The sequence below is a fragment of the Somniosus microcephalus genome, chromosome 13 (assembly GCF_052327205.1).
Source record: "Somniosus microcephalus isolate GS21.2 chromosome 13, FLI_Smic_1.0, whole genome shotgun sequence".
Lineage (NCBI taxonomy): Eukaryota > Metazoa > Chordata > Chondrichthyes > Squaliformes > Somniosidae > Somniosus > Somniosus microcephalus.
Window position 1 is genome coordinate 60763291 of NC_140999.1, and position 55071 is coordinate 60818361.

A 55071-nucleotide genomic window follows, 5' to 3' on the forward strand; every position below is an offset into this window, starting at 1 on the left:
ATCAACCTGAAATTTAACAATTTTCTTACTTTAAAACTGCAAGTCAGTGGCACTTAACAGTCTGAGTGGACTGACCTCACTTTATCTGGAGAGGTCAGAGCATTTGTGCGCAGTGCCAATATAATGGCCTGTGCTTATAGAGGAACCATTAAAAACAATCACCTTCAAATGACAAGTTAACTTTAAAATTACAGGTGTCAGAATTGAAATAAAAACATCAAGCATCTACATAATTAGAAGTCTTGCGTCTGGGGTCTAGCGCACATCCATCATTATATAGAAATTATATTACAGCACAGAAACGAGTTGTTCACCCCAGCCAGTCCATGTTGTTTATACTCCACACAAACACTAGTGCCTACCCCGTTTCCATATCCTTGTATTCCCTTCAACCACCTATCCGACATTCTTAAATGTTGATATGGGCTCTGCTTCAATTACCAATTCTGGTAACACTCACAGCCTCACAACCTGGTGTGAAGTTTGTTCTGCTTTGTCCTAAATCTTACATTTAACACCCCAAGTCCCTTTGCTTTGCCACATCACCCAGCTTTCCACCAAAGTATAATTTTTTAACCAAAATGTACTACCTCACATTTACTAACTTTGAATTCAGTCTGCCTATTTTTGCTTATGCCCCCATCTCATCAGTAGCCCCTTGTAGCTTCCTTTGGTTCTCAGCAATTATTTACTTCACCTAATTTAGTATTATTTGCAAATAAGGAATTGGATAAAGAACCACTCCCTCTAGCCCTATATCCAAGTTATCGATGTAGTGAACAGAAGCGGTCCCTGAAAAGAATCCTGCGAGACTGTCACCCACCACTGAGAAACTGCCCTCTTACTGTTCCTTCCTTTCTGCTTTTAATCCAATTCGCTATTCTTTGCCTAATTCCATACCTCTTCATCAAGTCTTCTGTGTGGTACCTGGTCAACAAGCTTTCTGAAAGTCCATGTACACATCCACTGCATTTCCCCCATCTATCACTTCTTCATAGAAAGTTTCTCCCTCTCCATTTACCTACTAACCAGTGAGCTATAAAGGGTTAGCACAATCTTTTTTGTACGCTTCTATAAAGCCATGGATCCTGTATGCTTTAACAGCTTGATCAACTTGTCCTGTCAAAGATTTATGTGAATCCCCAAATCTCTTGTTCCTGTAAAATTGTACCATTTAGTTTATATTGCCTCTCATTTTACTTCCAAAATTCATTACTTCAACATTATTTAAATGTAAGTTCTTCTCTATTGTGTAGATTGCAAAAGCCTTACTTATTGAGCTGTACTTTACCACGGAGATATATTTTGTGGATGGCTTTGCTCTCAGCTGAGCGCAAGTCTACCCAGGGTCCGATTGTTTTGTCGTGTGTAGCTGAGCCATACAGACCAGGAAGTCGCAGGTTTGGTCTGCGTGTTGATTTAGCTGCAGTTGGGACTGTATAATTAGCTTCGTACCTGCTATTCTGTCGCTAGATGGAAAAAGTACCATATATTTAGAATTAAGCAGAACTAACCTAATAACAAACACACCTGCAAATTTGATTGTGCACTGAAGTATAAATCCTGGTGTTTCGTTGGTGTAAAACTGTTAAAGGCATTCACCGGGAATTTCCTGATCAGTTGTTCCTCTACCCTTCTTTGAAGCAGTTCTTGAGTTTTTCTTCCTCTGCTCCATACTTCTATAAATGTGAAGCGACATGGCCAGCCTCTTTGGATGTTACAAGAGTGGGGAATCCTGTTAGGAGCCCACCCCATATAAACAAATGACCCCAACCTGGGAAAAATGGACCCAGGTCAAAGGGCAATCCAGCCCAAGATATTCAAGAACAGTGAAGTTTACTAGTCCTGAAAAAGGACTGCCCTTGAATGCAAACAATATGAAATAACCATCATTTTCTTTAGAATCTTAAACAGCTTGAAAGTCTGCCGTACTCTGGAAGTGATTATTTTTTCAGCACCCCCAACATCCTTTAATAATGCAATTTTAAGCCCAATGTTATGTATTCTAATTACCATTTAAAAACCACCCAATTTTGCAAAACTAAACTTAATTTCCTTTGCGATTTGAAGACTTTTCTAACTTGACAGAAGAATCCAAGGCAGAATGCACAGCTTAAGACAGCAGGGAATGAGTGCATAGTTCCAGGTGGTAAAACCACTGACTAGTTAAACCAAAACGGGCCAGGTAAGCAGAAAATTAACATAGCTAATACCAACTTTTAAGTTTCTCTTTCACAGCTTAAGTTTAAATATGGGGCAGGGGGGGGAAGAGGCTCATGAATGTTAACACTAGAGTACTGCAGAAACATTATACAGTTCAGAACATTTCATCCAATCCATAAAATGCTGAATGGCAGCTATCCACCCACTTGTGATAACTAAATTCAACCCCCCATCAAATGGAATTTGTTAGAACAAAGTGCCCAAAAATCTATTTCCTTTCTTATTTAACATTCATAGGTTTTAAACTGTCCCATCACCTCAAACAGCAGTTATTAAATCCAGAACTATTGAGAGAAGACAGCCAAAGCAGATGGGAAAGTGTAGGCAAAACTGACTAGAAGTAGACAACTGCAATTATATCAAAGTTTATTGTTTACATATCACCAATACAATCTATTGCATTTTCATCTTTCACAATGTTAATGACAAGTCAAAGTCACTTCCAAGGTGCTACAAACTCCTATTAGCCTGCAGACTGGAGGTCATTCACCAACTTTTGCAAAGTCCACTGCTGTACAAACTTGCTGTGCATACCATACTGGCATAGTGTTTCTTATCCAGAATACAAACCCTGAATTGGAATACCCCAACTCAACGCACAGTATATGCTTAATATTCAAGTACTGGCAATAAATATCAGACCAGGCAACAAGAAGTCACCGAATGAAAAGTAAATGAATGAAAGTGTATATAGCTAGCATGGCACAAGATGGTTCCTGATGCAGCAATGCAAGAAAGAAGAACCCAAATACAAGGTAAACATTCTTTAATTTATAACTATGATGTCCATTCTTTTGCAGTGAATCTCATTGCAAGGGTACAATACAATCACCACCGTGTCTAATCTGGCAATGTTAAATTCACTAATTAGTTCAAAGAGCCGCCAACCGTATGTTGGTTAGGTTTCCAATGATGTGCGGTTGAATATTACAACTTGTCCAAGAAGTTGTCCAGAGCTGGGATACCCTCCTTCAGGCCCTTGCGTTTACGGGTTTCAGCCACAACCTGGCATGGGCGGGTGCTAGGATCAAAGGGATCGCCAGGTAGGACCTGCCAGTGGTCAAAGACACATTGTGGGAAAGCCTGGCCGCCTGTATTAGACCTCAGGTCAGCGGTGAAACCTGTTCCGAAAACAAAGTACAATACTTAACAGTTTCTTTTGTTTAATTCACTGCATTAGAATAATCAAAATTACAATCTATCCTGTACAGCAGGAACTGGATATCCAGAAGGGTGTCAGAACTCCAGGACCAACACAGCTGAGACCAGTCCAAGAGGATTGAAGACTAACGGGTCTGTGACTAATTTTTGCCAACTTAAAAGCTCAGCACATTACGTAAGCAGCCATTCTTCACTGCAAGTGTTAGTAGGCTCTTCGGACTGGCTGGCCATCAGAGCAAACCTCAACTGTCTTTAGCCAGTATTGCAGTAGGGAGTGGTCACAGTATAGCAAGGTGGAGGGGAGTAGTAGAGAGTCCAACTGTGGGGCCCTTCCTACTGCTGTGCTTGAGATTCACTAGTAGCATACTACTTTACACTATAACAATCAGTTCAGAAATCAGTGTCTGCAGGAAGATAGGTAAAAATATCAAATTACTTACCAAATGATTCATTTACAGGTAGGTAAGCCTTGACAACAAACATAGGTGTGCCAGCAACATGGGATTCCTCAAACACATGACCACGTTTCCTATTCAGTACACCATAGATACCACCAACCACTTGCTCAGGGCACTGTAATTTAAAGGAATCATTACCACTCAGCAAGGTCCCACATTACTCACATTCAAGGCCAACACTGGATTAATACTGAAGACAAGTGCTGTGGTCTGGAGAATCACATGTAATCCAGGCCATGTTTTTGCAAATAAGGAAATCTGTGGCTGTTTTGCCAAGAAACATAGCAGGCTGATTAGCATCTGATAAAGGGACCCACCAGAAAATGCATCTCACCATGTTAATGGTTAAGTCTCCACCCAGTATTTCAAATCCTACCCTTGTGCAGTGAAATGCCAATGTCCCCAGCACCAATAGGAAGTCTGAAAATTGGCTTTGGTCATACCCAGGGAATCTTAAGTTCATACCAAAGTTGAACTAAATTTGAGACATTATTAATGGTGAATGTTTAATCATATGCTGTTAAATACACACATTTCTCCTCAATAAACACAGATGCTCACCTTGTTAACTGCTATATAGGCAAGTTATTATAAAAATGGTGTCCATCACACTTCTAGATTTGATTCTCTCCAAAAAATAAATCAATCAACTGGTTTAAAAAAACTGTCACAATACCTGGATCTCAACCAGATAGACAGGTTCCATGAGTCTAGGCTGAGCAGTCAGCACACAGGCATACAGACACCTTCTGGCAGTGGGGATGATCTGACCACCACCACGGTGGATAGCATCAGCGTGCAGGGTTACATCGTGAATATCAAATCGCACCCCACGCATGTTCTCATCACACAGAGCACCCTGGAGGAAAAAAAGTGGAAAGCATTACATGCCAGCTTTTTCCACACCAAACCAAAATCAGTCTACAAGTCTATTATGCAACAGAGATAGCTCTCATTTCAAGTATGGTTTTTTTTGACACTAACACCAGCACTAAATCATAAAGACGTGCTTTTAATAACACAAGTGCTAAAAGCCACCTTTGCAGCAGTTACATCAGCTCACTATTAGCCACTGCAGACAGCCCCAGGAACAGTTAGCTTGTATCCTTAAGACTCTGCTGGTGGAGATGAAAAGCCAAAAATCCAGGTGCAACATGGTAAATTTTGTACAAAACTAGAGGAAATAAGCTCACCTCCTTGGCTGCCCACTGAAATCCAGCAACGACACTGTCCTTGATTTCATTTAGATACTGGACTCCCTTAGTGACATCAATCAGCATATTTGGACCGGTGCCATCGGGTCCAAAGCACCAGATCTTACGAGCTTCGGTGACATCCCACTCGTACTTCTCAGCAAGATACCTGGCACGCTGCTTGAGCTCTTGACGGGAGGCAACGTCACCCTTATCGATGTCTTCTGCCAGGCCCTCGGGCATTGGCCGAGCCTTCATGTACAGCCGGTTGTGCTTGTTGGGAGACTTGGACAAGCACATTACGCTGGATTCTTCATTAACAGTCTCACGGTAAGACACAACTGGGTCAGATTTCTGGACAAAAAAAAAGCCAATTAATTACACAGATGAGTCAGCAGATGAAGCCCACTGGTACAATGTAGACCCACTGGCCTTACCTTAATGGGGATGCAAGCATGGTCCTCTTCAAGATCTTTCAGGCAGATTTCCAAATGCAACTCACCAGCACCAGCAATGATGTGTTCACCAGACTCCTCAATGATGCACTAAAACGAGATAAAAGGCTTGGCACACATGTTCATCTTTTATCCCATCAAGACAATTTAACAAAGCAACCATGTGAAGGACCTACCTGCACCATTGGGTCAGACTTAGCAAGGCGCTTCAGACCTTCAACCAATTTGGGCAAATCAGCTGGGTTCTTGGCTTCAACAGCAACACGCACAACGGGGCTGACACTGAATTTCATCACTCTCAAGTTGTGAGCTTGGTCATAAGTGGTAATGGTGCCAGTCTTCACCAGGTATTGATCAACACCAACAAGCCCCACGATGTTTCCACAAGGCACATCTTCAATAGGCTCCACGTAACGACCCATCATCAGAATAGTTCTGTAGGTTAAAAAAATTACATGTTTGAGATATATAGAAAGGGCTCAAACAAGTACTCAGCTTATCAAAACACAACTCCAAAATCATTGCCATTATCAGTGATTTCAGTAGAATTTATCCACTTTTTTGACAGCCACAATTGAGTCTGCCTCCACCACCCTTAGGCAGTGCATTCCAGATCATAACCACTCGCTGCGTAAAAAAGTTTTCCCTTATGTCCCCCTTGGTTCTTCTGCCAATCACCTTAAACTTGTGTCCTCTAGTTCTCAACCCTTCCACCAATGGGAACAGTTTCTATCTACTCAGTCTAGACCCCTCATGATTTTGAACACCTATCAAATCTCTCCTCAACCTTCCCTGCTTGAAGGAGAACCACCCCAGCTTCTCCAGTCTATCCACATAACTGAAGTCTTCATTCTCAAATCTTTTCTGCACTCGAAGGTCTTCATATCCTTCCTAAAGTGCAGTGCCCAGAATTAGACAATACCCCAGTTAAGGCCAAACCAGTGTTTTATAAAAGGTTCATTATAAACTTCCTTGCTTTTGTACTTATTTATGAAGCCCAGGATCCTATGTTTTTTTAAACCTGCCTTACCAATTTCAACAGTTTGTGCACATAATACTCCCAGGTCACTGTTCATACACCCTTTAGTTTATATTGCCTCTTGTTCTTCCTACCAAAATACATCACTTTGCACTTTTCTGCATTAAATTTCATCTGCCACGTGTCCACCCATTTCACCACCATGTCCGTCTTCTTGAAGTCTACCACTGTCCTCACTGTTCACTATACCCAAGTTGTGTCATCTGCAAATTTTGAAATTGTGCCCGGTACATCCAAGTCCAAAGCCAGGCTGGCTTTCCTTAGTTAATCCACACTTGTCTAAGTGACTTTGTCCCTGATTATTGTTTCTAAAAGCTTCCCCACTATCTAGGTGAAACTGACTGAACTGTAGTTGCCAAGTTTATCCTTACACCATTTTTTGAACAAGGGCACAAGTAACATTTGCAATTCTCCAGTTCTCTGGCATCACCTGTATCCAAGGAGGATTGGAAGATTATAGCCAGTACCTCTGCAATTTCCACCTTAACTTCTCAGCATTCTAGGTTGCATCCCATCCAGTCCTGGTGACTTATCAACATTAAGTACAGCCAGCCTTTCTAGTACCAATTTTTCTCTCATCCAGTATCTCCACTACCTCCTCTTTCACTATGACTTTGGTAGCATCTCCTTCCTTGGTGAAGACAGATGCAAAGTACTCATTTAGTACCTCCAGCCATATACCAACTGTACTTGAAGTATCTCCTCTTTAAAAGGCAGCCTATTCAATTCGCTTTGCCTGCCAATCGATTCCAATTTATCCAGACCAGATCTGTTCTCAACCCACTGAAATTGGACTTTCTCCAAATTAAGTATTTTTACTCTCGATTGCTCCCTGTCCTATTCCATAGCTAATCTAAACCTCAAGATACTATGATCACTGTTCCCAAAATTTTCCCCTACTGGACACTTGCTCCACCTCATTCCTAGATCCAGCAATGCCTCCTTCCTCATTGGGCTAGAAACATACTGATCAAGAAAGTTCTCTTGAACACTTCAGAAATTCTTCATCTGCTCTGCCCTTTACACTACTATCCCAGTCTATATATTAGGATATACATGAAACTCTACCGGCACCTAAATAAACAGAAATCTCAACCGGCAAAATTCAGGAGTAGGTTCAGCTAAGTTTTACTTCATATTAGTGGCCGTGTAACCAGGGCTCCTGGATCTGCGGCTATGTAACTGGGGTTCCTGCACCTGTTGCCATGCAACAGGGACGCCTGGATCTGTTGCTGTGTACGGGGCTCTCGTACTTTAGTAAGTATACCTCTAATCTGGACTTTTTGATCAAACGGCACCACGCCAGTCCCATCTGTGCCAGATAAAAAAAAAAAAAAAGTTTCCTGTAATTAAAGTCCCCCCATCATCCCAAGAGTCATAACAGCACAGGTGGCCATGCGGCCCATTGAGTCAGTGCCAGCTCTCTAGAGCAATCCAGTCAGTCCCATTCCCCCGCTCTATCCCCATAGCCCTGCAAGTTTATTTCCCTCAAGTGCCTATCCAGTCCCCTTGAAAACACCAAGTGTCTCAGCTTCCAGGTCCTCACCACTCGCTGCATAAAATAAGTTTTCCCTCATTCCCCCCTGCATCTCTTGCCCAAAACCACTTGTGGGAACAGCCTTTTCCTATCTAGCCTATCCAAACCAGTTGTAATCTTGCACACCTCCATCAAATCACCCATCAACCACCTTTGCTCTAATGAAAACAAATTGTTTCTCCAGCCTGTCCTTGTAGCTATCCCCATCCCCAGAACCATCCTGGTAAATCTCTGCACCCACTCAAGGGCCTTCATATCCTTCCTAAAGTGTGACGACCAGAACTGGACACAATACTCCAGTTGTGGCCTAACCAGTGCTTTGTAAAGGTTCAGCATAACTTCCCTACTTTTGTACTCAATACCTCTATTTATGAAGCCTAAGATCCCATATGCTTTGCTGTACTCAATGTTCCACCACATTAACTCAGGTCCCTCCTCTAGTTCTTGCACCTGTCATGTCCCTGCAAATTTACTCCCATCTTTCCCACTAGTTGGTGGCCTATAGAATACACAGTGTAATGGCACCTCCATTGTTTCTTAACTTTAACCGAATAGATTCTGTCCATGGCTCCTCCAGCACATCCTCACTCAGCACTAACATTCTCCCTAACCAATACTGCCACCCCCACCTTTTCCTTCATACCCGATAACAATCCGTGATCCACACACACACCATCTATTGTGGGGCACCTGGAGTATGAGAACCTGTCTTAACCTGCAAGGGGAAGCCATCTGTTCTTTGAGCTCTGTTCGGTCTGGAGCAAGGCAGTCAGAATGGTTTGAATGACACTTTACAAACTAATTGATTACTTAGGTAGACAGGATCCAATTACACATTCTAGAGAAACCACTGGGTATGTCTTGTCCTCCAAGGGGACTAATCAGGTGTTGCCTTCAAGGTGACCAGAGATCTGGTGTTGGAAATAAACACCTATTTAATACCTCTGACCATCATTGTGCTACATTTAACTAATAAAGTTCTTTTATTAGGCAGACTCAAGTTCTAAAACTGCTACAATTACATCTGTAAGAATGCAATATGGTTAAGTTAACATAAGAAATAGGAGTAGGCCATTTGGCCCTTCATGCCTGCTCCGCCATTCAATAAGATCATGGCTGATCATCTACCTCATTGCCACTTCCCTAAACTATCCCCATATCCCTTGATTCCCAAAAATCTATTGATCTCTGTCTTGAATATACTCAATGACTGAGCCTCCATAGCCCTCTGGGGTAGAGAATTCCAAAGAGTCACCACCCTGAGTGAGGAAATTTCTCATCAGTCCTAAATGGCCAACCCTTATTCTGAGACTGAGACCCCCTGGTTCTAGACTCCCCTGCCAGGGGAAACATCCTCCCAGCCAAACCCTGTAAGAATTTTGTATGTTTCAATGAGATGACCTCATTTGTTAGGACTTAGGGAACCATCTTTGATCCAAAACAAGGAGTCAGTGTTTTAGTAATTTACAGCAGCATGGGGAGGGGGAGAGAAAGAGAAAAGCAGAAGCGCCTCCAACCTACACTCACCACACAATACCAACCTTTGGATAGGCTTCAGGTAAAGGTCTTCCTTCTTGCCTGGAGTGTAGTTTGGACCCATGATTCGGACCTTAAGACCGGTAGAAACAACACCAGAGAAGACACGACCAAAGGCATAGAATCTGCCCTTGTCAGTTGTGGGCACCATCTTAGAGATGTACATCATCAAGGGGCCCTTTGAATCACAGTTCTTGATACCTTATTTAAAAAAAAAAAAAAAAGGGTTTAAGTTCACACTTTTCACTATATACACACTCTCTCGTAGCCTTGATAAAGAGCTATGTACAAAGTGAAAATCCTCTCACCTAGACAAAGTTTTGATTTGGACATTTACTACAGGCCAAACATTTATATTGTGGCTATCAAGGCAGACTTGGTGCACGATAGGACACAGGCTGCAGAGCTTTGGATGACCTAAGTTTATGATGGGTGGAAGATGGAGGCCAGCCAGGAGTGTGTTGGAATAGTCAGTCAGTCAGGTCTAGAAGTAACAAAAGGCATGGATGTAGGTTTCAGCTGATGGCAGAGCGATGTTGTGAGGTGGAAATAGGCAGTCTTAGCGATGGCACGGATACATGGTTGGAAGCTCAGACATCTGCCAGCAAGAGGGATGGAGTTGGTGAATAGGGAATCAGTTTGTGGCAGTGGCCAAAGACAATGGCTTCCATCTTCCCAATATTAGTTGGAGCAAAGTTCTGCTCATCCAGTACTGGCTGTCAAACAAGCAGTCTGACAGTGTTAGGGTCGAGAGGTGGAGGTGGTGTAGAACTGGGTGTGGTCAGTAAACATGTGGAAGCTGATTTTTCCAGAGGTCACCAAGCAGCAGCATGTAGATGAGAAATGGAGGGTGTTGGTGTGGTCAATTATGTCAAAGGCTACAGGCAGATCAAGAAGGATGAGGAGGGATAGTTTACCTTTGTCACATAGGATGTAATTTGTGTCTCGGATAAGAGCTGTTTTGGTACAGTGGCAGGGGTGGAAAACTGATGGATGGATGGATGGATGGATGGAGTCAAACATGGGATTGAGGGGGAAAGGGAGGTTGAGATGGGGCAGTAGTTTGTAAGGACAGACTACTGTTGGTCAAGAGGTTTTGTTTTTTTCCCTCTGCCCCCAGAACTGCCAGAGGTTTTGAATTTACCCCAGTCAGACTGGGTGGATTTGAGGCAAACTGAAAATAATGGACTTTGCCACAGGACTTCCATAATCAAGGAAGGTGATGTGAAAATACCAAATGTGGCTTATATAGGCAAGCTTAGTATCCACACAGCAGACATCTGCATTAGCAACACCACCTCCAGAGGAGGCCAAAACCAAAGCAGACAGGAAGGGACACTAGAGAAACCTGAACCTCCACTCCAGGGGGAAAGAGATGCTGGCCACTGCAGTAAACATGCTTGCAGAGCTGTGTCAGTAGTACATGAAGCAGTGTACCCATCTGAAGGTGTGCACAACATTTACCCTGCAGCTCCAGCGGGAATGAGCTTACTCAGACTCAACTTAGCAGTTGACAATTCTTGGACAGTTTCATTTTTTTAGCAAATGCATTTTTAACCTACCCATGGCAGCCTCATCATCAGGGGGTCCTTCATACAGAAGGTCACAACGATACCTCTGAGCAGTGACAGGAGATGGAAGGTGTATGGTGATCATCTGCAGCAGAGCATCTCCTGCGGGCAACCAGCGACGCATCACAGCCTGCACACAACAAAATACCACATTTCAATATCAAGACTGCAGCCTAGAAACATGCGCAGTAAAGTTACAGCCAGTGGTGTTTGTAAATGAGATGTCAATTTTAAACAAGTGTTTAAACAATCTAATATGCTGGCCAGAAAAGCTAGTAATACACTGGTCCTACTACCTCCTGAGAAATCTTGGGCACAAAGTTACAATGAATTGAGAGAAGCGCTTGTGAACAGCATGGAGCATAATCTTGAAATGGAAATGGACAACAGCACCAAGATATTTCAGCTGACCTTATCCAAGTGGAGGTCTTTCCTTCACTCCCTTGCAGTAAGGAACTGAACTACTCGCCTTTAGCAGAGGTTTGCCTTCTTTGGTCTTATCTTCATTGTCCAGCTTAATGTCGAGCTTCTGAATCAATTTTTCAGTCTCATCTTTTTGGAAATTCATAATCGCATCAAAGACCTGTGAAGAAACGACCCATCAACATTACTCCACACAGAAACTTAGGATTGACGTACTTTACAATCAGACCACAGATTGGCTTATGTGGCAACATTCACATGAAGATAGCCAATAGCTTCCTTTGCACCAATCGAGGACTAACCCAACTCCAATTTAACAGATCAAATTTGAGAGCTTCAGACATTTGTTTTTCATCACCAACAGTCAGGTCAAAGTGAAGAAAATAGACAGGTCATCACAGAGCTCAATATAAAACCCATTTATTCCCCATGTGCTAGTTTGCAATCTTACCTTGAAGATGGGATCCAAGATAAGTTGACAGAAAGTTCTGGGCAACTTCTTGCCATCAGCATTGGAAGCAGACTTGCTGAATTTACCAGCAGCAGGATCAAAATACCTGGAATGGAATGGAAATTAAATAAAGAATCCGCAGCCAGTTTCTTTTAGTCTACCGGGATAGTTGTCAGACACTAGTAGCCCAATCCCTATCTGATTTTCATAAAGAATTCCCACACCAGCCACATGGGAAGCAGAAAGAGCATGTTCAAAGTTGTAAAACTTCATGGTGACAAGACTACTTATTTCTGCTAGTGTCCATTCAAATGTGCTGACTAGCAGTCAACTAACCAAACTCGGCAGTTTTGAGGCTCCAGAACTTGGTGCTCATCATAGACTGACTAAGCAGTTGCCAATTACATACCAACAAAGTCTTGATGCATAACCTTTAACTAGGATAGAGGGGAAAAAAAGACAAGAAACCAAAAGGTTTTACAGCCACTGAATTACTTTTGACACATGGCCATTGTTATGTGAGAAAACATGGCAGTCTGTTTGCACATAGTAAAATTTCACAAACAGCTAGCTGATGGCCAGGACTCTTCTGCACTTCAAATAGTGTAATGGGATCTTTTACATCTTCCTAGGTCTAACTCCTCACCCAAAAAAGACAGCATCCTCTGAATGCAGCACTTCAGCTTAGATTATGCACTCAAGATCTCAAGTGGGGCTTTTCTCAAGAGTGATGCCCAACTAAACTAGAAGATAAAATGTATCCCTGCAGTAATGCTTGTATAGAGTACAAGCAGAAAAAAGCAAATACTGCAAACTTGAAAAACCAGAAAATACTGGAAGTAATCATCCGGTCAGACAGCATCGGTGGAGAAGGATACATTTCAGGTTCTGATGAAACGTCGTTGACCTGAAACAAGCCTTCTCTACAGATGCGACCTGAGCTGCTGAGTTTCCCCGCAGGTCCTGTTTTTACAACAAAGTATATCCTAGGTTGCAGCAGCTCACCTGTCACCCCATAGTTTCTTCATCATATCTTCTACTTTCCTGGCATGCTCATCTGCAGAAAGGGCAGCCTCACCCTTGGCAGAAAATTTGGCAACATACATTTCTGCAAACTGCTTCAGGGTGAAGGCCCACCCATGAAGTCCAGAACCAAAACCAACTGTTCCACAAATTGGATCCACCTGAAAATACAAAAAGACAGACGTGCATTTATATAGTGCCTTTCATGACCACCTGACATCTCAAAGCACTTCACAGCCAATGAAGTACTTTCAAAGTGGTGTCACTGCTGTAATGTGGGGAAACAAAGACATGAGAACTGCTAGAGTGGGCCTGGCGGCAGACAGCATACCAGGAAAGGTCCTAGGTTCCATCACTAGTCATGCTGAACTAGCCAATGTTCCCAGCTGAGCTAGGCATGGCTAGACTTGCAAACTTTTGTCACCTTAAGATAATTGTGAAAAATTACATTCAAGGAAAACCATAATCCACGGTGGAATCAAAGCGGTTTCTCTACAAAGAACTAAAATCCAATGAAGTACAAAGCACACTGGGAAATAAAATATGTTCTCTGGAGACAGTTTAGTTAGTTAGTGATAGAATGAGAGCTCACAGATCAAGCACAAGTATTAGGTGTTGAATTTAATCCTAATTTCAACATCAGCGGACAACAGCTGAGAGAACAAAGCCAGTCAGCACTGAGACAGCAGCATGATTCAGGATTATCGGATAACCACCACAGAAGTGTATCGAATTGGAGGTCTTACAAATGGATGGAAACAGTGCTTTCAAACACTAGTGACAGCCGATTGCAGTATGGAAGAGGGAAAACAGACTATAACAGTGGGCTGCAGCGCTAGATTACATTTGACATTTGTAAAGATTGGTTCAATGCTCAAGTTATTGTAGGCAGCAGCAAAAACAGACATCTCAATATTAAATCCTTTTAAACCCACTCTTACCATGATGTTACCCATGGGACCGGTCTCATCTTCACCGTAGGTGGAGATGATGACATTGACATTTTCCACGATGCGTTGGAAGGTCTGGTAGAGCTCCTCAGGGACAAGCTGCAGCTCCAGCAAGGCACGGTCCATTTTGTTCATCATCAGCACAGGCCTAATACGTTCAGCAATGGCCTGACGCAGCACTGTTTCAGTTTGCACACATACCCCTGGAAACGCAAGCAGCAACTGCACTTTAGTCACAGGTTCAATTTAGAACCAAAGCAATTTAGGCCTAGGGGTGCGCCCCCCCCCCCCACAAACATGGCCATTAAGAATCCATTAATAGAATCGCTTCACATCTGAGTTTATGGTGATGAAACACCAACGGAAAAGCCGGGGTCAGTATTGCATGGGGTTGCAGTTACAAGGCTCAAATTCAGTTGCTGATTCCAGCCACGATATGGTCTAAGCAGAAGCCACACACAAGGCAGCATCTCACTTCAAGATGCTTTAGCAGAAGCCAGAGAGATCAATGGCCAACTTGCCAACAATGGCAAACATGCTCTCCAATGAGAAAACTGGCCAGAAGTCAAACTAATTAATAAAAATTCAACAAAAAAAAGTGTTAAAACTGGTTTCCTTTGCGATGCACTTTTTGGTACGGAAGAATTGAAGTCTAACCAAACCACTGTGCAAAATGGTGGCCAATGGTACTTACCGGAGACACAGTCCACCACAACCAGGGCTCCATCGGTTACACGCAGAGCAGCTGTCACTTCAGAGGAGAAGTCAACATGCCCGGGTGAGTCGATCAGGTTGATGAGAAAGCCACTGCCATCCTTGCACTGCTTGATGAAAGCCAAATCTTTATCCTCGAGCTCATAAAACAAGGAGATGGCACTGCACAAAAAACAGAAGTCAAATTGTTATTATTTCTTAGAAAACAGCCCAGCACCAAGTAGTTTTATAATAAGACAGCAGCAACTTTGCAGTATTATGGAGTCTTACAAATAAGCCCCTGGTTTAATCCACAATCTGAATCAGTTCAGCTGATCACAACCAACTGTAGCACAGCACCAGAATTCACACCTTAGTCTAGCAAGCTAAGTGACATGGGGAAAGAGGGGAAATAAAGTACACATGGAGGTTGAGGGGTCATGATCCAGTTAGACTGTGATGCTCCCAGTGTCCAGGCTCTCTAGCAGGCAGCTGTAGAACTACTCACTCAGGAAAGGGGATATAACTGGAAAGATTTAACTGTTCGCTTGAACCTGGAAGCCTCTGCTAAACTGCAAGCCTCCTATACTAAACAAATGGAAGAAAATAAAGTCTAAATTACTCACGTAGACTTAATGGTGATGCATCTTTCTTGTTCATCCTTGCGTGTGTCAGTAAACCGGGTTTCACCAGCGCGCGAAGAGGCAATAATCCCGGCCTTTGACACTAGAGAGTCAGTGAGGGTTGACTTGCCGTGGTCAACATGAGCAATCACAGACATGTTACGAATGTTGGACTTCTTGTCCATGATGGCACGTATCTGGTCTACTGTGAAGTTCACCTAAAAGACCGAGAAAATTCGTTTTAGGAGTAGTACTAATTGAACTGCCGGAAACAATAGCCAGTCAGACAGACCAACAAAGCAAAGTTGCATGCACAAATAAATCTGGTGAAATGATTGCATCATATTCACCTTCAAGCAAACAATGACATTTGCAATTTGGCTCTCACCCTGTTCCATTTAGTCCTATAAAAAAGGGACTTAGCTAGCTGCCCAATATCCTGAATGTTTTCACTTTGATTATTCTGCATTCATTCCCCCTCTCCCCCACCCCTGGATTCAAATACTAAACATTTGCAATATGGCACTGATTGCATTAAACCCCTTGCAGCATACCATTCACATTTATTTTCTGCAGAACTGCTAAACATTGCGAAAAAAGCCAAGTGTTCAGCACTCAATTTTAAAAAATATCAGCATGACAAATTCAAGCCTAAACCTACCATAATTGACCCTCAGGATTAAATCTGGGGCTGCGGAACAATATCCTGCATTAGAGGTCGATTGGAGGCTTCGTAAGAAACACAAGCTCTTGTAAACCTGATCACGTTAGCTGCACCGTGCGCCGCAATATTTATTCCAAGAGGGCGCGATGACTCAGGCATTCCTCAAACCCAGCAATGCGGAGGATCGTCTGCTGGAACAAGCCCCACAAGCCCGGTGCGGTGGCCGCAATCTCTCCGCAGCCTGAAGCAGCGGGCGGGCGGCAGTGGTGGCGCGGTGCGGGTGGGTCGACACCCGCTGGGCGTCACAAGCGAGAACAAAACGCTGCGAGACTTGACTCCGAATGCGGCAGCCGGGCAGCCGCTCCACGTGGCACTGCCGCCCGTTACCCGGGGGGCCGCTCGGGATCAGTGGCCGGAATTCCCCACCCCCCCGGGAGAATAGAAACTTCAGATTCCCCCCCCCCCCCGGACACATGACCGTTTGGAACATTCCTATCCCGGGAGGAGGGGGACGGGCCTCCGAGTGACGCACAACCGCACCCACCAGCCCCGCTCCACCGCCGCCGGTTAACAGCTAACCCCGGCCGCCGGCTCCAAGACCAGACCCGGCTTCGGCCAAGTCACTCTGTCGTGAGCCCCCGCAGTATCAGCGGTAAAACAGCCCTCTTGCCACCCGTCACCAACCCAGCCCAGTCACACTGAAAGCCATCGGCGGATGATCTCGGGGCCGCCAACATCCCTCCATTGTCCGCCGCGCCGGCGGCCCTTATCCGTCGACAGCAGATATCGGCTCCGGGCGAACACATCGCAGGTCGATATCCCGGTGGAAAATTGGAAGGTGATGCCCGGCACCCACTCCGAATCCGCGCGGCGACGGCCAACTCACCATCTTGCCGGATTACGGTAGATTGTTTCACGCTCAGACTCCGGCTTCTATCCGCCTTACAGGACGGGCGGATGAGGAAAGGACCGGTTACAGCAACTTCCGCCCTTTTACCAGCCGCATCTGCGTCACGTGATCCGCCGTAGGCAGAGTCCTCCCGGGCATACCGCCCACTACAGGCAGCGACTGGGAACTCCAGCCTCCAAAACTGAGGTGGAGAAACTATATCTAAAAAATCATGAATGCTGGAAATCCTAAATAAAAACACAAAATGCTGTATTCACTCACAACATTCAGATGATAACAGACCGGCTGCTGATTCTGTTTCTATGTCCATAACTCAGTATTATGGAGCTAAGTCTCTCATTAAAAAGAATTAAAATCACAGCTCCCTTCATCCTTAATCCATTTTCCTTCTCATGTCCTGTAAAATATAGAAATCCCTACACTGAACCAGGAGTTTTAGAGTCGGCAGGTTGGGTCCTCACTACAGTGCAGTTATTCAGTGCCATTTTATACTAGGGTTTGAGCCATTACCTGCCTTTTCTGATCCTACAGGTTTGCAACCTTGGTGTCCTGTTTGATTGAGCGAAGCTTCACTCTCACATAGAAACATAGAAGATAGGAGCAGGAGTAGGCCATTCGGCCCTTCGAGCCTGCTCCGCCATTCAACGAGATCATGGCTGATCATCCAAATTCAGTACCCTGTCCCTGCCTTCTCCCCATATCCCTTGATCCCTTTAGCCTCAAGAAATATATCCAACTCTTCTTTGAATATATTTAATGAACTGGCCTCCACCGCCCTCTGTGGCAGAGAATTCCACAGGTTCACCACTCTCTGGCTGAAGAAATTCCTCCTCATTTCAGTCCTAAATGGCTTACCCCTTATCCTTAGACTATGACCCCTGGTTCCGGACTCCCCGGGCATCAGAAACATCCTTCCTGCATCTAGTCTGTCCAGACCTGACAGAATTTTATAGGTTTCGATGAGATCCCCTCTCAATCTTCTAATCTCCAGTGAGTATAAGCCCAATTGACACAATCTCTCCTCATACGCCATTCCTGCCATCCCAGGTATCAGCCTGGTGAATCTTCGCTGCACTCCCTCCATGGCAAGAACGTCCTTCCTCAGGTAAGGTGACCAAAACTGCACACAATACTCAAGGTGCGGCCTCACCAAGGCCCTGTACAACTGTAGCAAGACATCCTTGTTCCTGTACTCGAACCCTCTTGCTACGAAGGCCAACATACCATTTGCCTTCTTAACCGCCTGCTGCACCTGCATGCTTACCTTCAGCGACTGGTGCACAATAACACCCAGGTCCCTTTGCACTTCCCCTTCTCCCAATCTATTGCCATTCAAATAATAATCTGCCTTCCTGTTTTTGCCACCAAAGTGGATAACCTCACATTTATCCACATTATAGTGCATTTGCCATGTTTCTGCCCAATCACCCAACCTGTCCAAATCGTACTGGAGTTTCACAACATCCTCCTCACAGCTTACTCTCCCACCCAGCTTTGTGTCGTCTGCAAATTTGGAGATATTACATCCAATTCCCTCGTCCAGATCATTAATATATATTGTGAACAGCTGGGGTCCTAGGACCGATCTTTGCGGTACCCCACTAGTCACTGCTGGTCCATTGGCAGGATACTGTACTTTTCCATTATCATATCCCGCTGAAGAGGGGAGGGTGCACATAGGATTGTTTCTCTCTCCACAGATGCTGCCTGACCTGCTGAGTCCAGCATTTTCTGTTTTTATTTCAGATTTCCAGCATCTGCAGTATTTTGCTTTTGTATTTTCTGATACTTTGATGGTTTGAAAAATAAGTGCCCTGTTCACACAGCAGAAGGTAACTGTGGTATCTTGAGCTGGCCATAGATGGAGACAGACACAGGTTAACTCTGTAACATGGTTTAATCAACACTTGCACATAAAAGCTTCTGCCATGAGGCAGCAAAAACAAAGAGTACAACCAGTACAGATCAGACTTAACTCAGGAGAGCAATTGCCACAGCACCACCTGGTGGATCAGGTTACACATAACCTCCCAGGTTACTACACTCCTCCCCCCTTAAGATTGCCGTATGCAATTCTTAAACAATAACCCTTACTAGGTACTACGTTTTAACTAACCAGTATGCTCTAACCATGGTTAACCCCTGATTAATTTAACAGGTTTGTATAAGTCTTTCTGGTTGCTTGCGAATCCTTTGTGAACATCTTAATTCCACTTGTGGTGGATTCTCAGATTCATTCACACTTGAGATTGGAGTAGTCTCTGATGTTGGTTTTACTCTGTCCCGCTGTGGCCTGGCAGTACCAGTGTCCACTGGCACCTTATAAGCTGTGCTGGGTCCTGGAACAGCCTCCTCTACTGCCCTTTGTTCCATCTGAGGCAGTTCCCCCTGCTGCCGGCTGAAAAGCTGATCCACATGCCGACAAACCCCTCGACCATCCCCTAGTAACACGGAGTACGACACAGGTCCTGTAATGTCCTGGATTAGTCCTGGTATCCATTTAGGTCCATAACCGAAGTTCCGGGTGTACACAGAGTCCCCTATGGCGAAATGGCGAGCTTTAGTATGTTTGTCATGGTACGCTTTTTGGTTTGTTTGTTTTGTCTCAACCTTGCTTTTGAGATCTGGGTGTATCAGGTCTAATGTGCACCGCAACTTTCTCCCCATCATCAACTCAGCCGGAGAAAGCCCCGTGGTAGCTTGGGGTGTTATACGATAACTAAACAAGGCTCTATTGAGCTTGGTCTCCAGGGTGTCACCTGAGCTCTTCCTCATGAGCTCCTTAAAAGTCTGCACGGCTCACTCGGCTAACCCATTTGAGGCTGGGTGATATGGAGCCGAGGTGACATGTGTGATTCCATTCCTTACCATGAATTCTTTGCTCCCTTCACTAACAAAACACTGTGCATTGTCGGATACAATCATTTCTGGAATACCATGCGTGCTGAAGCTGTTCCTGAGACAATTCAGTGTGGCATCAGTCGTTGCAGAGCTCACTGGATAAACGTCAATCCACTTTGAGTGAGCGTCAACCAGCACCAAAAACATTTTGCCCATAAAAGGTCCCGCATAGTCTATGTGAATTCTCCTCCAGGGTTTGCTGGGCCACTGCCAGGGATGGAGTGGTGCCCCGGCAGGTGCTTTCCTCTGTTCCTGACATATAGTGCATGACTTTACCTTTGACTCAATTTCAGCATCCAAGTTAGGCCACCACAGGTAGCTCCTAGCCAGTCCTTTCATTCTAGTCATTCCTGGGTGCGATTGATGCAACTGTTCCATCAAAGTAGAGCGTCCCCGCTCTGGGACTATGATGCGTGCTCCCCATAGCACACATCCATCTTGGACACTGAGCTCGTGCTGTCTCTGTCTGTACGGCGCGAACTCCGGTCCTTCACGGTGATCTGGCCAGCCTTTCAACACATACTCACGGACCCTTGACAGAACGGGGTCCTTCGCTGTCCAGCCCTGGATTTGCGCTGAAGTCATCAGGGGACTGATCTCCTGATCCAGCATCAGGACGTGCTCCTCAGGGGAAGTACTGCGAGGAGATTTTGAGAGGGGCAGGCGGCTGAGAGCATCCGCGTTCCCGTTTTCCTTGCCGGCTCTGTACGTGATCACATATTCATAGGCTCTTAGTATTACTGCCCATCTCATTATTCTCTGTGATGCCATTTGAGGCACCACTTTCATCTCATTCAGTAAGCTAATAAGAGGCTTGTGGTCAGTACTGATTACAAACTTCTTCCCATATATGTACTTATGGAATTTCTTTACTCCAAATATAATGGCCAACCCCTCTTTATCACGCTGTGAATAGTTCTTTTCCGCAGCTGTGAGCGTGCGTGAAACAAACCCGATGGGCCTTTCCGCTCCATCTGGCATGCGGTGGGCCAACACTGCCCCCACTCCATAGGGTGATGTGTCGCAGGACATTATCAGCTCCTTCTTCTCGTCATAATGCACTAACACCCTGCTGGACTTAAGTAGCTCCTTTGACTGCTGAAACGCTTTCGCTTGCTCTGGCCCCCAACGCCATGGCTCCTCCTTTCTCAGCAGTTTGTGCAGGGGTGCCAGCAGCATCGATAAGTTTGGAAGAAACCGGTTATAATAATTCAGGAGTCCTAGATAGGCTTTCAGTTCAGTCACTGAGGTGGGTGCCGGTGCATCCTGCACTGCCCGCACTTTCCCTGGTAATGGATGGAGGCCTGTGGCATCCACCCGATGTCCCAGGAATGTAACTTCCTTCTCCATGAAACTACACTTACTCCGTTTCAGGCGTAGCCCCGCCTCTTCCAGCCGCTGTAGCACTTTGTCCAGTGTTTTTAAGTGATCCTGATCGTCACTTCCTGTTAGCAGAATATCATCTAAGTACACGGCCACCTTTGGAATGCCCTGCAGAATGCCCTCCATAGTCCGTTGAAATATTGCTGGGCCAGAACTGACACCAAATGGTAACCTGGCATACGTGAACAGCCCCTTGTGCGTGTTCACCGTGACAAACTTTTTTGATTCTTCATCTAGCAATATCTGCTGATACACATGACTCATGTCCAGTTTGCTGAATCTTTCTCCCCCAGCGAGCGATGTTAACATGTCCTCCATTCTCGGAATGGGGTACTGTTCCAGTGATGATACTCTGTTCACTGTTAACTTATAGTCACCACACACCCTTACGTTACCGTCGGGCTTCAATACCGGGACTATTGGTGCCGCCCAGTCTGAAAATTTCACTGGTTCTATTACTTTGTCCTTTAGCAGGCGATCTAGTTCCGCCTCAACCTTGGTTTTCATTGCAAAAGGTACCGACCTTGGTTTAAAGAAACGAGGCGTGGCATCACTAACTACATGAATCTTGGCTGTGGCTCCCCTTAAGGTGCCCAGTTTGTCCTTGAACACTAACTCATGCTTCATCAGCACTTCTTGCAGTGCCTCTGTACTGTCCTCCATTTTATTCATTGCCTGCCAGTCCACACTCAACTCACTGATCCACCCTCGCCCTAACAGGTTTGGCCCTGACCCTGCTACCACTACCACCGTAAGCTCTTTGGTGACTCCTTTGTGTTCCACTTGTACTTCGGCCGCCCCCAAAATGTCCACCTTCTGTCCTGTGTAGGTTTTGAGACTAATGGGGCATGTACCTAGCTCTGGTACTTTTGCTTCCCCCCATAGCTTGGCGTACTCAGTCTGCGACATTATGGTTACACTACATCCGGTGTCAATCTCAAACTTTACTTGACCTCCGTTCACTATCAAATACTGAGTGAGAGGGGGTACATTGGGCCTTGAAGTGTCTATACTGTATATAGTGAAAACCTCCTCACTAGACTCTTCCTCTTGTATGTCATTTGCCAGCTTTGTGTACTTCTCCCTCCCCCCTTTAGCATGCTTTTCCCCTTTAGCACTGCTTCTCTCACTCACTGCCCTTTTACAGACTCTCTTTAAGTGCCCTATTTTTCCACAATTGTGGCACTTTGCCTTTGCAAACCTGCAGTCCTTTGCATAATGGCTCGTCCCGCCACATCGGTAGCAATCCCCAACCCCGACTGGTGGACTTTTCGCGCCAGCTTCCTGATGCGCTATCAATTACTCATAAAAGACGGAGAGTTAGGAGAGTAACTAAAAGGCTTTTATTAACAAAGAACAGAGCATGCCTCTTGTGGTTGACTGGTTTCCAAGAAGGCAGGGGGCTGCAGAGCAGTCACCTTTATACCTGGGCCTGTGGGTGGAGCCAGGGGCGGAGCCAGCAGAGGCATGCTGAGGCATGCCTAGATACAACAGTGTGCAACAACAACAACAACGGTGAACAACAATAACAGTGGTTTACCACATTCACCCCTTGTTTAAAATTGAGTCCGGCGGGGTGAAGTGTACTAAAGGTTCGTGTAAGTAAGTCTATCAGGTGGCCTTGTATGCCGTCCTGATCGTCATGGTGGCGGCGGTGATGGTGCAGCATCCAACGTTGAATCTGGCGTCTCATTGAGTGGTTGGGTGGTCGTACAAAGCAATGACCAAATGGAGTGGAGCGCCGCAGGGAGGACCTCCTGCCAGCGAGAGGTCGGAAGGCCCTTAGATTTTAAGTTTAAGAGGACGGCCTTCCAAACCGTCGCGTTCTCTCTTTCCACCTGGCCGTTCCCCCGGGGGTTGTAGCTGGTGGTTCTGCTTGTAGCAATACCTCTCGTCAGCAGGTACTGACGGAGTTCGTCGCTCATAAAGGATGAGCCCCGGTCGCTATGGATATAGCTAGGGAAGCCGAACAAGGCGAAAAGGTCATTCAGACATTTAATGACCGTGGTACTGGTCATGTCTGGGCACGGGATGACAAACGGGAAACGGGAGTACTCATCAATTATGTTGAGGAAGTACACGTTGCGGTCAGAGGAGGGGAGGGGCCCTTTAAAATCGACGCTCAGGCGCTCGAAGGGGCGAGTGGCCTTGATCAGGCTTGCTCTGTCTGGCCTATAAAAATGCGGTTTGCACTCGGCACAGATTTGGCAGTTCCTGGTCATGGTCCTGACCTCCTCGATGGAGTAGGGCAGGTTACGGGATTTGATGAAGTGGAAGAACCTGGTGACCCCCGGGTGGCAGAGGTCATTGTGGAGGGTCTGCAGTCTATCAACCTGCGCGTTGGCGCATGTACCACGTGATAGGGCATCTGGGGGCTCATTGAGTTTCCCGGGCCGGTACAAGATATCGTAATTGTAGGTGGAGAGTTCAATTCTCCACCTCAAGATCTTGTCGTTCTTGATTTTGCCCCTCTGATTATTATTAAACATAAAAGCTACTGAACGCTGGTCAGTGAGCAGGGTAAATCGTTTTCCGGCCAGGTAATGCCTCCAATGTCGCACCGCTTCCACAATGGCCTGGGCCTCCTTTTCAACAGAGGAGTGTCGAATCTCGGGGCCCTGGAGGGTCCTTGAGAAAAAGGCCACGGGTCTCCCCGCCTGGTTAAGGGTTGCAGCTAGGGCGAAGTCGGATGCGTCGCTCTCCACTTGGAAAGGGATGGACTCATCCACTGCGTGCATTGTGGCCTTCGCAATATCTTTTTTTATGAGAGTGAAGGCTGCACATGCCTCTGCTGTCAGGGGGAAGGAGGTGGACTTGATGAGGGGTCTGGCTTTGTCCGCATAGTTGGGCACCCACTGAGCATAGTAAGAGAAAAACCCTAGGCATCTCTTCAGTGCTTTTTGGCAGTGGGGGAGGGGGAGCTCCATAAGGGGGCGCATTCTGTCGGGGTCGGGGCCGATGACTCCGTTCTCCACTACGCAGCCAAGAATGGCGAGGCACGTGGTGCGAAACATACATTTGTCCTTGTTGTATGTTAGATTCAGCCGCTGGGCCGTACGGAGGAATTTCTCTAGGTTAACGTCATGGTCCTGCTGGTCGTGGCCGCAGATGGTGACGTTGTCTAGATAGGGGAAGGTGGCCTGCAGTGTGTTCTGGTCAACCATTCGGCCCATCTCCCTTTGGAAGACCGAAACCCCGTTGGTGACGCCAAAGGGGACTCGGAGGAAGTGGTAGAGACGACCGTCAGCTTCAAAAGCTGTGTACTGGCGGTCCTCAGCCCTGATGGGGAGCTGGTGGTATGCCGACTTCAGATCAATCGTCGAGAACACCCGGTATTGTGTTATCTGATTGACCATGTCAGATATGCGGGGGAGTGGGTATGCATCTAACTGGGTGTAGCGATTGATCGTCTGGCTGTAGTCAATAACTAGGCGCTGTTTCTCGCCAGTCTTCACTACCACCACTTGTGCTCGCCATGGGCTAGTGCTACCCTCAATAATCCCTTCCTTCAGGAGTCTTGCTACTTCGGATTTAATGAAGCTCCTATCCCCGGCATTGTACCGCCTGCTTTTGGTAGCGATGGGCTTACAGTCGCGGGTGAGGTTAGCGAACAAGTGGGGGGGGGAGACTTTAAGCGTGGAGAGGCTGCAAATGGTGCGCGGCGGGCGATTTAAAAGCTGCTGGCTGCAGACTGTGAGTGGGGGGAGGGATCCGCCGTACGCTAATGTGACACTTTTAAGGTGGCACTGAAAATCCAACCCCAGTAGAACGGCAGCGCAGAGATGGGGCAGGACAAGAAGTTTAAAATTTTTGTATTCTGTGCCCCTTACTGAAAGGGTCACTACACAGTAGCCACCGACGTCTGCTGAATGGGATTTGGAAGCCATAGAGATCCGATGGCGCGTTGGCAGGACCGGGAGAGAGTAACCGCACACCGTGTCGGGGTGGATAAAGCTCTCCGTGCTCCCGCTGTCGAAAAGGCAGGTAGTGGCGCGGCCGTTTACCGTAATGTCCATCATGGACCTGGACAGTTGGTGAGGGAGAGATTGGTCCAGCGTCACGGAGGCCAGCGTATGGTCGAGCGAGTCGCTGTGGTCGTCAGACGAGGCGGTGGCTGAGTCCGGGTCACCCGCGATTGGAGTTGGAGGCGTCCAAGATGGCGGACAAAATGGCTGCGCCCATGATCCCGATCCCCACGCGGCTGGAGGTGTCCAAGATGGCGGACAAGATGGCTGCCCCCACGGTTCACACGCGGCGCTGCTGGCGTTAGCGGTTTTACCTTTGCAGGCGCTGACGTAGTGTCCTTTCTTCCCGCAGCCAGAGCAGGTAGCGTTTTTCGCCGGGCAGCGTGCTCTGGGGTGTTTTGCCTGGCCACAAAAGTAACATTTCGGGCCCTTGGACATCGCTGCAGCAGTTGGTGCCGGGGGTCCCATGACCCAAGGTTGCGGCGTCCACGGTGCGGAGCGGTTAGGGGAGAAGGCGTCCATATTCCGGTGGGCCGCGTCTAGCGAGAGCGCGAGGGACACTGCCTTCTTCAGGTCGATTTCGCCCTTCTCCAGCAGTCTCTGCCGGGAGTAGTCGGATTTGAGGCCCGCAACGAAAGTGTCTCGGATAAGTCCCTCCGCGTGTGTCGCGGCCGATACCTCTTTACAATCGCAGGCTCAGCCGAGTATCTGTAGTGCCCGTAGGAATGCCTCCAACGATTCCCCGGACTGCTGTTTGCGGGATCTCAGGAGGTGTCTGGCATAAACCGTATTTACCGGGCGTGTGTATTGTCCTTTTAGCAGATCGATAGCCGCCGTGTAGGTAGTCGCGTCCTGGGTGAGCGTGTAGACTTGGTGGCCCACCTTGGAGGCCAGGATTTTTAGTTTGTTTCCATCTAGAGTCACGGCTGAGGCTTCCAGGTAAGCTTCGAAGCAACGCAGCCATTGTGCGAACTTGGTAGACGAACCCGCCTCTTGAGGGTCTAGGTCCAGGCATGTTGGTCTGAGGGCATGCAGCAGCGCCTGCTGCTCAGCGTTTGGTGCCGTCGTTTGCTGCAGCACCTGCTGCTCAGCGTTTGGTGCTGTCGTTTCCTGCTGCTCAGCGTTTGGTGCCGACATTTTGTTTTTGTTAATAAAATTGATGCGCTATCAATTACTCATAAAAGACGGAGAGTTAGGAGAGTAACTAAAAGGCTTTTATTAACAAAGAACAGAGCATGCCTCTTGTGGTTGACTCGTTTCCAAGAAGGCAGGGGGCTGCAGAGCAGTCACCTTTATACCTGGGCCTGTGGGTGGAGCCAGGGGCGGAGCCAGCAGAGGCATGCTGAGGCATGCCTAGATACAATAGTGTGCAACAACAACAACAACGGTGAACAACAATAACAGTGGTTTACCACACTTCCATCTTGAAAACAGCTCCTCCCACTGGTTTACTCCATTTCTCCTTGCTCATACTGTTTAAGTCCTTAATGTCCTTGTTAGCCATCTCCATGGCTTGTGCTTTTTTAAGTGCCGTCTCAAATGTTAATCCTTCTTCTGACAGCAACCTTTGCTGTATACTGTCGTCGTTAACTCCGCATACTAGTCTGTCCCTTAACATGACTGTGAGTGTATTTCCAAAATTACAGTCCTGTGCGAGCTTCCGAAGCTCCTCCACATACTCAGTAACGCTTTCTTCCGGCCTCCTAATCCTCGAATTGAATTTCCATCTCTGTACTATTTCACTAGGTTTCGGATTGAAATGATTCTTCAGTAGACTCACCAACTCATCAAAAGATTTTTCTCCTGGCCGCTCCAGGCTCAGCAGATTCCTCATCCGTGTATAGGTTTGCGCTCCCACACAACTCAGTAAAATGGCCCTTTTCTTTTCAGCACTGTCCACCTCGTTTGCCATAAAGAAATGGCTCAGTATTTCAATATACTCCTCCCAAGACTGCGACTTGCTGTCAAAAGGTGCCACGGAGCCTACCGTTCCTGCCATCCTTGGAGTCCGGTCACTTCAGCCAAAAAATCAAACTCCGTTTCGACTCCCGCGGCCTAGCCTCGTGCTTTTCCGACTAGTTTGCTAACCAACCCGAGCACCTCTTCCGAATACTCCAAAACTTTTCCCTCCTTTACTCTCGTCGCCATATGTGGTATCTTGAGCTGGCCATAGATGGAGACAGACACAGGTTAACTCCGTAACATGGTTTAATCAACACTTGCACATAAAAGCTTCTGCCATGAGGCAGCAAAAACAAAGAGTACAACCAGTACAGATCAGACTTAACTCAGGAGAGCAATTGCCACAGCACCACCTGGTGGATCAGGTTACACATAACCTCCCAGGTTATGACAGTAACCATCAATTGCCATTGCCAATTCATTTACTTTCATGTATGGACCAGAATTTCAGAGTACAGGGGTGGGATGGCAGAAGGCCATGTCACCATGAGTGGGGCAGAGGAAAGGGGGCTACAGAGAACACCAGAGCCTGAAGAGGGGAGGGTGCACATAGGATCGTAGAGGTACAGTGCAGTAAGGGTATGGAGGGATTTGACAGCAAGGATTTGGAAATTGATTCCTTGGAGGAGAGGAAGTCAGTGGAGGAGGCAAGGGCAGGACTGATGGGTATGTGGTATAGGATATGGGGCCCAGCATTATAGCTGAGCTTGAATTTGTATAAGGTGAGCTGGGCAAGCATTGGACAAATCATGTATTGAGGTGATGAAGACATAGATGAGGGTTTCAGCAGCTGTGGGTGAGTTAGGGCAAAAGCAGGAAATTATAATGGAAAAGTACAGTATCCTGTCAATGGGATAGGAGCAGGAGTAGGCCATTCAGCCCTTCGAGCCTGCTCCGCCATTCAATGAGATCATGGCTGATCATCCAAATTCAGTACCCTGTCCCTGCCTTTTCCCCATATCCCTTGATCCCTTTAGCCTTAAGAAATATATCCAACTCTTTCTTGAATATATTTAATGAACTGGCCTCCACCGCCCTCTGTGGCAGAAAATTCCACAGGTTCACCACTCTCTGGCTGAAGAAATTCCTCCTCATTTCAGTCCTAAATGACTTACCCCTTATCCTTAGACTATGACCCCTGGTTCTGGACTCCCCGGCCATCAGAAACATCCTTCCTGCATCTAGTTTGTCCAGGCCTGACAGAATTTTATAGGTTTCGATGAGATCCCCTCTCAATCTTCTAAACTCCAGTGAGTATAAGCCCAATCGACACAATCTCTCCTCATACGTCATTCCTGCCATCCCAGGTATCAGCCTGGTGAATCTTCGCTGCACTCCTTCCATGGCAAGAACGTCCTTCCTCAGATAAGGCGACCAAAACTGCACACAATACTCAAGGTGCGGTCTCACCAAGGCCCTGTACAACTGTAGCAAGACATCCTTGTTCCTGTACTTCAACCCTCTTGCTACGAAGGCCAACATACCATTTGCATTCTTAACCGCCTGCTGCACCTGCATGCTTACCTTCAGCGACTGGTGCACAAGGACACCCAGGTCTCGTTGCACTTCCTCTTCTCCCAATCTATTGCCATTCAAATAATAATCTGCCTTCCTGTTTTTGCCACCAAAGTGGATAACCTCACATTTACCCACATTATAGTGCATTTGCCATGTTTCTGCCCAATCACCCAACCTGTCCAAATCGCACTGGAGTTTCATGACATCCTCCTCACAGCATACCCTCTCACCCAGCTTTGTGTCGTCTGCAAATTTGGAGATATTACATCCAATTCCCTCGTCCAGATCATTAATATATATTGTGAACAGCTGGGGTCCTAGGACCGATCCTTGCGGTACCGCACTAGTCACTGCCTGCCACTCGGAAAACGACCCGTTTATTCCAACTCTTTGCTTTCTGTCCGCCAACCAGTTCTCTATCCAAGTCAATACCTTGCCCCCAATCCCATGTGCCTTAATTTTGCACGCTAATCTCTTATGCGGGACCTTATCGAAAGCCTTCTGAACGTCCAAATACACCACATCCACTGGTTCTCCCTTATCTATTTTACCAGTACATCCTCAAAAAATTCCAGTAGATTAGTCAAGCATGATTTACCTTTTGTAAATCCATGTTGACTTTGTCCGATCCTGTCACTGCTTTCCAAGTGCTCTGCTATTACATCTTTTATAATGGACTCTAGCATTTTCCCCACTACCGATGTCAGGCTTGCTGGTCTATAATTCCCCGCTTTTTCTCTACCACCTTTTTTGAATAGTGGGGTAACATTAGCTACCCTCCAATCCATGGGTACTGTTCCAGAGTCTATTGAGTTCTGGAAGATGACCAGCAATGCATCTACTATTTCTAGGGCCACTTCCTTAAGTACACTGGGATGTAGATTATCAGGCCCTGGGGATTTATCGGCCTTCAGTCCCATCAATTTTCCTAACACCATTTCCCTACAAATACTGATTTCTTTCAGTTCCACCCTTTCATCAGACCCTATGTTCCCCGGCATCTCTGGGAGGATATTTGTGTCCTCCTTTGTGAAGACAGAACCGAAATATGTATTTAGTTGGTCAACCATTTCTTTGTTCCCCATTATAAATTCCCCTGATTCTGACTGCAAGGGACCTATGCTTGACTTCACCAATCTTTTTCTCTTCACATATCTATAAAAGCTTTTACAGTCAGTTTTTATGTTCCCTGCAAGCTTACTCTCATATTCTATTTTCCCTTTCTTAATTAATCCCTTTGTCCTCCTTTGTTGAATCCTAAACTGCTCCCAATCCTCAGGATTATTGCTTTTTCTGGCCAATTTATATGTCCTCTCCTTGGATCTTATGCTATCCCTAATTTCCCCTGTTAGCCACGGTTGAGTCACCTTTTTTGTTTTATTTTTATGCCAAACTGGGATGAACAAATTCTGTAGCTCATCCATTCGGTCTTTGAATGTTTCCCATTGCCTATCCACCGTCAACCCTTTGAGTGCCATTCCCCAATCAATCTTACCCAACTCGCTCCTCAGACCATCGTAGTTTCCTTTATTTAAATTGAGGACCCTAGTCTCTGAGTCAACTACTTCATTCTCCATCTTAATGAAGAATTCGATCATATTATGATCGCTCCGACCCAAGGGGCCTCGTACAACAAGATTGCTAATTAATCCTTTCTCGTTACATAATACCCAGTCTAAGATGGCCTGATCTCTGGTTGGTTCCTCGACATATTGGTCCAGGAAACCATCCTGTAAACACTCCAGGAATTCCTCCTCCACAGTATTGTTACTAATTTGGTTAGCCCAATCTATATGTAGATTAAAGTCCCCCATGATGACTGCTGTGCCCTTATTGCACGCTTCTTTAATTTCCCTTTTAATGCCATCCCCAACCTCTGCCTTACTGTTTGGAGGTCTATATACCACTCCCACTAATGTTTTTTTCCCTTAGTATTTCTCAATTCTACCCATACAGATTCCACATCATCAGAGCTAATATCCTTCATTACAATTGTGTTAATCCCTTCTTTAACCAGTAATGCTACCCCACCTCCCTTTCCTTTTTGCCTATCTTTCCTGAATATCGAATACCCCTGGATGTTGAGTTCCCAGTCTTGGCCATCCTTGAGCCACGTTTCCGTAATCCCAACCAAATCATATTCGTTTACCTTTATTTGCGCAGCCAATTCATCCACCTTATTACAAATGCTCCTCGCATTAAGACACAAAGCCTTCAGGCTTGTTTTTTTAACGCTCTTAGACCTATTAGAATTATTATTTACTGTGGCTATGTTTGATTTAAACTGTTGATTTCTCTGACTGCCACTTTTGTTTTTCTCCTTCCTATCTTTTGCTTTTATCCTTGTTTCCCTTTCCTCTGTCTCCCTGCTCAGGTTCCCAACCCCCTGCCATTTTAGTTTAAACCCTCCCCCACAGCACTAGCAAACACTCCCCCTAGGACATCGGTTCCAGCCCTGCCCAAGTGCAAACCGTCCGGTTTGAACTGGTCCCACCTCCCCCAGAACCGGTTCCAATGTCCCAGGAACTTGAATCCCTCCCCCTGGCACCATTCCTCTAGCCACGTATTCATCTGAAGTATCCTTCTATTTCTACTCTGACTAGCACGTGGCACTGTATCAAACTTCTTCTTCTTAGGCAGTCCTTCGGAACCGAGGATGACTTGCTTCCATATTAAAAATGAGTTTGCAGGTGACTGATGAGTCCAATGCGGGACCTACAGTCTCTGTCACAAGTGGGGTAGACGGTGGTTGAAGGGGCGGGTGGGTGGGGTGCTTGGGTTGATGTGCGCTCCTTGCGTTGCCTGTGCTTGGCTTCCGCTTGCTCCCGGCGAAGAGACTCGAGGTGCTCGGCGCCTTCCCGGATGCTTCTCCTTCACTTTGTGCGGTCTTGGGCCAGGGATTCCCAGGTGTCGATGGGGATGTTACGCTTTTTCAAGGAGGCTTTGAGGGTGTCCTTGATGTGGACCAGATGTGAGAGTGAAGCTTCGCTCAATCAAACAGGACACTAAGGTCTGTGCAAGCAGCTGGGGAAAGAAGTAGAATCAATGTCTGGAGGAGCAAAGTTTCTGCAGAAGCCCAATAGGAAATCTTCAGTCTTGCCGATGTTGACCTATAATTTCTAGTTCATCCAGAACTCGATGCCAGGCAGGCAATTGGGTAGTACAGTGACAGTTGTGGAACAAGGATGGGTCTGAGAGGTAATAATGTACACAGTAACATAGTAATGTTTTGTACCAGAGAAAACTACTGGTCCACTTAGCTTACCCTTCCAAAAATCCCATCACGTACAATACTCTGATACTCAGCCTATCAGGCCAGAATCTTATTTTGTGTTCCATCGCCCCTGTTGATAATCTATTCCACCTTTCTATCATTCTCTTACTGATAAAATGTTACTACATTTCTTATTTTATTTCAACACCCTTAATTTTAAACCATATCTCGTAGTCTAAAATTTCATGCCCAACAGATTTCCCTAAATCTAATTTCTCCGTATCCTTGTAATGAAGAAAATCTTTATCAAATTCCTCCTTATCCTCTTCTTTTCAAGAGTTGAATCTCAAAGTAGATACAACCTACCCCTCTAAGTCAGGAACTCCACCTGCCTCCTCTCTGCCTGCTGACCTAGTCTAATCAGATTCCTTTGGGTTACCACACACTGGTTAGCATTATTGGCTAGTCCACTCAATTTGGACTCATCCTCAAACACCTAGGACAATATTCCATCCTCCAAGTTATTTGTAGAAATTACAAACCAGGGCTCAAACACCAACCCTCTGGAAACTTCATTAACAATTGGTTTCCACTCTGATGCCTCCTCACACACTACACTCAATGATGTCTACCTACCAGCCATACACCAATCCAGCCTTATACTTTGCCATTAATCCTACAGGAATGCATCTCATGAATTAGTCTGTTATGTGGAACATGAAGGTAGAGAGGGCTAGTAAAGTATGAAAGCTAGCCACATGTTTGCAGATGATATCACAGAAGGTAGCATATAGATAAGGAATAAGAGAGGGTCCCAAGGCCAAGGAAGGATCGCATGCTATGGTCAAATAGGTTGTTTCTGATGATTGACCTGTGCAGTCTCAGGACTATGCAAAAGACAGAAACAGTGAAGCAGGTGAGTGAGCAACATGCCTCCTATATTAGAGATTTATGTGAAGACCATCCTTAAACAGCCCTGACTATGCTGAGTGAATGCTAAATAAATTAGGTTATTTAATTTAAATTTTCTAGCATTTTGTTACTGTCACATATACTTCCTTACATATAACCTGAATAATATCCAATGTGTCAGTGCTAGAGTGGATCTCACTAATTCCCAGCATATATCAAAAATGAGGGTGACTATTTAGTTCCAGGTCTTTCATCCTCCTTTAATCTTTAATACCATCAAGCGATTAGGTCAAAACCTATTGTGGTAAACCACTGTATTGTATATTGCCACCTCTGGGTGGCGCTGTGTATGGAGGCATGCCTCAGCTGACTCCACCCACCACTGTGTGGGTTTCGTTCAGACTTGTTCAGTCACTCACGAAGAAGCATGGTCTCTTCTTAGCTAATAAAAGCCTTATTCATCTCTTCTTTCGACTCGTCATCTCTTCTTCGACTCATCACCTTTTATGAAGTAATTGATAAGCGTATCAATTTTATTAGCTAAAAGTTAAATGGCGACACCTGAGGAGCAACAACAGCAACGGATACAGCAGACATTGCTGAGAGCCCTCAGACCACCACGCCTGGACCTCGACCCTCAAGAGGTGGGTGCATCAGCCAAGTTTGAACACTGGCTGAGCTGCTTTGAATCCTTCCTCGCAATATCACAGGTTACAGAGGAGGATCACAAACTGAAAATTTTGACCGCCCAGGTGAGCCATCAAGTATATATGCTAATCCGGGACTCTAATACGTACGTGGCGGCCCTCGAGCTACTAAAAGGGCAATATACGCGCCCAGTGAACACAATTTACGCCCGACACCTCTTGGGATCCCGCAGGCAGCAACCGGGAGAATCGGTAGGGGCATTTGCACGGGCGCTACTGGCACTCTGCAGAGACTGCGATTGTAAAGCGGTAACGGCTGTGGAGCACGCGCAGGGACTCGCCTGTGATGCCTTCGTCAGGGGCCTCCAGTCAGACCACACCCGGCAGAGACTGCTAGAAAGCAAGGAACCCGACCTGAAGACGGCCATTGCCCTTGCGCTCTCGTTAGAGGAGGCCCACCGAAACCTCGAGGCATACCCCCGTAACGGCGCCGAGACATGGCAATCGAAACCGTGGGACACGGGACCGCCGCCCCCGGCACCAACCGCTGCAGCGACCCAACCGAGACAGCAGCCTCCGGTAAGAACTGCTTCGATGCCCAGTAACCAGGCCCAAAAATGCTATTTCTGTGGCCAGTTAAAACATCCCAGAGCGCACTGCCCAGCTAAGACAGCTACCTGCTCGGGCTGCGGGAAGAAAGGCCATTACGCTAACGCCTGCAAGGGGAAGCCAGCCAGCAGCGCAGCGTGCGGGCCGTGGGAGCAGCCATCTTATCCGCCATTTTGTGTACCCCCGGCCGCATGGCATCCGCCGCCATCGTATCCAACGCACTCAACCGCCATTTCGTCACCGGAACCGACCACCGTCTCGGCGGATGACTATAGTGACTCACTAAGCCACATACTGGCCTCCGTGACGCTGGATCAAGCCCTCCCTCACCATCTATCCAGCTCCATGATGGATATCGCGGTAAACGGCCGCGCCACCAGTTGCCTGATCGACAGCGGGAGCACAGAGAGTTTCGTCCACCCCGACACGGTACGTAGCCACTCCCTCACGATTCTGCCAACGCACCATCGCATTTCTATGGCGTCCAAGTCCCAGTCAATGGACATCAGCGGCTACTGTGTGGTGACCCTGTCAGTAGGGGGCACTGAATATAAAAAATTTAAACTGCTAGTCCTGCCCCGTCTTTGCGCTGCCGTCCTGCTAGGGTTGGATTTTCAGTGCCACCTTAAGAGTGTCACACTAGCATACGGTGGACCCCTCCCCCCACTCACAGTCTGCAACCAACAACTTTTAAATCGCCCGCTGCAAACCACCTGCAGCCTTTCCACATTAAAAGTCCCCCCCCCTCCCCTGTTCGCTAACCTCACCCGCGACTGTAAACCCATCGCTACCAAAAGCAGGCGGTACAGTGCCGGGGACAGAGCTTTTATCAGCTCTGAGGTGGAGCGGCTATTGAAGGAGGGCATTATCGAAGGTAGCACTAGCCCCTGGCGAGCCCAGGTTGTAGTCGTTAAAACCACTGCAAAACGCCGCATGGTAATCGACTACAGCCAAACCATAAACCGGTACACCCAGCTGGACGCGTACCCCCTCCCTCGCATATCTGATATGGTCAATCAGATTGCGCAATACAAAGTATTCTCCACCATCGACCTTAAGTCAGCGTACCACCAGCTGCCCATCCGCCATGAGGACCGCCAGTATACTGCCTTCGAGGCAAACGGCCGCCTCTACCACTTCCTTAGGGTCCCCTTCGGCGTCACCAACGGGGTTTCGGTCTTCCAAAGGGAGATGGACCGAATGGTTGACCAGAACGCGCTGCGGGCAACCTTCCCCTATTTGGATAACGTCACCATCTGCGGCCACGACCAGCAGGACCACGACGTTAATCTAGCAAATTTCCTCCGTACGGCCCAACGGCTGAACCTAACGTACAATAAGGAAAAATGTATGTTTCACACCAAGCGCCTGGCCATCCTCGGCTGCGTGGTGGAGAACGGAGTCATCGGGCCCGACCCCGACAGAATGCGCCCCCTAATGGAGCTACCCCTTCCCCACTGCCAAAAAGCACTGAAGAGATGCCTGGGGTTTTTCTCCTACTACGCCCAGTGGGTGCCCCTCTATGCAGACAAAGCCAGGCCCCTCATCAAAGCCACCTCCTTCCCCCTGACACCAGAGGCGTGTGCAGCCTTCACTCTTATCAAGAACGATATCGCGAAGGCCGCAATGCACGCGGTGGATGAGTCCATCCCCTTCCAAGTGGAGAGCGATGCCTCCGACTTCGCCCTAGCCGCGACCCTTAACCAGGCGGGCAGACCCGTGGCCTTTTTCTCAAGGACCCTCCAGGGCCCCGAGATGAGACACTCCTCCGTCGAAAAGGAGGCCCAGGCTATTGTAGAAGCGGTGCGTCACTGGAGGCATTACCTGGCCAGGAAACGATTTACCCTGCTCACTGACCAGCGTTCAGTAGCTTTTATGTTTAATAATAAGCAGAGGGGTAAAATCAAGAACGACAAGATCTTGAGGTGGAGAATCGAACTCTCCACCTACAATTATGATATCTTGTATCGGCCAGGGAAACTCAATGAGCCCCCAGATGCCCTATCACGTGGTACATGCGCCAACGCGCAGAGTGATAGGCTGCAGTCCCTCCACAATGACCTCTGCCACCCGGGGGTCACCAGGTTTTTCCATTTTATCAAATCCCGTAACCTGCCCTACTCCATCGAGGAGGTCAGGACCATGACCAAGAGCTGCCAAATCTGCGCCAAGTGCAAACCGCACTTCTATAGGCCGGACAGAGCAAGCCTGATCAAGGCCACCCGCCCCTTCGAACGCCTGAGCGTCGATTTTAAAGGGCCCCTCCCCTCCGCTGACCGCAATGTGTACTTCCTCAACATAGTTGATGAGTACTCCCGTTTCCCCTTTGCCATCCCTTGCCCAGACATGACCAGTACCACGGTCATCAAGTGTCTGAATGACATCTTCGCTCTGTTCGGGTTCCCCAGCTATATACATAGCGACAGGGGCTCATCGTTCATGAGCGACGAACTTCGGCAGTACCTGCTAACAAGAGGTATCGCCACGAGCAGGACCACCAGTTACAACCCCCGAGGGAACGGCCAGGTGGAAAGGGAGAACGCGACGGTTTGGAAGGCAGTCCTCTTAGCACTAAAATCTAAGGGCCTTCCGACCTCCCGCTGGCAGGAGGTCCTCCCTGCAGCGCTTCACTCCATTCGGTCACTGCTTTGTACTGCCACTAATGCGACCCCTCATGAGAAAATGTTCGTTTTCCCCCGGAAGTCTACATCGGGAACCTCGCTACCGGCATGGTTGACTTCTCCTGGGCCCGTCCTACTGCGGAGGCACGTGAGGACGCATAAAACGGACCCCCTGGTCGAGCGGGTGCACCTCCTACACGCCAACCCCCAGTATGCCTGGGTGACATACCCAGACGGGCGGGAGGACACGGTCTCCATACGAGATCTCGCACCCTCGGGTACCCCTGAATTACCACCGTTATCCCCCTTACCACCGTTATCCCCCTTACCACTGTTATCCCCCACCACCCCTCCCAACCCAACCCCTGCAGACGGCATGCCAAAGCCCCAGGAATCTTCGCCAACCACCCAGACACCAGACCCGACGTCGGATGCTGCAACACCACCGCCGCCACCACGACGATCAGGACGTCAGACAAGGCCTCCTGATAGACTTAACTTGTAGTACCCTTCACCCCGCCGGACTTCACATTAAACAAGGGGTGAATGTGGTAAACCACTGTATTGTATATTGCCACCTCTGGGTGGCGCTGTGTATGGAGGCATGCCTCAGCTGACTCCACCCACCACTGTGTGGGTTTCGTTCAGACTTGTTCAGTCACTCACGAAGAAGCATGGTCTCTTCTTAGCTAATAAAAGCCTTATTCATCTCTTCTTTCGACTCGTCATCTCTTCTTCGACTCATCACCTTTTATGAAGTAATTGATAAGCGTATCACCTATGATACGTCCTCTTGTGTCGAACTGGTGGATGTGTTCGATGTGTGTTTCTTCAAGAACCAGGACATCAACGCTGTGTTTCTTGAGTAACCTTTTGCATTTTGAACGAGAGATGCCTTCGATGTTCAGTTGGCATATTCGGATGGCTGGGCCTACATGAAGTTTTCTTTCATCCTGGAGAGGACCGTTCAATATGCTGGGTTTGCTATTGTCACCGGGAGGTTGATTTAACGACAAGCTCGGTGTCCTTTGAGACGACATTAGTTGTGATCTAAGATCACGTAACGGTGGGTCACATGAAGGCTGTCATCATCCACCCTACCACACCAACCCCCGCGAATATGCAGTCTCCAGAGAATACAACCGCTACACCAGCAAAGACAGGCTTAAATCCCACTTCCTTGATCTCTGACAATTTTACACTTATCTCTGCCTAACTAGCTAGTATTGCCATACAATTTAATGTTTATAACTTTATTCTCTGTCCTGAATAGACAGTGATGTGACATTTATGTCTCATTGAGCTTTAATCGAGCTCTGAGCACAGGGATAATGGTTGTCTAACACTAGTAAGGAATATACTATTTGTATACACAAGCCTTCATGGTATAATTAACAAAGCTTTATGGCTTAGTTAGCTTAAAAGCCTGTGGTTTAATTAGCCTGTTGACTAGCTTAGAATGTTGCTTTCCAAAGATTTCCCAGAATTCAGTTGAACAGCTGAACTCCATATTGAGCACATCTCAGGGCAATTCCTCTTTAAAGCCTGAAGGCACCCTTCAGTCAATTTGTGGGACACCTTTCCTACAGCACAGATGCTGCATAGCGCAGTCCTGCAGGCTGCCCTCAAGGCTTCAGTCATGGTGCTTCCACCGCAGATGTCTTGGAACTGCTGTAATCCACTGTAGACTGTTAAATTCTTTTAAGAGCTGGACTGATGAGTTACACATCACCAGGATCTTCTGCCAAGAGCCTGACCCTCCAGCCAATAACATCATCCTCACATGCCCACCAGTGGCTCTTAATCATTCATGCTCGATGTCACCCAAACTCTCCTCTGTATCACTTTCTCTGGGCTGGTGTTTGAGAGCTGTAGAATGAGCGGTGTGTGTATGGTGTGAAGTGCTGGCATCACCAGATGCTGAGGGGCCTGCTTCTTACTCTTCTGCCATATACTAGGAGGAGGACAAGGGTAGGATAATCTCCTGATGAGCAGAGTTCATGTCACTTTCAATAGGAATGATGAGAGCTTCGATGATATGGCTCACTAACAATTAATTCAACGTACAAGAGAAGCAGAATGCCATAACACACCCTCAACTAGCAGCTCACTTACCTCCTCAGCTCAGACACCATCTATGGCCTCCTTCCCCATGATTTGCAAAGCTTCCCCCTCCTAGGCAGCAAGGGGTCTTGGGTTTTGGGGCTGACCACCTGCTTCCAATCTCCCCCAGGCAGTCTTCGAGAATAATTTTTTGTTGCAATGACATGCAGTAAATCCAGATGTCAGGAAGTAGCCTATAATGGGTTTGATGTAGGTTAATGCAACACTGCCAGGTCTGGAGGATGGAGGGAAGGGACATTGCACTATCTCATGGGCATTTTAACACAGTGAGAAGTCGAAGTAATAGTGGCACATATGCTTAATATAAAATGCATTCTTGGAAGAAGAGTTACTCCTTGTACCTTGACTGACTTGGATGCAATAACTGGACACTTAGAAACTAATAGTAAGATTGGGCAGAGTCAACATGGATTTATGAAAGGGAAATCCTGTTTGACAAACCTATTGGAGTTCGTTGAGGATGTAACTAGTGGAGTGCACAAAGGGGAACTGGTAGATGTGGTGTATCTGGATTTTCAGAAGGCCTTCGATAAGGTCCCACACAAGAGGTTGGTGAACAAAATTAGGGCACATGGAATTGGGGATAATATACTAACATGGATTGAGAATTGGTTAACAGACAGAAAACAAAGAGTAGGGATAAACGGGTCTTTTTCAGGATGACAGGCTGTGACAAGTGGGGTACCGCAAAGATCGATGTTTGGGCCCCAACTATTCACAATCTATATCAATGATTTGGATAAGGGGACTAAATGTAACATTTCCAAATTTGCTGATGATACAAAGCTAGGTGGCAGTGTCAGTTGTGAAGAGGCTTCAAGGGGATCTCGACAGGCTCAGTGAGTGGGCGAGAACATGGCAGATGGAATAAAATGTGGATAAATGTGAAGTTATCCACTTTGGTAGAAAAAACAGGAAGGCAAAGTATTTTCTAAATGGTGAAAGATTGGGGAATGTATTACGTCCGTGAATAATTGAGACACGGACTGCAGGAGTGGAACAAAATAAGTCTTTACTGGTGGAAGTCAATAGTGAAACTAAAAACACAGAGGCTCACTAGCGCCTTTTATACAGGGGTGGTCACTGCCGGTACTGCAGTCTGAGACCAGTTATTCTCTTAAAGGTACATACACAACAATTCCTCCCCTTTTAGATAAACAGTACATAACATTCATTTAACAACTAAATGATAACTAATTACAATCACAATTACTGTTGCTAGATACATTGGTTAAGTTTAAGCAATTATAAGTTCAGTCTTTGAGGAGGCTTCCTGATTCTGTCTGGATAACGCCTCTTTGGGGTATCAGGTCCTTCTGGCAATGTTGAGTCGGGATCAATGTCGTTGTTTGGTTCATCTGCTTCCAATATTACCGGTTCTGCGGTAGCTGCAATTGGAACGTCGATTTCATTACCAGGTGTATCAGATCGTGGTGTGGAGTTGACGTTTTCCAGTGACTCTAGAATCTGGTCAACATGGCGTCTTACAATGCTCTCCCCAACGTCCACGGTATACATGAGAGGTCCTTGTCGTGTACAAATCGTTCCTGGCTGCCATTTCTCAGTGCGGTAGTCCCGGGCCAAAACTGGTTGACCTATCTTAAAACTCCTGGTCGGCCTTTCATTCATATTCTGAAACTGCCTGTTCTCCACATCTCTTCGGACGTTTGGCTTAACCAAATCCAAGCGGCATCGTAGTCTTCGATTGAAGAACATCATGGCTGGAGTTTGGTTGGTAACCGCATGTGTCGCATTCCGGTAGGCAAACAAGAAGTTGTCCACCTTGTGTTGTAGGGGTATATCTTCATTACACATTGCCTTGATAGCCTTCTTGAATGTTTGGACAAACCTCTCGGCCAATCCATTAGTGGCTGGATGATATGGGGCAGATGTGTAATGCTTAACACCATTGTTCATTAAGAACCTCCGGAACTCTTCAGACACAAACTGTGGTCCATTGTCAGAGCAAATCTGTTCAGGCAGCCCATTCCTGGCGAATATGGTTCGTAAAACTGTGATAGTTTTTTCCGTGGTGGTTGAGGACATTTTTATTACCTCTGGCCACTTTGAATGTGCATCCACCGCAATTAAAAACATCGAGTCCATGAAGGGACCAGCAAAATCAATGTGCACCCTTTGCCATGGAGATGAGGGCCACTCCCATGGATGCAGAGGAGCTTGTGGTGGGGCGTTTTGGACCTTCTGGCATCCTGCACAGCTCTTGGTCATCTCTTCGATTTCTCTATCGATTCCCGGCCACCACACAAACGCTCTGGCCAAGTTCTTCATTTTTACCCCACCCAGATGACCCTCATGAAGCTCATTGAGCACTCTATCCGTCAACTTAGGTGGAATTACTACTCTGGATCCACACATCAAGGTTGCTCTGCACACTGACAACTGTTCTCTTCTCGGCGAGAATGCTGGCAGCAGTGGTTCGCCATGTGCTGGCCATCCCTCCACCGTTAAATCATAGACCCGTGATAGTGTCGGGTCATTCCGTGTTTCCTTTTCTATGTTTGCATTCGTCACAGGAAGACATTCGACTATGGTCGAGTGGAATAACTCCATTGGATCCACTGCAAGGTCTTCTTCTTCCACCGTCGGCAACGGTAGACGTGACAATCCATCAGCATTTCCATGCTGTTTAGTTCCTTTGTACTCGATGTCATATTGGTGTGCCCCTAGGAAAAGGGACCATTTCTGCAGCCGTTGTGCTGTCATTATCGGTACGCCCTTCTGAGGGTTGAAAATGGAGACAAGAGGTTGATGATCGGTTAGTAGAGTAAATTTTTGACCGTGCAGGTAGTGATTGAACTTCTTCACCCCCCACACTAGGCTGAGGGCCTCTCTGTCAATCTGGGCATAGTTACGCTCGGCAGAAGTTAACGAGCGTGACGCAAAAGCTATCGGCCTCTCTAAACCATCAAGGAATTTATGTGACAGTACCGCCCCAATGCCGTAGGGAGACGCATCACACGCCAGTTTGATCAGCAGTGCTGGGTTGCAGTGAGCCAATACTTCCCTTGAAGTGATTAAGTCCTTACTCTTCTGAAAAGCACGCTTACAATCATCGCTCCATTTCCATGCTACCCCCGTTCGTAGCAGGGCGTTCAGTGGGTGCAGAATTGTCGGCAAATTCGGCAAAAACTTATGATAGTAATTCACCAATCCGAGGAATGACCTCAGTTGCGACACATTTTCAGGCGCTGGGGCCTTAACAACCGCTTCAATTTTGTCAGGGGACTTATGTAACCCCTCTTCATCAATCACGTGGCCACAATATGATATCTGTTTCTTAAAAAATTCGCACTTGGGGCGGTTGGCTCGCAGCCCATGTTCCCGTAGTCTAGTGAGCACCTGTTCTAGGTTGTTAAGGGGTTCACTGTCATCTTCACCTGTCACAAGGATGTCGTCCAAGTAACACTGAGTCCCCGGAATCCCTTGCAGTACTTGTTCCATTGCTCTTTGCCATATCGCCGGAGCCGATGCAACTCCGAATACCAATCGATGATACTGGTAAAGACCTTTGTGAGTGTTTATCGTGAGATACTTCCTAGAGGACTCTTCAACCTCCATCTACAAATATGCTTGTGCTAGGTCAATTTTTGTAAAACGCTTCCCTCCAGACAGTGAGGCGAAGATGTCTTCTATCCTTGGAAGAGGATATTGTACTGTGTGAAGGACTGGGTTCACCGTCACCTTGAAATCCCCACAGATGCGAATCTTCCTTGGCTCCCCGGACTTATTGCTTAACGTTTTCTTCATGACAGGAACGATGGGTGTTGCCCACTCGCTCCAGTCGACCTTAGACAACACACCCGCCTTCTCCAGATTCTCCAGCTCTGCCTCGACGGCTAGGCGAATTGCATATGGTACCGGTCTTGCTTTGAAAAACTTGGGAACTGCATTCTCTTCTATTTTTATCGAGGCGGTTACGCCTTTAAGCGTGCCCAGTTCTTGTTGAAATACCTCTTTGGCGTTAGCTAAAATTGTTGACAATCGTCCAGGAGTGACGTCTTCATCTTTTTTACCGTCCACCGTCATTGCATGAATGGAGTGCCAATCTAAGTTTATCTTCCTGATCCATTCCCGTCCCAATAACGGTGGTCCACCATTTGGCAGTATGTAGAGATACAATTTCCGTATTTTCTTGCCGTTGTATTCGACAGGCACCCTTATTTTTCCTCTGGGGTATACTTTTTGCCCCGTATACGTCATCAAGACGATGGATGTCTCTCTCAAGGGTATGTGTGAAAATAGCCGCTCGTAGTCTCGTCGATTCATGACGGTTAGCGCTGATCCTGTATCCAATTCCATTTTAACTTGGGACCCTGCTATCGTGAGGGTGACCCAAATGGTTCGGTGATCCTCTTTTGCGATTACATTGTGAAGTTTGAGACAGCTTAGTCTCCTGTTCCCGGATTCACTATCGCTCATCTGGTCTTCGGAACTACTGTCCGTCATCTTTTGTACTTTCTTGTACGGTTCCTTAGTAGCCTTTTTGTTGTCGCTGGTCTTCTTCCCAGACCTGCAAACTCGTGCAATGTGTCTCATCTTCCTGCATTGCCTGCATATTTTGTCTTTGGACCAGCAGTCCTTCTGGTCATGGTTAGTTCTGCCGCAGCGATAACATTTTGCAAATCCCCATGTCATTTCGTGGGTGCCGTATTCCTGTGGTTTTTGTTGAATTTCTGCAGCTCCCCGGCTGCTGCTTCATACGATACTGCCACGCTGAAAGCCTTATCTAGCGTCAGCTCTTTCTCTGCGAGTAACTTCTTCTGTGTTCCTTCACTCAGGAGTCCACAGACAAATTTGTCCCATAGGGTATCTGCCAGTCCTGCTCTGAACTGGCAGTGCTTTGATAGCTTGCGTAGTTCCGTAAGATACTCAGCATTGCTCTCATCTTTGTGCTGAGTTCTCCTGTGGAATTTAAATCTTTCTGCTATCAACAGCGGTGCAGGGTTTAGGTGTTCCTGTAGGACAGCAACAATTTCGTTAAAACTCTTCGCCTTCGGTTTGGCTGGAGTAATCAGGTCCCGCAATAGGCCGTACGTTCTAGCGCCCATTAAGTTTAGCAATATCGATGCCTTTTTCTCCTCCGCTATTTCATTTGCCTCGAAATATACCTTGACTCTTTCCACATACGTGGTCCAGTCCTCTATTGTAATATCAAAAGCAGTGATACAGCCAGTCTTCGGCATCTTGCAAATCTAAAATGGCGCCTCCCGCGCTTTGCCTTCTTCCCCGATTTAACAAAATGGCGCCTCCTGCGCTTTGCCTTCTTCCCCGCTGTTGTTGCCGCTGCTTTCCACGGTTTCTTGCGCGTTTAATATTTTTTTTAAAATTATTTTCCCGTCGTGGAGCGGACCCTCTGGGACATTTCCCTCCCTCTTCTTAGGTCCGAACGCTGCCCGGCTTCGAAGCACCGGCCGCACCCTGTGTGCTCCACCCTCTCTCTCTCTTTGCTTCCCTACTTGCTGCCCGGCCCTGTTACAGAGCCACCCGATCGAGCTCTAGCCCGCCGCAGCCCAGGAAGGATCAGTGCACTACCTGCCACCAGCCCGATTAGCTGGGAAACCACAGACTGGGGAACCAAGCCTGGCTCTTGACAGTCTCTCCTGCAAGTTTTCAATCCGACGATTTGGAGGGCGGTTGCCCACGGTCGACGCCCGTTTCTCGAGTTTCTGTGGATTCTATTTTTTTCTTTCTTCTGGCTTCGACCTTCAAAAACGTCGTCTGAGGTGCTGCCGAGTTGCAGGTAAGTTCGTTTCTTACTCGTCGCCAGTATTACGTCCGTGAATAATTGAGACACGGACAGCAGGAGTGGAACAAAATAAGTCTTTACTGGTGGAAGTCAATAGTGAAACTAAAAACACAGAGGCTCACTAGCGCCTTTTATACAGGGGTGATCACTGCCGGTACTGCAGTCTGAGACCAGTTATTCTCTTAAAGGTACATACACAACAGAATGCAGATGCTCAAAGGGACCTGGGTGTCTCTGTACATGAGTCACTGAAAGTGAATGTGCAGATGCAGCAAGCCATTAGGAAGGCAAATGGTATGCTGGCCTTCATTACAAGAGGATTTGAGTACAGGAGTAAAGAAGTCTTACTCCAATTATATAGGGCCTTGGTGAGACCACACCTGGAGTACTGTGTACAATTTTGGTCTCCTTAACTAAGGAAGGATATACTTGCCATAGAGGGAGTGCAACGAAGGTTCACGAGATTGATTCCTGGGATGGCGGGACTGTCGTATGAGAAGAGATTGAGTAAACTAGGCCTGTATTCTCTTCAATTCAGAAGAATGAGGTGGGATCTCATTGAAGCATACAAAATTATTGCAGGACTTGATAGGGTGGATGCTGGGAGAATGTTTCCCTTGGCTGAGGAGTCTAGAACCAGGGGCCACAGCCTCAGGATAAAGGGTAGGCCATTCAGGACTGAGATGAGAAGAAATTTCTTCACAGAGGGTGGTGAATCTTTGCAATTCTCTACCCCAGAGGGCTGTGGAGGCTCAGTCATTGGATATATTCAAAACAGAAGTTGATAAGATTTCTGAGTAGTAAAGGCATCAAGGGATATGGCAATAGGGCCGGTGAATGGAGTTGAGGCAGAAGATCTGCCATGATCTCATTGAATGGCGGAGGAGGCTCGAAGGGCCAAATGGCCTACTTCTGCTCCTATTTCTTATGGCCATAGAAATAGTAGATGCATTGCTGGTCATCTTCCAAAATTATATAGACTCTGGAACAGTTCCCATGGATTGGAGGGTAGCTAATGTAACCTCACTATTTAAAAAAGGTGGTAGACAGAAAACGGGGAATTATAGACTGGTAAGCCTGACATCGGTAGTGGGGAAAATGCTAGAGTCCAGTATAAAAGATGTAATAGCAGAGCACTTGGAAAACAGTGACAGGATCGGACAAAGTCAACATGGATTTACAAAAGGTAAATCATGCTTGACTAATCTACTGGAATTTTTTGAGGATGTAACTGGTAGAATAGATAAGGGAGAACCAGTGGATGTGGTGTATTTGGACTTTCAGAAGGCTTTCGATAAGGTCCCGCATAAGAGATTGGCGTGCAAAGTTAAAGCACATGGGATTGGGGGTAAGGTACTGACTTGGATAGAGAACTGGTTGGCAGACAGGAAGCAAAGAGTTGGAAAAAACGGGTCTTTTTCCGAGTGGCAGGCAGTGACTAGCGGGGTATGGCAGTGACTAGCGGGGTACTGCAGGGATCGGAGTTAGGACCCCAGCTATTCACAATATATATTAATGATCTAGTCAAGGGAACTAGTTGTAATATCTCCAAGTTTGCAGACGACACAAAGCTGGGTGGGTGTGTGTGCTGTGAGGAGGATGCAGAGAAACTCCAGGATGATTTGGACAGGTTGGGTGATTGGGCAGATGCATGGCAGATGCAGTATAACGGGGATAAATGCGAGATTATCCACTTTGGTGGCAAAAACAGGAGGACAGATTATTATCTGAACGGCAAAAGATTGGGAAAAGGGGAAGTGCAACGAGACCTGGGTGTCCTTGTGCACCAGTCGCTGAAGGTAAGCATGCAGGTGCAGCAGACGGTTAAGAAGGCAAATGGTATGTTGGCCTTCATAGCGAGAGGATTCAAGTACAGGAGCAAGGATGTCTTGCTGCAGTTGTACAGGGCCTTGATGAGACCACACCTGGGCCTAGAAATTGGGTTGGGGCGCCAAAGTGGCGCAAAAGTCGGCTAAGCACAGGATTTAGCGCAGCGATCGGTGTGATACCGATCGCCAGATATTCAGTTTCAGTGCCCCTCGAGGGAGATGGGGCGAGGCTCGAGGCGCTCGGCGTCCCTCTTAGGGCGCTGAAACTGATTATCGCAGCGCAACGTGCCGCAGCGCCACATGCTGCGGCACGGCACACTGCGGTACTGCAGGCCTTCCTCCCACTGTTAAGGGGGAGGTGCCTGCAACAGCGCGATCCCCGCTCGCGAGTGCCGGCAAATGAGCCCGGCACCAAGGAGAAGTGCCGGGCTCTCGGGAAACAGCCGGCAATGCCGCGGGGGGGGGGGGGGTGGTTTAGGAGGCCGGGGACGGAGGTGCTGGCAGGCGGCTGCCGAAAAAGCGGCCGCCCCGCACCTCCACCTTAACTTGTGCTGCTGCCGGCACAGTAAGGCCCCGTGAACCGGGCGCGGGCAGCGAGCGGCGCAACTGCAGCGTTCGCTACCAAATATCGCGAACGGGGCACGAATGGGGCGCTGCGCACACCGATGACATCATCGGTGGCGGTGCAGCGCAAATGCCTAACTCCACCATTAGCGCCTCTACTGAATATCGCCGGAGACGCAGCCAGTGGCGCTACAGCCACTGACTGCCTCTTTAGGCGCTAACAGGTGGCGCTACTCACCCAATTTCTCCCCCTTTGAGTATTGTGTGAGTTTTGGTCGCCTTATCTGAGGAAGGATGTTCTTGCCATGGAGGGAGTGCAGCGAAGATTCACCAGACTGATACCCGGCAGGAATGACGTATGAAGAGAGATTGGGTCGATTAGGCTTATATTCGCTAGAGTTTAGAAGAATGAGAGGGGATCTCTTTGAAACTTATAAAATTCTAACAGGACTAGACAGACTAGATGCAGGAAGGATGTTCCCGATGGTCGGGAGTCCAGAACCAGGGGTCACAGTCTAAGGATAAGGGGTAAGCCATTTAGGACAGAGATGAGGAGGAATTTCTTCACCCAGAGAGTGGTGAACCTGTGGAATTCTCTACCACAGAAGGCAATTGAAGCCAACTTATTAAATATATTCAAGAAAGAGTTAGATATATTTCTTAAAGCTAAAGGGATCAAGGGATATGGGGAGAAAGCAGGGACAGGGTACTGAATTTGGATGATCAGCCATGATCTCATTAAATGGCGGAACAGGCTCGAGGGGCCGAATGGCCTACTCCTGCTCCTATCTTCTATGTTCTTATGATCCAGTAGGGCAATTAGACCCATTTATGGGATGGTTGAATTGGCTGCCCTGCTACCTCCTTCCACTAAGCTGTAGCTCTCCTTTTGTTGATTCCAAAGAAGGCTTCCTTCCTCAGCTTAACTTCTTATGAAGGGTTAATTACAGTCCTAGCCTTTTTGGGCTATTCCCGATCAGGCGTATTCCCCAGACGTTCAACCTCAACTTAAGTTAGAGATAGCCGAATTCCATAAGACGCTTAAATGGGTCTAAAGGTTCAGGCTCTCTCTCCCTAAAGGAAAGGAACAACTAAAGATGTTACCATCCTCCGGATAGTACTTTTAATAAGTTGAACTAGACTGTAACCTTCCGGGTATTATGAGGGTCTGGAATACCCCCCAGATTTCTGCAACTCCTTACAAAAGCGTGTACAGAATTTGTGGGTTCGCGAGTCTATACAGATTCACTCTTTGAGACAATTCTAGAAATATATCATTTTATTTAAGAGCCGGCATTCAGTTAACATCTGTTGAATCAGTTGCAACATTAACAATTCAAAGTACAATTAGCTTACATTTCTTATTTCTTAATCCAGAACATTGTTACATTTCTTATTTCTTACTTATTTCTAAATCCAGAACATCGTTACATTTCTTATTTCTTATTTCTAAATCCAGAACATCCACCAAAAATCAATACTTTAACTTCCCGAGACTCTTGGTTAAAAACTTACAGAGATGCCTCTGGAAGGTTGAGAAATGCCCTGCCCATTCAGCGTGTTCTGACGTTCTGTTAAAAAAGGTCTTATTTTTTACCCTTTTGGCTTTGGTTTCTTCTTTGATGTTCTCTGCTGATGTCAGCTAATTGTCTTTATTGATACCTCTGTTTGAATGCTTTCTATGTTACTATCAATTCAACTATTGCATGCATAATTATTTCTCTACTTTTAGGTGTTCCAAAAACCATCATAAAAACAATGACAGCTATGGTTTCTATTTGATGTCATTCTTACCGAAGATTCTTCATTCAATTCTTAATTTTGGCTTAACTGCTTTTTTGCAGACATTGTGTCTTTCCTTATTCTCCATGTTCAATACAAACACAATTCAATTGCTTGGTGTATCTATTGAAGTTATATCTTCAAAGTCTTGTTGGTATGGTTTTTACCATATCTAAATTAAAGACACTTCAACTGAATGTTTCATGCATTTCTAGCTATCTCAATTGGTTGCATATTTAATCTTATGGTTCCTGTTTTCCAAGTTTAACATAAAACTATTTGACCAGCAGATGTTTATTTTCTTGATGTCATGTTTCAAAGGCACATGCCTCTTTTAATGTTTGTATTTCTGTTTCAACGTGTTAGTTTGTAACACCTTAAACTGGGCCTTCTCATTGTGTTCGTTGCAAACCGTAGACCTTTTGGAACCACCAATGCTTTGCTTCAATCTTTCATTGTTTTAGAATATTTAACTTATTCCCATTTCAAAGCTTGTTTACAGCTTTGTTATCAACTGATCTTTTCTCAGAAGCCTGTATTCTGTTTACAGCCTGTCTGCTGAGACTTGTGTCTTTTAAACCCAGTATGTCTTTTATTAATAAATTAGAAATCTGTTCATGGCGTCGTGTATTTCTCTGAATCATGGCTATTCCTTCACACTTAAAGCAGCACTTCAATGTTGGAATCTTCAAAATCAGGGGACTCTGCACTCTGCAGCCTAAATGATTTTGAAGATGTCGAGTCCATTAAGCTGTTGCAGACGTTTAAATGCTGCAGCACCACACTATTTCCCACTGCTCAACAAAGTCATTACCAGTAATGTGGAGGGATGGGAAGGTGAAACAAGAGGGGCATTATATTCTCCCTGCCACACTATCAGTGGGATCATGCCTGCATAAAACCCAGGCTTGTGTGATAGAGATGGACAATTGCTGCATATTAATATAGAAGTTATAGATAGGCATAACACTTCAGTATCTCGATTTTATTCCTAAGTTGGTGTCAATAGTTCCATTTCACACAGGAAAATGTCTTTATTTTGTATACCAAAATGCAATGTATATTCGAGTTCTGTGCTACTTTAAATTGACTTTAGCTGCAAGATAGTCAAAAGCACTCACACTCAAAAGGCATATGTGCTGAGCCTGTGGCCACTTATGGTTGTCTGAGGATCTTCCAGAAATGGAAATTCATTTCCTTTCACATTATTCTCCTCCATAGAAGATGAGTCACAAAAGCTACTTGCTTTCATACACCAGGTGGCACAGAAGCTGCCTTTGTACTGATTACCATCAGTATCAGAAACACCCTTCCCCCCACCTCCCCTCCAATTTCCTCCCATCCAACATGTGAGCCAACACAAATCATAGCTTGACTAGACCATCCTAGATGGGGACATCTCATTAAAGCTCCAAATTCGCACTCAAATTTCTGTCTTACATTTTTTAAAAATTTGTTCCTGGGATGTGGTTGCTGCTGGCAAAGCCAGCATTTATTGCCCATCCCTATTTGCCCTTGAGAAGGTGGTGGTGAGCCACCTTCTTGAACCGCTGCAGTCTGTGTGGTGAAAGTACTCCCAGAGTGCTGTTAGGGAGTTCCAGAATTTTGATCCAGCGATGATGAAGGATAGTTTGTAACTTGGAGGGGAGCTTGGAGGTGATGGTGTTCCCATGCGCCTGCTGCCCTTGTCCTTCTAGGTGGTAGAGGTGACGTGTTTGGGAGGAGCTGTCGAAGAAGCCTTGGCAAGTTGCTGCAGTGCATCTTAGTACACCGGTGGTGGAGGCAGTGAATGTTTAAGATGGTGGATGGAGTGCCAATCAAGCAGGCTGCTTTGTCCTGGATGGTCTCGAGCTTCTTGAGTGTTGTTGGAGCTGCACTCATCCAGGCAAGTGGAGAGTATTCCATCACACTCCTGACTTGTGCCTTGCAGATGGTGGAAAGGCTTTGGGGAGTTGGGTGAGACACTCGCCACAGAATACCCAGCCTCTGACCTGCTCTTGTAGCCATAGTATTTAGGTGACTAGTCCAGTTAAGTTTTTGGTCAATGGTGACCTCCAGGATGTTGATGGTGGGGATTCGGCAATGGTAATACCATTGAAAGTCAAGGGGCAGTGGTTAGACTCTCTCTCTTGTTAGAGATAGTCATTGCCTGGCACTGCATGGCGCAAATGTTACTTGCCACTTATCAGCCCAAGCCTGAATGTTGTCCAGGTCTTGCTGCATGCAGGCATGGACTGCTTCATTATCTGGGGAGTTGCAAATGGAACTGAGCACTGCAATCATCAGCGAACATCCCCACTTCTGATCTTATGATGGAGGAAAGGTCATTGATGAAACAGCTGAAGATGGTTGGGCCTAGGACACTGTCCTGAGGAACTCCTGCAGTGATGTCCTGGGGCTGAGATGATTGGCCTCCAACTAACACAACCATCTTCCTTTGTGCTAGATATTACTCCAGCCAGTGGAGTTTTCCCCAACTTCCACTGACTTCAATTTACTAGGGCTCCTTGATGCCACACTCGGTCAAATGCTGCCTTGATGTCAAGGGCAGTCATACTATATCTGACATTATAGGAGTGCTCCAATGTCCAGGATCTTGAGATCTTCCTGCGGCAAAAGTGGAGTTCAGATATTCTGGAGGCCAGGATTTCTGTGCAGTGACTAAGGCCCTGAGTTCAGTGTGGTAAGTGGTTTGAAATTAACAATTAGGAAAGCAAATGGTATGGTGGTCTTTATTACAAGAGAATTTGAGTATAAGAATAAAGATGCCTTACTGCAATTATAAAGGGCCCTGGTGAGACCACACCTGGAGTATTGTGTAGTTTTGGTCTCCTTACCTCAGGAAGGATATACTTGCCATAGAGGGAGTGCAAAGAAGGTTCACCAGACTGGTTCATACATAGAAGATAGAAGCAGGAGTAGGCCATTCAGCCCATCGAGCCTGCTCCACCATTCAATGAGATCATGGCTGATCATCCAAATTCAGTATGCTGTCCCTGCCTTCTCCCCATATCCCTTGATCCCTTTAGCTTTAAGAAATATATCCAACTCCTTCTTGAATATATTTAATGAACTGGCCTCCACCACCCTCTGTGGCAAGAATTCCACAGGTTCACCACTCTCTGGGTGAAGAAATTCCTCCTCATCTCAGTCCTAAATGGCGTACCCCTTATCCTTAGACTATGACCCCTGGTTCTGGACTCCCCGGCCATCGGGAGCATCTTTCCTGCATTTAGTCTGTCCGGGCCTGACAGAATTTTATAGGTTTCGATGAGATCCCCTCTCAATCTTCTAAACTCCAGTGAGTATTGTTAAATCTGTGAGTTGTTCAAGTAATTAATACTCAGACTTAATCAGTAACAATAAAACAGGTCTTTACTGGTTGGAGGTAGGGACTATACGTAGGTCTTTACTTCATGCCCACAGGCGGGAACTGAGGGGAGATCAGTACCCACAGCACTATTTATACCCCTATGGCCAGGAGTGGTACTGCGTATCACTACGCCCAACAAGTAGTGCAGTCCTGTCCATAGGTTCAAAGTAGCACACATATTACATACACAACATTCCTCCCTTCCTAGCTTTACAGTCATCTCCCCATTTAACATAACGTAATAACATATATACATATATAACTTCAGGTTTACATAACAGAATAACATAGATACATAGATAACTTCATGTCAAAACAGATCACAGATTCAGTCTCTGCGGAAAACAGTTCACAGATTCAATCTCTGTGGTGGAGTCGGTTCACGTTGCTGGAGTGACTCATTCAATAGTCCTTCCATGGATTTAACAGTTTGAACTTCCGAACTGAATTGGCTCCGTTCGGAGGGACCACGTGTGTGATCTGGTAGAGGTAATAATGGTTCAGATGGGTCATCTTCTGTTTCGACTTTTCCTTTTCTGCTTCTTGGAGACTCTCTGGGCTCCACTGTCAGCTGCCAGCTGCATGCGCAGTTCCTCCTTCTCTCCCTCCTTTTTCCGTAGTAGAGCCACCTTCTCCCGATGTTCCGTAGACTTTCGGTGCTCCTCCATGATTTCTGTATGGTGGGAGTCGAAGTTACAAGTTGGGCAGGACAGGACATAGTAATATTCGGTGTCGTCCTGATCTAGGCCAGCGAGAGGGTCTTCTATTTCCTCCATACCCAGCTGGGCGTTAGCCAGCTTTTGTTCCAAGTCCAGACATCTTTCCTGAAGAGACTTCTTCATGCGTACCTCTTCATCCAGCTTTTTCTGGGCTTTCAGCAAGTCGTTTACTAATGACCTCATTTGAGATTTTACTACTTCAACTTCTTTTGGAGATTGATTGATCGGACTATTCAATCCCTCTACCGGAGCAGCTGTTTCAGCGGTCTGTTGTTCTACGTTGACGTGAGTCAGCGTACTTTTGGCATCCAAGGGCTGCTCTGTTGCAGTCATCTCAGTCTGTGTTGCCACCTCAGCTCTTCCAATAACCTTTGAGAGCTCCGAACCCCTTTCGTTTGAATATTGAAGTTCGTGTTCAAGTTTTTCCCATTTCAGAGTCCTGTCCTTCAGCATATGCAGGAGTTGGCTGACCGTTAACTCCTCTGAAATCAGACGTTTTGTGTGCTCCTGCTCCATTTTCTCCATCAGCTGCTTCTGTTGTCTTTCCAGATTCTCCAACTCTATATCAAAGAACTCTTTCGTTGCATTCAACTCTTGCTCACAACGGCGAAGCATTTGTTCTAATTGCTGTTGTAGTTTGAAATGGAGTTGAGTTCGAGCCCGGTGTCCCTCAGAAATGGGCACATCAGTAGACTTGCCAGACTCAGAATCCACAGTTAAACTATGTTGTTGTTGCTCAGTGGAATTCTGTGCTGAAACTTTGTCTTTTGCACCTGAGTTGGGCTTACCATCATCCGTTCCAGAGTCTGGGCCGACTATCTTCACCGAGTTCTCACTCGTTATTGTTTGTAGGAAATGCCAGTCCATATTCATTTTCCTAATCCACTCCCGTCCTAGTAGTGGAGAACCTCCTTCAGATATCACATATAAGTCCATTATTTGACTGTCTTCGCCCTTGTGGACCACTGCAACCTCTATTTTCCCGATGGGGTACACTCTTTGCCCCGTGTATGTTTTCAATATAATCCCCGTATCCTGTAGGGGAATATGTTGGAATAACTTTCCGTAATCTTTCTTATTTATGACCGTCAATGCCGATCCAGTGTCCAATTCCAGTTTTACTTGGACTCCTTCTATCTGAAGAGTGACCCAAATTGTCTGGAGGTCTGCACCCTTACCAGCGTTGAGTACTCTTAAGCTAGCCAGTTCATTACAGCTTAAGCTAGCCAGTTCATTACTGCTAGCGTCTGAATCGGACTCCTGTTCGGTCACCTTGTGTACCTTTGCGTATTTTCCTTGCGGTGACTTCTTGTTGCTGGTCTTCTTCCCTGACCTGCATACTCTAGCTATATGTCCAAGCCTACCACAAGTTCTACATTCTTGGTTTTTAAACCAACACTGGTTCTGATCATGCGTTGTCTTTCCACAACGATAACATTTGCCAGAACTCACACCCAATTTGTGTGCACTGAGCTCCGGTGACCGTAGCTGCATTACTGCCGTGCCTCTCGCTGCGGCTTCGTATGCTGCTGCCATAGTGACCGCCTTCTCAAGCGTCAGCTCATTCTCCTCGAGCAGTCACTTTTGTGTATCCTGTTTAAATAAACCACACACAAATTTGTCTCGAAGTGCCTCTGTCAGTCCCGTTCCAAACTGGCAATATTTCGCTAATTTACGCAATTCCAGCAAATAATCAGCATTGCTTTCATGCTGTAGCTGCCTTCTGTCGTAAAATTTAAATCGTTCCGCTAGCATCAGCGGCGTGGGGTTTAGATGATCTTTCAGGACAGTAACAATCTCATCGAACGTCTTATCCGCCGGTTCATCTGGTGATAACAGGTGTTTCAATTGCCCGTATGTCTTCGCACCCATTAAATTTAATAATGTTAGAGCTTTATCTTGGTCACGAATTTTATTGGCCTTACAATAATTTTTTACTCTTTCAACATATATGGCCCAATCTTCGAGGTCACTATCAAAGGTGCTAATATTCCCGTGTTTAGGCATTGTAGATTTGCAATTTCTCAGATTTTTTTTTATTTTTTTTACTGCTATCCAAGATGGCGGCTTCCCGCTCTTGCCGTCGTCCTCCGCCCACAAAATGGCGGTTTTCCCACGCTTGGCGGTCTTCACCCGTCCCCCAACGCCATCGCCCTTCAGCCCCCGAGTGCGGCCCTTATCTTCGCCGCGATCGCCCGAGTGCGGCCCTTATCAGCGGATGCGATCGCTGGATCGCGAAGCGGCTCTCGGCTCTTATCAGGAGATGCGATC

The 55071-nt window shown here is 46.6% G+C and overlaps 1 protein-coding gene across 2 annotated transcripts; it reads right to left on the reverse strand.

Annotated features, from left to right (window-relative positions):
- Positions 1 to 2972: 2972 nt before the first annotated feature.
- LOC147108358 (elongation factor 2) lies at positions 2973 to 17025 on the reverse strand. Of its 2 annotated transcripts, none has more exons than XM_086004955.1 (15): positions 16887 to 17025; positions 15340 to 15554; positions 14715 to 14896; positions 14012 to 14223; positions 13053 to 13231; positions 12048 to 12153; positions 11643 to 11756; positions 11165 to 11303; positions 9608 to 9803; positions 5667 to 5925; positions 5473 to 5580; positions 5036 to 5389; positions 4519 to 4701; positions 3825 to 3957; positions 2973 to 3344 (listed from the first exon to the last, which is right to left on the reverse strand). In XM_086004955.1, the coding sequence occupies exons 1-15, from the start codon at positions 16887 to 16889 to the stop codon at positions 3151 to 3153; spliced, it is 2577 nt and encodes an 858-aa protein (XP_085861081.1). In that variant the 5' UTR covers positions 16890 to 17025; the 3' UTR covers positions 2973 to 3150. The 2 variants fall into 2 exon arrangements, with proteins under 2 accessions (XP_085861081.1, XP_085861082.1); XM_086004956.1 differs by lacking the exon at positions 16887 to 17025 and adding an exon at positions 15998 to 16197.
- Positions 17026 to 55071: the final 38046 nt, after the last annotated feature.

Excerpts from the sequence above, each read along its gene's own strand:
- LOC147108358 (XM_086004955.1), bottom strand. Across the intron at positions 13,232-14,011 it reads GTCCCATGGGTAACATCATG|GTGGATCCAATTTGTGGAAC; the intron begins GTAAGAGTGGGT and ends TTGTATTTTCAG. Across the intron at positions 5,390-5,472 it reads ATGCTTGCATCCCCATTAAG|AAATCTGACCCAGTTGTGTC; the intron begins GTAAGGCCAGTG and ends TTTTTTGTCCAG.